The sequence below is a fragment of the Martes martes genome, assembly GCF_963455335.1.
Source record: "Martes martes genome assembly, chromosome: 7".
Taxonomy (NCBI): domain Eukaryota; kingdom Metazoa; phylum Chordata; class Mammalia; order Carnivora; family Mustelidae; genus Martes; species Martes martes.
The window spans coordinates 119,499,706-119,571,794 of NC_137894.1; positions in this window are offsets into that span (position 1 = coordinate 119,499,706).

Consider the following 72,089-nt stretch of genomic DNA (forward strand, 5'->3'; position numbering starts at 1 on the left):
TAGAATTCAAATTGTTGTGATTTTTTAAAATGTACAAGTATTCTATCCCCCTTATCCTACAAATAAAGAAACAAAGAACACTTTTACCTTAAAAATAACTATTTCAGCTTTTTTTTTTAAGATTTTATTTATTTATTTGACAGACAGAGATCACAAGTAGAGAGAAAGGAGGAAGCAGGCTCCCTCCTGAGCAGAAAGCCCGATGCAGGGCTTGATCCCAGGACCCCGAGATCATGACCTGAGCCGAAGGTAGAGACTTAACCCACTGAACCACCCAGGCACCCCAATTTCAGCTTTTAATTCACCTGATTTCACTCTCCCTCATTTGTGGGGAATTGTTTCATGATTTGATGGTTTTTGCCTGTGACATGCCTTTGCCGATTTGGTCATGATCCCTTTCATCCTTCACTTGGGTTGCCCTTTGTGGTGGCCAGCTTCACTCTGCTGGATCCCAGTTGTGTGCTTGATTAAAGTGGTACATTTCCTCCAAATTAGTAATAAATCAGGTAACATAAATTGAGTTATGTATTTTAGCTCAAGGAATGAGATAAAACAATTGCAAGAAATTTTAGGCACGTGATCACTCCATGGGTCACTCCAAACCAAGTCTGGAATACTTTTTATTTTTTTTTTTTTATTTTTTTTTTTTTTTAAGATTTTATTTATTTATTTGACAGAGATCACAAGTAGGCAGAGAGGCAGGCAGAGAGAGAGGAGAAAGCAGGCTCTCCACGGAGCAGAGAGCCTGACGCGGGGCTCGATCCCAGGACCCCGGGATCATGACCTGAGCCGAAGGCAGAGGCTTTAACCAACTGAGCCACCCAGGCGCCCCTGGAATACTTTTTAGTATAATACTGTAAAGGCAACCATCTATCTACTCATGGGAATAAGGAGTCCATTTTTTTCCGTGTAATTTCAATACCAAGAAAACACTCTGGTCAGACACATATTTGAATATTCGATCGAGCAGATTAGAGGTGGACATTTATTTCATAACACACCTATACCTCATTCCTTAACTGATAAAATAATTCTGTGCATCCATATCCTGTGTCATGGAAGTCTCTGTCCTCTGGCTTTAGTATGCATCCCTGAGAATGCTACCAAATCATAGGATGTCCTCCGCAGCCACATTTAAACAGCCATAACGTCACACCTGGAAACTGAATGATCTGCCCAGAGAACATTTCTCGTGAGTTTCAGACCTGGGACTGAAACTTGTATCTTCTTACTTTAAATCCAATGACCTTTCCGTGCTCAAGTCATGAAGTTTTTGTTAGAACCAGCACCTGTGACAGCACAGCATTGCAGTGGGTGGAAGGAAGGAGCTCAACGACTATGTTACCGGTGGAATTCTTTAGAAAGTAGAACACAAACAGGGTTAATACAAATAATAGGGGCTTTTCCTCATGCTATATGAAGAGAACATGCTAAATTAAAACTGGCAGATAAGTCCAAACATGTAGTTAGTTAGACATTTGAAAACAAGTTTTATAATCATTTTCACCAATTATTGTTTTAGAGGGGGGAAAAAAACCCAACACTCCTGTTTGTCTCCTCTAATACTACATATCAGCTTCTGACACCAGGTGTGTGGGTTTTTCCACACACCAGGCAATTCTGTGACACCAGCTGGGTGTCCTACAGTTCAACTTAATTTTGACACTATCTATCTGGACATAGCAACAAATTCCACGGGTTAAGGGCTCTGTCCCATGAGAATGCCCCTATTTCAGACTCTAACTGTAAGTCCAGGTTATTACCTGTGTTTCTGACTGATTGGCTATAAATCGCAAGTTCCCATGACCCCAGCTTAGGTTTGATTACTTTGCTAGAATGGCTCACAGAACTCAGGAAAATAATTTACTTACTAGATTACAAGTTTATTGCCAAGGATAATAAAGGATACACAATAAAAAGGCTGATGAAGAGGTACATAAGGCAAGGTCTGGATGAGAGTCCTGAGCACAGGAGCTTTTCTCCCCGTGGGTTTGGCAGGCACCACCCTCATGTCACATGGATGCATTCTTGTTCACCAACCCAGAAGCTCTAAACTCCATCTTTTTTGGATTCTTATGGAAGCTTCAGTATGTAGTCATGGTCAATTAAGTAACCGAGCACTGGTGATTAAATCAATTTCCATCCCTTCTCCCTTCCAGTGAGGTCGAGAGTGGGTGGAAATTTTCAACACTCTGAGGATAAAGTTGATTCTTCTGGCAACCTATTCCTATTTTTAAGGGCTTTCCAAAAGTCACCTCATTAACAGAAACAAAAGTGTGGTTGAAAGGGACCTGTTATGAATAACAAAATACACCCATTTCACCTTTACTACTCAGGAACTATTTCAGGAACTCAGAACAAAACTAAATATTAGAAGATAACTCTACAGCTCTTATACAGAAAATTACAAGGATTTTAGGAACTATATGCCACAAACTGGGGATGAAGACCAAGATATGTATTCGTTGTTATACAACAAAACTACAGTGATGAATGCTGAGTTAAAATGAATCTCGTTTTTAGAATAAGACAGTATATGAAAACTTTTAGCATGAAATTTATGATCTCTGCCTTTATGATTCTTATTATTCTTTTTTTTTAAAGATTTTACTTATTTATTTGACAGACAGAGATCACAAGTAGGCAGAGAGGCAGACAGAGAGAGAGGGAAGAGGAAGTAGCCTCCCTGCTGAGCAGAGAGCCTAATGTGGGGCTCGATCCCAGGACCCTGGGATCATGACCGGAGCCGAAGGTAGAGGCTTTAACCCACTGAGCCACCCAGGCACCCCTGATTCTTATTATTCTAAAGGAAATTATATATATATGTGTGTGTGTGTGTGTGTGTGTGTGTGTGTGTGTGTATGAAGGAGGCTATCATATATATACATATATAGATGTTATATGTATATTATATATGTATATATAATATACACATTATATATAATACATTTTATTATATATACATATATAATAATATAATTATTATAATATTATATACATAATAATTAATATACATAATAATTAATATACACAATAATTAATATACACAATAATTAATATACCTATATAATATACATATAACATCTATATCTATCTATCTATATCTATATCTATATGATAGCCTCCCTTCATTTCATCTGCAGAGGAAACATTCCAACACCCCCAGTCATGCCTGAAACCACAGATAGTACTAAATTCTATATATACTGTATTTATTTCTATACATACATACCTGTGATAAAGTATAATTTATAATTTATAATGCAGGCATAGTAAGAGATTGACCACCAGAATAATAAAAGAGAACAATTATAACAATATATTGTAATACATATTATGTTGATACAGGATTAAAAAGTATCTTCTTTGGAGCAACTGGGTGGTTCCGTTGGTTAACGGTACGGCTCGACTCAGGTCATGATATCAGGGTCCTGGAATCAAGCCCTGAGTCAGGCTCCCTGCTCAGCATGGAGTTTGCTTGTCCCTCTCCCTCTGTTCCTTCCCCTGCTCATGCAGTCTCTCTTGCAAATAAATAAAATTGTTTTTAAAAGTAAAAAAAAAAATAATATTCTTGTCCTATACTTAGACTTGTGATATAATAGGAGATGATAAAATGCCTATGTAATGAGATGAAGTGAGGTGAATGATGTAGGCATTGTGACATAGTTTTACTCTTCTACTGACCTTCTGAAGAGACATCTGAAGGAGAATCATCTGCCTCCCAACCGTGGTTGACTTCAGGTAATTGGAACCCTGGAAGGTGAAGCTGGGGATAAGGGAGGACCACTATGTGTATATTCTAGATCTCTGTTTCTTGATTATAATTTGCCTCTTTTTTCCCTTATAGCATCCATAATACAAATACAATTTTGTTTAAAAATATATACAGAAATACTGAATAGCAATAATAAGGTAATACTACCTAAAGATAACCATTTTGGAATCTGTAAAACTACAATTGCTTTCTTATGGGAAATGTTTTCATGCTATATAGAAAGTCACATAACATGTTCTTTAACTTATCACTATAGCCCCACGTTCACATTTCTCAAGCTGTTATTGGGGAAGCACAAGCATTAACATGTGTTGCTTGAATAGAGTTATTCATGGTCAAGTATGGTAAAATGAAGAGTTGAATCAGTTTTGATTGGTTTTGTTGCAGAATTTGAGAGAGAGATAAGGAGCACGAGCATGGTAAGGGGTAGAGGGAGAGAGACTCTGAAGCAGACAATGTGCTGAGTGTGGAGTTGGACATGAGGCTAGGGCTCGATTCCACAACCCTGAGATTATGACCTTAAGCAAAACCAAGAGTCTATCACTCAACTGACTGAGCCACCCAGGCATCCCTCATTGCAGAACTTCTAAGAATTTTGTGTGCTAGTGCACATGCTGCTTATGCATCAGCCTCCAGAAAGAGACAAAGCATCTCTTTCTTTTACTTAAGATTAATTAATTATATATGAGTGTGTGCACAAATGCATACATGTTTATTTTTTTACAATTTGTCTAAACAAAGTGATTGTGTTCCAAGATGAAGTGAATGGCCCACAGCATAAAAATAGGTCCTATACAGTTATGCCTGTGAAAGTACTCTGGCAGAGCATGAAGCCTAGCTTCCATATCAATAAAAATGAATATCCACACTCTTAAGGTTAAAAGTAAAATGTTGTAGTTATATGTCTGCATGGTTTTCAGCAAATTTCAGATGATAATTGATCTTACACAGTTGGGCACTAATGCCTATAGGTCAACCTGAGCTTTAATACCTGTGGATGTTACTTTGTCAATCAGAACCATGATCATGAGTATTTCAATCTAAATTCTAGTGAGTGATTATCAATAGTTTACACAGATTGTCACATGCCAGATAACACTCTTCTTCTTGACTTCTTTTGCTCACTTGTAAGATTCAAGCAGAAAGCTGCTATTACCTTCGTATATACGTCCCCTCTTATTAACTGAAGTTCATTAAGAGTCTCTAAGCTCAAAGCAAAAAAGAAAACCAAAAGAAGACACATTTTTCTATACCTTTTATTGCTCCATAATTAAAATGAAAGCCATGTGGAACATAAAATTGAACAAGATAAGGTCCCTGCCCTCAATTTGCTTTCAATCAAGTAATAGTCAAGTTTTAAGAAATGGAAGTGGGACAAGTAAATGCCTTTACTGCTGCTATGGAGCTCCCCAGGCTCAGCCTTGTTTTCCTGTCTCAATGGTGCAAGGAGGGAGTAAATTGGTGGGAAGGGAGAGAAAATCACTTACGTTGACACGCATGCTAAGGCATACACACGTCGCACCTACATGTAGTCAAATCAGCACATTTTTCTACTTTGAGTCCCAGTTCCAGATGAGAGAAAAAATACGATTGCTCTGCTTGTCTTCCACTTTGTTTTGTAAGAATACCTGCCAGGCATTTTAACATAATTTCTCAGTGTATTATTGAGACATGAGTGTGAAATTATAAAGTGTGATTTTATAGGACCTGTATTTTAAGAATAGCATCAGAAGGAGAATAGAAATTTACTTAAACAAAATGAGAGCATTTATTTGTATATAACATAATACCCATAATACCCATGAAATACCTAAAACAGCCTTAAATCTAACAGTGGATACACAAGCAGTTTTTCTTCTGTAAAACAGTTCTCCTAAAAAAGAACTGCACCTGATGTTATTTGATTAACCATCGATATTGAAGATATTCACTAAGATTAATGTTTAAAAAATATTTAAAAGATTTAAGACTAAGTTTAAAATGAGATAATTCCATTCTAAATAGCATCAAAATAATAGCATATTTCAGAATATTTTTAGTAAGAGAAGTGCAAGACTTGGACATTAAAAATCACAAAACACTCCTGAGGGAAACCTTCCCCTATAAGAAATATCCAGCTTGAAATGTCAATATTTGAGAAATAGAGATGAGAAACACTGCTCCAGGAGGACATTTTTGCGCTAAGACCTGAGCAATAAGGAGCCAGTCATGCAAATATCTGGTAGAAGAATAATTCTTCTTCTAATTCAGGTACAGGAACAAAAATTACAAAAGCTCTGAGATGGGAAAGGAGCCCAGTATCCATACAAGACAGAAAGATTGTTTGTCTGGGAGAATGCAACAAGAGCTGAAAATAAAGGACCAGATAATGTCAAGGAAGAAGGTAGGGACCAGATTCAAAATATCTTTACATATGAGATAGAGTCATGTATGGAATTTTAATATGGTTGAGTAGGTTTTTCAACTGGTTGAATGAAATTTAAATACACACCACATTCACAACTTGGAGGACTGCCAGCTTCATTGCTCTTTCCTTGGCTTGGGCCCCTTAGCATTTTTATCATTGACTTGGATAAGGACAAAGAAGGCCTGTTATCAAATCTGTGCCTGACAACCAGCTCAGGCAGATACCTGGTACAGGGGATGACAGAATCAGGATTCAAAAGCATCCTGACAGGTTGAAAGGGTGAGTTGAATTTAAGAAGTGACATTGAGTAAAGCTAAATGGGATATTCTGCAACAGGGTCAGAAAGCATATGGTTCAAAAGAGTCAGGGAGAGGCAAGCATGAACAGCAGTGTGGGTTAAAATGTTAGAGGCATTTTTGCCAGCTATAAAATTAATGGGACTTAGCAGGGTTGTTGAGCCACCATTGAGGTCAACACGGACCTCAGATGAATTGATTGAGGAACTGTATCCACAACCAAGTAGACCTCACTCCATATCTGCAACCCCACTGCCAGACTATACTTTCAGAAGAAAAGTTGACAAACCCAGGTTTGATAAAAGGTCAGAAAAAAAAATGAGGAAGTAGGATCTTAAAGTGATGCACATTTCACTTTACCTGATTCACATATTGGAAGGTTGGAAGTCTATTTGAGGAATTAGATTTCTTTGGGGACAAGTTTGAATGTCCATTAGTAGAAGAAAACTATAAGTGGACATTCCAAGTGAATACTGAGAGAAATTTCTTACAGTAATAGTTGTCCCAAAATTCAGTGGCGGCTCTTCAAGATTGTGAGTTCCACCTCCCCAGAAGTTTGCAAGCAGAGACTAAGGAAGTGTGTTTCAGGGAGAATTTCTAAGGAATCCATGGAGAAACACTAGACTTGGAAGGCTTCTTTAAGTTTCCAAGATTTTATTATTCAGCAATTTGGTCACAAAGGTTGAACTGCCTTTTCACTATTTATACTTGTCTTTTCACCCACACACATGCAAAAATTCATTCTGTAAAAAAAAAAGGTCAAATGCAAACAAATGGATAGTAGCCAAGGTTGAGCAAGATTTTTAAAAAAATTATTTCATTTCAACCATGCTTTGTTTTGCTGTATTGTTCGTTGTTTCTCTCAAGTCTGTTGGGATTTGAACAGACAAAAGAGATGTTTATTTTCAGAGAACTCTCTCTTAAGTAAGGCTGATACCACCTATCCACATTCTGGTCCTATTCTAAGAGCTTGATTTAAAATCCGCTCTATGCACCACAAAATCCAACACCTGAACTGGAAAGAGTGAGTTTGTTGCTTTCGTGGGTGGAAAAGACCTTCATAGGTCACTTGCAACAGAATCACCTGGGAGCCACACTTCTTTCTAACAGACAGGGAAATGCCAGGGCCATGGGTGTGAATCAGACATTCAAGCTTGTCTATTAGCAATTACAGCCGCCCCCGCACTTTTGTAGACGGTGAAAACCTTTAGAGTTGAAATTAGCTCCGAGAAAATTTGGTCTTGTTTCATTTTACTTTCATTACTGTGACTATTAAGAGTTTAAGCTTAAAGAAAAAAAAAAAAAAAAAAGACAAGAGAATGAATAGGTACAAGAGCCTGAATCATAATAATATTCTTCTCATTTAAAGAAAAGTAAGGCAAGCCAATGGCACATCTTCTAGTGGTTCCTTTAAACCTGGCATGTTGTTTTTATGACACCTAAAATTTACTTAATTTTTTTTCTGCTGCAGCAAAAATGTTTTCACTGTGTTCTTCCAGGACCTTTCCATTCTGATGCAGTTGCATTTTCTGTGGATTTTTTTTTTTTTTTTTTTTAATGAGTGAATCCTTTGCATCAGTTTTGTTACTTGGCTGGATTTTAGGAACCCATTATTTATTTTTAAGCCAGTAAACATTCCATCACAATAAATTCATTGAGTGAAATTAGGTTTTATCCCCATACTAAGTAGAGATAATATATTGGCCAGATTTTCCCCAAAGTGTCATGAAGTCTGCCAGATCTTATCACACATGCTTTTGGCAACTATAATATGATGGCCTTAATTAATTGATTTTTATTTAATCAACTTTGTGTCTCTTCTAATTTATCTTTTAGAAATGAAAAAATAAGTTGTGATGCTAAAGTCAAATAAGTATAAATCAGGATTTCTCACATAGTCAAATTCATAATTTCAGCATTACACTTTTCCAAAAAGCATTGCATGAATTATCCTTATTCTCCCTATTTCTTAACTGCAATAACATGCTCTTCCTCTCTGTGTGTTGATGATACAACGATAATGGGGAGTAGCATTATCTAGGCCTCATTCTCAAGGACAATTAACATGCCTCAGAATAACTACATAAAAGAGATTTATCTTCAGAAACTAAAATTATAATTGAAACTAAATATCCACAAAAAGGAATCCATAAGAAAATCGTTAAATATATTTCTTGGTTTATGATGACTCTGCCTTATATTTCAGAATTCTTTAAAATTGTTATTAAATATAGAAATGCCTGGGTAGTTCAGTGGGTTAAGCATCTGACTCTCGGTTTAAGCTCAGGTCATGATTTCAGGGTCGTGGTATGGAGCCCCACATTGGACCCCACACTAGACATGCAGCCTGCTTAATATTCTCTCCTTCTCCTTTGCCCTTCCCACAGCATGTGTGTGTGCTCTCTCTCTCTCTCTTCCTGAAAAAAAAAAAAAATCATTAAGTATAGATCTGATATCTATACTAATTATCTAAGTTAAAGGAAATGTTACTAACCACATTTAAGGAAAACCATGTAGCTTTTAAAAATATTGAAGATATTTGTTTCCTGGAGATGTAACAAAGTACCACAAACTGGGTGGTTTAGTACAACAGAAATCTATGGTGTCACAGTTCTGGAGGTCAGAAGACTGAAATCTAGGTGTCAGCAGGGCCGTATATCCTCCCTGTGAAGTCACTGAAGAAGGATCTGTCCTAAGCTTCCTCCTAGATTCTGGAAGTCCCTTAGCTTGTAGCAGCGTTGGTCCAATCTTCCCATGAATGTTCTTATAAGGACACTAGTCAGGGTGCCTGGTGGTTCAGTCAGTCAAGCATCCAACTCTTGATTTTGGGTCAGGTCATGATCTCAGCATTGTGAGATCGAGCCCCAAGTAGGGCTCGGTGCTCGGCACAGAAGCTGCTTAACATTTTCTCTCTTCCTCTTCCTCTGCCCCTCCCACCCTAAAAGAAAAGAACCCCAGTCATATTATATGAGGAGCCAACACTACTCTAGGATGACCTCTTCTGACCTTCCTAATGTATCTGTAACATTGGTATTTCTAATTCTGAGGTACTGAGGGTAAAGACTTCAATATGTAAAATTTTAGGGGACACAATTCAACCTATAACACTTCATTTCCATTCTCTATAGGAATAGACACTTGTTTCCTCAGCCTTCTTGAAGCTGGCATGGGCAAGTTGGAGCTCTGGGAATGATTGTTCTTGGTATAAAAAAGAGCAAGATAAAGAAAGTTGGGGTCTCTATTATTGTTTTTGTTCTTTGTAATGTGAGGACACAATGCTTTGAGCTTCCAGACCTCTCTTATTACCATGAAGAGTACTATCACTGTAAAAGTCTAAGCAAAATATGGAAAGTGTTACGCCTATGTGTAGTGAGAAACCAACTCTGGGATGTCAGACATGAAGGCTCTTGTTATATGACATATATATACTTTAACATTTTAATATTTCATACATATAGCATTTCAGCCCCTTTCATTTGAATATTAAAAAATATACCAAGTAATGCACTTTTGATACAAGTTTTGTCAACCCCTGTTCCTGGGACTATCAAGCTCTCTGGTCTACCACCTAGAACCTTGCCTCCCTTTAGTAAGGTTCTTACCTTTGGACTGTAGGACATCCCAGGGCCTGACTGAGGAGAATCACTTAGAATTCATTGCAGTTAACGTTACAACATTGTCATAATTGGGCTCTTATTTCATTGATTCCTTCAAGCATCCTCTCTTTGAATCCTTATTGTTTTTCTCTTAAAATTCAATGAATGAAATAGAAACACCTCTGCGTCATTTGAGCATGAATTGTACAAATATAGGAAATTAAATTTTTGCAAAACTTTTGGAAGGTAGAAGTCAGTTGGACACCACTAAACTATTATTAAGGACACAGTCCTGTCATCGCACAGTCATGCTCCAGAGGTCAAGGTGCCTTGATTGCTGCCATTGTCGTGCATCATGCAGAGGGCCAGTGTCAAGTGGCGGAGGCTGCCGTTGCTCTTAACATCACAGCCCTAGTTGCCAAAAGAAGGAAGACAACCTGTACTTTACTTACTATTTCCCAATTCTCAAGCTATTTCTTCTGTTGGACAAAAATCTAACTTACGTACTGAAAGGTATCTGGGAAATGTTATTTTTAGCACACTTGTAGCGCAAGAAACCTAGAAGGCTAAGTCCACTGAACACAGTCATCACAGTATACAAAAGGTATATTCCGAAAGTCCCATGGGGAATTAAAACAAACGAACAAATAACCTGAATACTCAAGAAGCTGAACTTCCAGTAGAGATAAGAAGCCTGCACACAGCTTTAAATATTATGTATTATACACACACACACACACACACACACACACACACACACACACAAAATATATATTTAAATATGGGGGTCATAAAAGAAGTAGAGTAAAAATTAAATGTGCACTCATATTAGGGAAAAGGTTATCTGGAGCACATCAAGAGTGGAAAAGATGAAGAGGCCTGAAAGTCCACAGATAACCTTAAACAAAGAAAGTCTCAAAAAATCAGAATTTCATTTAATAGGAAGTAGGGAGCTCATGACAGTTCTCCTGGCTCATCAGGTCTTTCTGGAACCAGCATATTCCTTCTTGGTCTCCTTTTCTGGGTGCTCCTGCATCTTCTAACATCTAAAAAGTGCAGTTCCTTCAGGACTGATCCTAGGCTCTCTGCTCCTCTCTCTTGTGTGTTAGTTCTGTGTTAGCTCATTCATCCCCATGGCTTAAATACTGCCTCTATTCTTCTAGCTCTCAAATTTCTATTTCTAACTATGACAGTTATTTATGTGTCAATTTGACTGGGCCACTGGGTGCCTAAATATGTAATCAAACATTATTCTGGGTGTGTCTGGTGAAGAAGTTTCTGGATGAGATTAACAGTTTAATTGGTGGAGTGTGTAAAACAGATTGTCTTCTCCATAAGAGTTTGTCTCATCCAACCAGTTCAGAGTCTGCACAGAACAAAAAGGCCAAGTGAGAGATAATTCCTTCTGTCTGACTGTTTTTGAGCTGGGAGAGCAGTTTTTTCCTACCCTTGAAATTGAACTGAAACTGGGTCTTCATGGGTCTTGGGCTTGCTGGCTTTCAGACTGAAAGCACACCATGGGCATTCCTGGTTCTCAGCACGTCTGACTGGGACTGAAAATACACATCCATGTTCAACTTGTGGTCTCCAGCTTATGAGCAGCAGATCTTGAGATATGTCTTTTCCATAATCCATAATCATATAAACTAATTTCTTATAATAAATATCACTTTCTCTTTCTTTCTCTCAATATGTATGTATGTATGTATATACATATCTATTTATCTATTTATCAATACTATATATCTCAATATATATCTGTGTCTATATCTATACTGGTATCTATCCTATTGGTTCTATTTCTCTAGAGAACTATGACTAATTTACTAGCATTGGTCTCTTTTCAAAGCTCTAGAACTGACAATAGCCTACTCAACATATTTAAATTCATCAACCAAGTTTCTCAAGTCCAAAATCTGGGAAATATTTTGAAATTCTCCACACCTCACATTCAGTCCATCAGCAAATCTAATGCTGTTTGCTTCTACAGTATTCGCCATACCTCTCCATGTCTGTTTCACTCTGCACCCCCACCACATTGCCATCTTGTGTCTACACACTGATGCTATTGTCTTACTCAACTCTACCCTTCCCATTTGGTCCATGCCCAATCCATCCACTCTCCATAACATATAAATCAGATGTATCATGTACTCAAAACCCTGGAGGAATCCCATCACTTGGTATCAAATATATTGATCTGCCATCCAAGACTATGGAGGATCTGACATATGTCTTCAACTCCCCTTTCTTTGGATCTCCATGTGGCACTTTCATTTTCTGTCTCATTAGCCTCTTATGTACCATTATCATATGAACTCACCTTTTTGATATTCCTAGACTACACGCACACTGTTCCCTTTTCCTCGATTCTAAGATCTTGCAATGTCCAGATCCTTCTTGTCCTTCTGCTTAAATCTGAAACCTGCTCTTATTTTTGGAGAATTTCTTAGTATTAACTATCTCTGTATCTTATTCATTTTCTTTAGACTACTTCACAAGTTGTGATTTTGTTATTATTTACTTGTTTTCTTATTTTTGGTCTATATCTCCAAATTGACTATGGGCACCTCCACGCTGGGAACAATGCATGTCACTTTCATTCTGCCCTCTGTATATCAGAACCTCATGCTTTATAAATTACAAATAACAGATTCATAATGAATATTTTGGGGATGAATAAATAGTTATACTTCATTTATTCTGTTACCTTTTTTAATTTCTATTTTCTCATATTGTCACTTTATCCCCCATCCTCTCTGTTACTCTTTGCTCCCTCTTTCCTTTCAACATTACTAAATTGAAGATTATTAGCAACATAAAAACCAGACAGGGAATTTAAGCTGCTGACGTTGTGGCATTGGATAGACTCAGCTCAGCAGCACGGCGCCAGGAGCAATCTGCAACAGCCTTTGGAGGAGACCCCCTTCTAATCACCTCAGATTATAAACATCATTGGCTATGTTGCCTCCCAAGGTTATGGCAAAACTTAATCTCATTTCTGTTAATAGTAAATTCCCTCTCATTCTGTTATAATTAGTCACTGTGGAGTTTTAGAAAGGTCATTTGGTTGAAATATGAGGCTGCAATTTGTTTAAAGGGAAAAATAGGCAGAGGAAATTATCTTTCCACAATTCATTAGCCTAGGTCACAGTTACCCCAGGCATTGTGAGTGTATGTTGTAGACAGGCTAGCACCGCCATGACCAGAATGCATGCTTGGTCCTGGAATAGACACAGACTCACTAAACTGCTGTTAATCTGAACCACACTGATGTTATATCTCTCCTAAATCAAAACATCCATTAGAATGTAAAAATGGGTCCACTTCATTCCAGATGTGGCTCATGTAAGGCCAGGTACAACATATCTGGAAAAAGCTAGATTATTGGAGAAAGTAGTTTGCAACCCCTGCAAAGCCAACAGATACAGGCAAGATCTTGCGTCTTGCCCCTGCTTCATTCTTAGTGGTCATTCAAATCAAAGAAATATGTGGATCCCTTTCTAATTCATTAAGGGAGGTATCACTTTTGCAGAAGACTGCCTAGATTTGATCATTAGCAAACTACAAAGATAAGAAAATAGCAAAGGTCTCAGATTTTAAGGCTGAAAGAAGAATCCATTTTCCTTCATTATATGTTAGTGCAGCTGTATAATCCTGCTCACATGCATTTCTGATAAGAAGATTCTGAACTTGTATATTATTCATTACTATTGTGACTATTGGCTAAAAAGTAAAGGTTGAAATTCTAAATCAATTGATTTCTCAGAAACATGTTTTAGGAATTGAAGAGGCACAATGTTATTGCCATCTGGTTTAACATCGTTTCTTTCCTGAACATAAGAACAGTAATAAGATTTTTAAAGGCTATGTACATTTATTGCATTTTGATTGTATTTATATATATATATATGTCATGTTCAGGCAAGACTGTTATCACATTGCATACCTAGAAACTTAAGTGTGCATGCATCACTAACATAGTAAAGGTACATTCCTTCTGCAGTATTTACCTTCAATATGTGTAATATAATGCATTTTTGAATTTTAAAGAATTAAAAGGAACTTTTCAAACAAATTGGAAGAGAGTTAATGAGTAAGTCAGTTTGGCTACACTCCAGAGAAGGAGAAACTTTGAATTATGATCCCTACACAAAACAAACTCATGGTTATGGGATTGCAGTCATAAAGGAACAAAAAGTATTAAATACCCAAATGTTGAAGAGGAGGACACTTGAGGAAAAGTTTAATGAGCAGTTGAGTAACAATATCAATGATCAAAACAAAAAGAAAATTCTAAAAAAAAAAAAAAAATGTTTACAAAATCAAGAATAACAAATGATAAAATCAGGAGCCAGAATAAAGTATTCACCATCTTGGTCTTTCATACCTGTTTTTCCCTACCAGGGAATATAATTTTACTTACATCTTCTCCTAAAACACAACATCAGAAAACATTTTTTTCTCTTGTGGTAACTCACTTTAATAACTCTGATCTCCAGGCTTCAGGCATAATAGGACTTTAGCAACTTGGGTTGGCAGGAAATGGAAACAAGCCAGCATAGGTTGTTCTAAGAAACCTGAACTGAAGGTGGCCTGATGTCCAAGCATGTTTGCAGGAAACTTAAGTATAGCATCAATGGGGAAAAAGAAAAGGTGTATATCTTAATGTAGTTCTCCAATGCTTAGAAAGACAAGTATAGAATATATTGAAATATCAAAAACACATGCAAAATGATGAATGAATTAGGAAAAGAGGCCATGGCTGCATTTGTTTTGTGGCAGTGTTCCCCAATAGAATTCTTCTGGATAGCAGACATGTTCTATTATCTGTCCTGTGGATCTTGTAACCACTAGCCCACAAGTGGCTCTTGAGCCTCTGAAATATGGCTAGTGGGACAGAAATGCTGACTTTCAAATTTGATTTTTTTTAAGAATTTATTTATTTATTGGACAGAGTGAGACATAACAAGAAAGAGATGCAAGAAGGGGAGTGGGAGAGGGAGAAGGAGGCTCCCCGCTGAGCAAGAAGCCCAACACAGGGCTTTATCCCAGGACCCTGGGATCATGACCTCAGCCAAAGGCAGATGCTTAACAATTGAGCCATTCAGGCACCCCAAATTTGATTTCATTTTAACTAATTTTGCTTGAGATGTAAATAGCCACATGTGATTGGCGGCTACCATACTGAATAGAGTAGTTCTAGGCATAATGGCAATGTCAACATTTTCACCCAGACAAAAATCAGATCAAATCAAGGCCACATGTGCTGGGTGCGGATGAGATTTATCATCATCCATTTGGTAACTGAACAATTTCTTTTTTTTTTTTTAAGATTTTATTTATTTGACAGAGATCACAAGTAGGCAGAGAGAGAGGAAGGGAAGCAGGCTCCCTGCTGAGCAGAAAGCCTGATGTGGGGCTCGATCCCAGGACCCTGAGATCATGACCTGAGCCGAAGGCAGAGGCTTAACCCACTGAGCCACCCAGGCGCCCCTGAACAATTTCTTTTCTTTTCTTTTTTTTTTTTTAAAGATTTTATTTATTTGACAGAGAGAGACACAGTGAGAGAAGGAACACAAGCAGGAGAAGTGGGAGAGGGAGAAGCAGGCTTCCCACTGAGCAGAGAGCCCGATGCGGGGCTCGATCCCAGGACCTTGGGATCATGACCTGAGCCGAAGGCAGAGGCTTTAACCCACTGAGCCACCCAGGTGCCCCCCTGAACAATTTCTTATTGAGTATTAATATGTGCTGATCCCCACACTGCCACCATTATGACCCTATTATCTCTCACTCAGACCCCAAAATAGCATGTTTTGTTCATGATTTAACTAAGCTGAGAGACTCCAAAGGAAAAGAAGAAGAAGAAGATGAAAAAGAAGAAGGAGGAGGAGGAGGAGGAGGAGGAGGAGGGAGAGAAGGGGAAGGAGGAGGGGGAGGAAGAGGGGGAGGAGGAGGAGAAGAAGAAGAAGAAGAAAGAGAAGGAGAAGAAGGAGGAGGACGAAGGGGAAGAAGAGGAGGAAACGTTGTGTATTAGGAACTGATCATTATGTTAAACACATTCTTGTCTTTCTTCAGCTTTTTCAGAGACCGCTCCTGCCTGGATTAAGGACTGGCTGTCTCTGGGGTCCACACTTCTCTTTAAGATCTCCAAATGAAACTTGTTCATTATTCTGAGTCCCTCAAGCTGTCCTATGCTCTGTCTTGTCTTCTTTCAAAACTTGTTGCGGGTGCTGCAGAGCCAGATGCGTAGTTTTTTGTCTTTCCCTGGGTTCTAAATCTTATTGATTTAAAAAGCATGTGGTGACCCCAATAACCTCTCTCTAGACTTTCTGACTTATTCTCCTCAACAACAGTAATCCCACTTCACTCTAATTCGGCAACAGCTCTGTGGACATATTCTCAATATTTTCCTCATACAGAATTAGCGCCCTATGAAATCTCCTGGATTCTATTTTCTGAACACACCCTGATCAGGCCACATGTATTCCTTGAGTCACTCCAGGGTACAAGGAGCCATGTTAAGAGTTTGGATATGCTGGCATTGATATCAGGTAAAGGCTCTCACCCAGCTTGCATTGTGGTGAGTGGGTGGGTGATAAAGATGCTGAGAAAATAATACAAGTAATAATGATACAAAATAATACAAAAGACATTACCTTTTACTTGAATGAATGAAGGAAGAAGGGAAGCAACTGAGACAAGGTTCACAGAGGTAGCCTCCATGGGCAGGAGACATTTGAGGTGAAATAAGAATAAAGAGAGAGAATGAGTAAGTAAAGATCTCACAGAAGGCTGTTCCAGACAGAAGAAATAATTGACACAAGGTCTAGATCGAGAATATCCTTGGTGCTTTCAAGGAACAGAGAAAAGTCTGAAGTGACCTGAGCCTACTGTTGGGGGCAGTGGGTGTGGTTTTTTTTACTCATTTTCCTCACCTATATATTCTTCCCTCCTTGAGCCTGGATCAACAAAGACTACTTTGATGTTCTCTCTGCATCTTCTACTGCCTCATTCCTTCTCCTTCTGTTCCTCCTTCCCAACCAACCTCAATCATGAATTAATCATCTTTGTTTCTGTATCTGATGCCTGGGTACTACACAATTGTGTATTCTGTAGAAATCAACAGAAAGGAATCAGTCCTGAAGTTACTCTAGCTTCTCTGTGGTAAGAAACATGGTTGCCTACTTCCTCCTTTCATTTCTTTTCTCCTTCATTACTTTTCTTAACCTTTCTTTCCTCTTCTCTGAGTGCTTTATTATTATTTTTTTTCAGTTTATTATCCTTCACTGTCTCCACCTCTGTCTGCCTCTCAATTCTTGATGCTCTCTAGGCCTTATTCCTTTGCCCTTCTTTTATATTACTCTTCAACAATTCAATATACAATCTTGACCTTTCCTATACTGTTAAATTAAACCTATGATCTACTGGACAATCTTGCTGACTCCAAAATTCAATGTGAGTCACAGACCAATGCTCGTATTTCACACTTAGGTCTTCCTGTAGTGTTCTCACTGTAACAGCTACTTAGCAGCTATGTGAATTCAAGAAGATTATTTAACCTTTCTATGCATCAGTTTCTTCTTTTACAAACTAGGCATTATAATAACATTTACTTATTTAAACTTCGTTGTAAGAATTGTGGGAAATGATTGAGTACATGTAAGGCAACTAAGAATAGTAGAATAATCATTCAAAAACAATCATTTAATATATACTGTTACATCTTTTGACAGACCACAAGGACACATCCCTCATCTCCTTTTACCTGGAGCAATCTCTGTATCAGTTAAATGATGCTACATAGCAAGTGATTTTTCTAAACTTCATGGCTTAAAACAACAGCCATTTACTCTTGCTCTTAGTCTATAGGTTAGTGATATAGACTAGACTTCAAGGGGTGGTTCTTCTGATCTCTGGTCTCAGGTGTTTTGACTCACTCATCTAGGAGATATCTGTCTTGGAACTGATCTAGGATGACCTTGGCTGAGATAACTCATTTCTATTTTATATCTTTCGCCCTCCAGCAAACTGTCCTGGGCAAGTGAGAGGAATCACAACTGTGGAAGATTTTCAACAGAAATTCACTTTTCAAGCTGCTGAGTGCATCATGTTACTAACATCCCATTGGCTACAACATTATTTGGCTGAGCTCAAAGTCAGAGTGGAGGAGATCACAGGGAAAGTTACAGGATAAATGGTATAGGTGGACAAAAATGAATTAGGGTCATTAATGCCATCAGTATTTTGCAGTCTTCCCTCTCTGGCCCTCAACTTGCAAAAGACACACACTCACTCATAGGACACCCATGAATCTCACCCAATCAACATCAGAATCAAAGCTCAGGGTCTTATGACTCACATCAGGTCTACATGAATCTCAGATTTGGCAGCTTTTTATATGGAGAATTATCAGCTAAGACATGTTATTTTCCTACTCACCCAAAATTCAATGATGAGACAGAGGCAAGATATCTGCAATGGTCACTGCCATCCACAAAGGGAAAGGATAAGAAGCATGGGGTAGCCACTTCTCAACAGCTCTCTGAAGGCAATGAAGCACATGTTACCAAGTCCCTCAACTCCAAGGGTCAGACTGTTCCTTTATTGGTTCCTGTTTTAACCTTTTACATGCTGTGATCTACTTCCTTATAATGGTCTTCTTTATCCACCTCTTAGAAGAGTATTGGAAAAAAATGTCTTTTGAGGAATTTCCTTAAGTTGTTTCCTGACTTTATAGAGTTGGGGTCCCCAGAGGCTTTAATAAAATTTGAATTCCTAAAATTTTATTTTATTTTAAGTTTAGTTTAGGAAGGTGGCTTTTTACCCTATAGAGATCCCTTTAAAAAATGTTGTGGGTTTTCTATGCATCTGGTTTGAGTGGCAACATTGGAATAAAGCTGGGCACACAATAACTTTGAGAGTCATGCACTTTTGATAATCATCTGCTTCTGCAAAATTTCTTAACATCTTAGTGGACTAAGAAAGTAATTTTCTGAGTTCAGAGTCAGAGGAGAAAATAATTATAAGATAAAGGACAAAAGGCATGGAATCAGAGTGGCTGTTTTAATTATGGTCATGAATACAATAAATACACTACATCCTCTTCTCTCCATAGCATCTTTCATCAGTTCTTATTGGATTCCTATCAAACCCTCAAGAGCTAACTCAAATACACCTTCTCTAAAAAATGTTCTCTTTTTTGGAATTTAATCATTCATTTCACCAATCTCCTAGTGCCTTTGCCATTGTAGTACTCAGCATAGTATCTGTTCTGGACTTAGCTACACATCTGTATAGCTAAACTGTAAAGCTCCAAACAACGAATTATATTTTATTCATCTCTGTAGCCCATTAAGCACCTAAATACTTATATAGACCATAATTGTCTTTAATATGTGTCTTTGGTGAATTAAATATCTACAAGATTTTGCGGAACTCCTCACATTTTCACATAAGACTTCCATACTACTCAAACTTCCCTTTCATTCCAGGTCATCTATTTACACCACAGAATTTAGAGTTTCATTATGTGGAGTACTGGGTTGTGTTTTGTAATTATATGTATATATACATATCATTATGTATGTGTCTCACCGGTTAGACTATCATCTTCTCGATCTTAAGCACCATTGTATTCTTCTCCTATAGTTTTCAACACAGGATGGGATAGACTTAAAGCAAATGAAACTATATGATAATTTTTAAAATTATTACTACAAGGTATTGCTTCCTAATATCTAAGTTTTTAGAACTTAGAGAAAGCTATCCAACACAAATAACATCATGGTAATTGGACTATAAGGACAGAATAGAAAGTGAGCTGTGGTTGGCCTTCTTCTTCTTTTTTTTTTTTTAATATTTTCTTTTTCTTTTTTTTAAATTTTTTTATTTTTTAAATTTTTTTATTTTAATAAACATATAATGTATTTTTATCCCAGGGGTACAGGTCTGTGAATCGCCAGGTTTACACATTTCAAAGCACTCATCATAGCCCATACCCTCCCCAATGTCCATTTCCCCACCACCCTCTCCCGTCCCCCCTCCCCCCCGCAACCCTCAGTCTGTTTCTTGAGATTGAGTCTTTTATGGTTTGTCTCCCTCCCAATCCCATCTTTTCATTTTTTCTTTTCCTACCTCCCCCCAACCTCCCCCCCGCCTTGCATCTCCACTTCCTCATATCAAAGAGATCATATGATAGTTGTCTTTCTCCGATTGACTTATTTTGCTAAGCATGATACCCTCTAGTTCCATCCACATCGTCGCAAGTGGCAAGATTTCATGTCTTTTGATGGCTGCATAGTATTCCATTGTGTATATATACCACTTCTTCTTTATCCATTCATCTGTTGATGGACATCTAGGCTCTTTCCATAGTTTGGCTATTGTGGACATTGCTGCTATAAACATTCGGGTGCATGTGCCCCTTCGGAGCACCACGTTTGTATCTTTAGGATACATACCCAGGAGTGCAATTGCTGGGTCGTAGGGTAGCTCTATTTTCAGTTTTTTGAGGAACCTCCAAACTGTTTTCCAGAGTGGTTGCACCAGCTTGCATTCCCACCAGCAGTGTAGGAGGGTTCCCCTCTCTCCGCATCCTCGCCAGCATCTGTCATTTCTTGACTTGTTAATTTTAGCCATTCTGACTAGTGTGAGGTGGTATCTCATTGTGGTTTTGATTTGTATTTCCCTGATGCCGAGTGATGTGGAGAATTTTTTCATGTGTCTGTTGGCCATCTGAATGTCTTCTTTGCAGAAATGTCTGTTCATGTCCTCTGCCCATTTCTTGACTGGATTATTTGTTCTTTGGGTATTGAGTTTGATAAGCTCTTTATAGATTTTGGATACTAGCCCTTTATCTGATATGTCGTTTGCAAATATCTTCTCCCATTCTGTCAGTTGTCTTTTGGTTTTGTTCACTGTTTCGTTTGCTGTGCAAAAGCTTTTGATCTTGATGAAATCCCAATAGTTCATTTTTGCCCTTGCTTCTGTTGCCTTTGGCGATGTTCCTAGGAAGAAGTTGCTGCGGTTGAGGTCAAAGAGGTTGCTGCCTGCATTCTCCTCAAGGATTTTGATAGATTCCTTTCTCACATTGAGGTCCTTCATCCATTTTGAGTCTATTTTCGTGTGTGGTGTAAGGAAATAGTCCAATTTCATTTTTCTGCATGTGGCTGTCCAATTTTCCCAGCACCATTTGTTGAAGAGGCTGTCTTTTTTCCATTGGATATTCTTTCCTGCTTTGTCGAAGATTAGTTGACCATAGAGTTGAGGATCTATTTCTGGGCTCTCTATTCTGTTCCATTGGTCTATATGTCTGTTTTTGTGCCAGTACCATGATGTCTTGATGATGGCAGCTTTGTAATAGAGCTTGAAGTCTGGAGTTGTGATGCCACCACCTTTGGCTTTCTTTTTCAATACTCCTTTGGCTATTCGAGGTCTTTTCTGGTTCCATATAAATTTTAGGATTATTTGTTCCATTTCTTTAAAAAAAATGGATGGGATTTTGATAGGGATTGCATTAAATGTGTAGATTGCTTTAGGTAGAATAGACATTTTCACAATATTTGTTCTTCCAATCCATGAGCATGGAATATTTTTCCATTTCTTTGTGTCTTCCTCAATTTCTTTCATGAGTACTTTATAGTTTTCTGAGTATAGATTCTTTGCCTCTTTGGTTAGATTTATTCCTAGGTATCTTATGGTTTTGGGTGTGATTGTAAATGGGACTGACTCCTCAATTTCTCTTTCTTCTGTCTTGTTGTTAGTGTAAAGAAATGCAACTGATTTCTGTGCATTGACTTTATATCCTGACACTTTACTGAATTCCTGTATAAGTTCTAGCAGTTTTGGAGTGGAGCCTTTTGGGTTTTCCACATATAGTATCATAACATCTGCAAAGAGTGATAGTTTGACTTCTTCTTTGCCAATTTGGATGCCTTTAATTTCTTTTTGTTGTCTGATTGCTGAGGCTAGGACTTCTAGTACTATGTTGAACAGCAGTGGTGATAACGGACATCCCTGCCGTGTTCCTGACCTTAGCGGAAAAGCTTTCAGTTTTTCTCCATTGAGAATGATATTTGCGGTGGGTTTTTCATAGATGGCTTTGATAATATTGAGGTATGTGCCTTCTATCCCTACACTTTGAAGAGTTTTAATCAGGAAGGGATGCTGCACTTTGTCAAACACTTTTTCAGCATCTATTGAGAGTATCATATGGTTCTTACTCTTTCTTTTATTAATGTATTGTATCCCATTGTTGGATTTGCGGATGTTGAACCAACCTTGCAGCCCTGGAATAAATCCCACTTGGTCGTGGTGAATAATCCTTTTAATGTACTGTTGGATCCTATTGGCCAGTATTTTGGTGAGAATTTTCACATCTGTGTTCATCAAAGATATTGGTCTGTAATTCTCTTTTTTGGTGGGATCCTTGTCTGGTTTTGGGATCAAGGTGATGCTGGCCTCATAGAATGAGTTTGGAAGTTTTCCTTCCATTTCTATTTTTTGGAACAGTTTCAGGAGAATAGGAATTATTTCTTCTTTAAATGTTTGGTAGAATTCCCCTGGGAAGACGTCTGGTCCTGGACTTTTGTTTGTTTGGAGATTTTTGATGACTGTTTCAATCTCCTTACTGGTTATGGGTCTGTTCAGGTTATCTGTTTCTTCCTGGTTCAGTTGTGGTAGTTTATACGTCTCTAGAAATGTATCCATTTCTTCCAGATTGTCAAATTTATTGGCGTAGAGTTGCTCGTAGTATGTTCTTATAATTGTTTGTATTTCTTTGGTGTTGGTTGTGATCTCTTCTCTTTCATTCATGATTTTATTTATTTGCAACCTTTCTCTTTTCTTTTTGATAAGTCTGGCCAGGGGCTTATCAATCTTATTAATTCTTTCAAAGAACCAGCTCCTAGTTTTGTTGATTTGTTCTATTGTTTTTTTAGTTTCTATTTCATTGATTTCTGCTCTGATCTTTATGATTTCTCTTCTCCTGCTGGGTTTAGGCTTTCTTTGTTGTTCTCTCTCCAGCTCCTTTAGGTGTAGGGTTAGGTTGTGTATTTGAGACCTTTCTTGTTTCCTGAGAAAGGCTTGCACCGCTATATATTTTCCTCTCAGGACTGCCTTTGTTGTGTCCCACAGATTTTGAACCGTTGTGTTTTCATTATCATTTGTTTCCATGAATTTTTTCAATTCTTCTTTAATTTCCTGGTTGACCCATTCATTTTTTAGAAGGGTGCTGTTTAGTCTCCATGTATGAAGAGCTCCATGTAGAGCTCCATGAAGCTCTAGCTTCAGAGCATTGTGGTCTGAAAATATGCAGGGAATGATCTCAATCTTTTGGTACCAATTGAGACCTGATTTATGACCCAGGATGTGGTCTATTATGGAGAATGTTCCATGTGCACTAGAGAAGAATGTATATTCAGTTGCTTTGGGATGGAATGTTCTGAATATATCTGTGATGTCCATCTGGTCCAGTGTGTCATTTAAGGCCTTTATTTCCTTATTGATCTTTTGCTTAGATGATCTGTCCATTTCAGTGAGGGGAGTGTTAAAGTCCCCAGCTATTATTGTATTACTGTCGATGTATTTCTTTGATTTTGTTATTAATTGGTTTATATAGTTGGCTGCTCCCATGTTAGGGGCATAGATATTTAAGATTGTTAGGTCTTCTTGTTGGACAGACCCTTTGAGTATGATATAGTGTCCTTCCTCATCTCTTATTATAGTCTTTGGCTTAAAATCTAATTGATCTGATATAAGGATTGCCACTCCAGCTTTCTTCTGGTGTCCATTAGCATGGTACATTGTTTTCCACCCCCTCACTTTAAATCTGGAGGTTTCTTCGGGTCTAAAATAAGTTTCTTGTAGGCAGCATATTGATGGGTTTTGTTTTTTTATCCATTCTGATACCCTGTGTCTTTTGATTGGGGCATTGAGCCCATTAACATTCAGGGTAACTATTGAGAGATATGAATTTAGTGCCATTGTAGTGCCTGTAAGGTGACTGTTACTGTATATTATCTCTGTTTCTTTCTGATCTACTACTTTTAGGGTCTCTCTTTGCTTAGAGGACCCCTTTCAATATTTCCCGTAGAGCTGGTTTGGTGTTTGCAAATTCTTTCAGCTTTTGTTTGTCCTGGAAGCTCTTTATCTCTCCTTCCATTTTCAATGATAGCCTAGCCGGATATAGTATTCTTGGCTGCATGTTTTTCTCGTTTAGTGCTCTGAATATATCATGCCAGTTCTTTCTGGCCTGCCAGGTCTCTGTGGATAGGTCCACTGCCAATCTAATGTTTTTACACTTGTATGTTACCGATTTCTTTTCCCGGGCTGCTTTCAGGATTTTCTCTTTGTCGCTAAGACTTGTAAATTTTACTATCAGGTGACGAGGTGTGGACCTATTTTTATTGATTTTGAGGGGCGTTCTTAGCATCTCCTGGATTTTGATGTTTGTTCCCTTTGCCATATTAGGGAAATTCTCTCCAATAATTGTCTCCAATATACCTTCTGCTCCCCTCTCTCTTTCTTCTTCTTCTGGAATCCCAATTATTCTAATGTTGTGTTGTCTTATGGTGTCGCTTATCTCTCGAATTCTCTCCTCGTGGTCCAGCATTTGTTTGTCTCTCTTTTGCTCAGCTTCTTTATTCTCTGTCATTTGGTCTTCTATGTCACTAATTCTTTCTTCTGCCTCATTTATCCTAGGAGTGAGAGCTTCCATTTTTGATTGCACCTCATGAATAGCTTTTTTTATTTCAACTTGGTTAGATTTTAGTTCTTTTATTTCTCCAGAAAGGGCTTTTATCTCTCCGGAGAGGGTTTCTCTAATATCTTCTATGCCTTTTTCGAGCCCGGCTAGAACCTTGAGAATTGTCATTCTGAACTCTAGATCTGTCATGTTACCAATGTCCGTATTGATTTAGGTCTCCAGCCTTCAGTACGGCCTCTTGTTCTTTTTTTTGAGGTGAGTTTTTCCGCCTTGTCATTTTATCCAGATAAGATTTGCTTTCTCCTGCTGTGGAATTCCGCTGTTCTTGGTGACTGAAGTTGGTTTTGGATGGGTTTCTTGTTGATCTTCTGGGGGAGGGGCCTGTTGTAGTGATTCTCAAGTGTCTTTGCCGCAGGTGGAATTGCCCTTGCCAGGGGCTGGGCTAAGTAATCCGCTCAGGTTTGCTTTCGGGAACTTTTGTTCCCTGAGCGCTTTCCGTAGAGTTCCGGAGGACGGGAATGAAGATGGCGGCCTCCCAATCTCTCAGCCTGGAGGAGCCGAGAGCTTGGGGTTCCGCTCCTCAGTGCGCTTTCAGAGCAAAGCGCCCAACCGCCCCGCCTCCCTGGCCTGTGGGTGCGCCTCGAGGAAAGCAGTCAATTGCTGGAGCTGGAGAAAAGCGCCGGGTCGCTTCCGTCTCCGTGGCCTCTGGCCGCGCTCCAAGCCCACCCAGCCTGCGACTGGCTCAAGGTAACCCCCGGGCTTTGTCGCTGTAGCCGGCTTCCCCGCTCTAATACCTGAGAGCTCTGCGGCACTCAGACACCCCCAGTCCTTCTGTGACCCTGCGGGACCTAGGGTTATGCTGACCCCACCTGGGTTTCCCCCCGGTTTAGCCTCTGGAGCGATGTCTCCCAGTGGAGCCAACTTTTAAAAGTCCCGATTTTGTGTTCCGTCGCTCCACCGCTTGCCGGGAGCCGGCCCCTCCCCCTGGGGTCTATCTTCCCATCACTTTGGATTCACTTCTCCTCAGGTCCTACCTTTCAGGAAGTGATCGATTTTCTCTTTCTAGAATTGTTGCTCTTCTTCTCTTTGATTTCCCGTTGGATTTGTAGGTGTTCACAATGGTTAGATAAGCTATCTAGCTGGTCTCCTGCTACCCGATGTCATCTCAGCCTGCTACTTCTCTGCCATCTTGACCTGGTTGGCCTTCTTCTAAGTGGACATTTTAAAAACTGTCTTTTCTTTTAAACTTCCATGTTGAACACAAAGTGAGCTTCTTATATTTCCATTATGATGGCAACAAAGTGAAATTGCTTATATAATAATTATTTACTCAAGGTCCTAAACTATAAATTTGATCAAGCTCATTAAATTCCAGGAAATTTGATTGCTGAATATAGATATCCAAATGTAGACTGTCAGCTCAATGACTAATCTGATTGAAAGGTATTTAATGCTTGCTTCCATTTATGTTGAGGAGAGAAGAAGTCGTTTGGAGATTTTTGAACTTTCTGCAAGTAAATAATGCTATTTGCACACATTTCATCCTGAGATAAACAGGGAGCCCAGAAGTTTTGAGGGCTGTGTATTACATTAAGAAAATGACAAAATGAATTATACCTCAACCAGACAATCCACAAAATACAGGCCAGGAAAATAATTTCAGGATTAGAGTATATAAAGCTTAAACTATCAATGTGTTCTTTCATGATAGTGAAAAAAAAAAAAAAAACCCAAAAATATGTAAAACAGAACACAGAACAGGCATGGCTATTTTAATACATTTATTTTAAGTAAAAAACTTAAGCTCAGTGAAAAAAAATTAAAGAAAATGAAAGTATGTAAGTCGTCCCTCCCCCTCATCACCTCCCACACTTATTCTGTCTAAGAAATCACTATTAAATGACATTTATATTCTTCCAAGTTTATTCTATTGAAAAATATTGACATAAGTACATGTACATAAGTGTATCAATGCATACATTATATATGGATGGTTTGTATTTGTGTCTGTGCCTAGACATGTGTTTATACATATGTGAGATATTGCAAATTTGGAGACTGAACAAAAACTCATTTGTGTAGAATACCATACAAAATAATATTTAGGAAAAAATTTATAGAACGCATTTCTGTGGTTGATTGCCCTTATTCTAAGGAAACAATGAGGATTCATAGGACTTTTCAGTTGAGAATGTGCTATAGACAGATCGCAAAGGACAAGGCAAGTAGATAACTAGACTGTCTCACTTAAGAATATCACTGGACCTTCAGGTTCTGAACCTTCCCTAATTTTGCAGAGCCATGCTGACTGCAGCAAGCACACAAAAAGCATAAATGCCCACCTATGCATTGATAAAGAAAAAATTGAAGGCTGCGGGGATAGAGATAGGTGGGGAAATGTTGAAGAGGAAAAGGAGAGACCAGAAATGATGGTAAACTGGTGCTTATGCCCAAGAAATCGTTCTCATGTCGGAGGATTTTGAGCAATGGAATAAAATACTCAACCTGAAGCTATTACTTCCACCAAGTTTGCATATATTTTTCCTCTGTAATCCCAACAAATATGAAGAAACAGGGCAATGCCCCTTGTATGGTCAAAGGGTGAACAGATATGAGTCAATGTAGATGATACACAGAATTTGGTTTAAGCAGGGTATCAGAACAAGAGCTACTCAATGTGAGAAACTGAATTCCTCTGCCCCAAATGTTTCATTCATACTCCTCCTTTCCCTTCCCTCCTCACTGGCTTTGGATTTAGCCAAAGAGCATGTATTCCTGAAATGGAAAAGAAATCTGTATCATACCACATTAACAAACAAAGCTGATAGAACTCCAACCCTACTGATAAGGAATAAGAGAGAACTTAAAATTTTAAGTATCAGGAATGAGGAAGGGGAGATCACAAGAGGTACAGCAGACATGAAGGAAAGAATGAGAGGATATTAAGAAAAAATGATACAAAAATACACTTGGCAATTGGGATAAAAAGAATTTCTGGCAAAATGTAGTTTGCCAGGCCTAAGACTAGAAGAACATTTTCATAAATATATGTTTATTAAGAGAAAACGACCCCTACTGATGGCAGGGGAGTAGCAGGGACTAAAATATTCTCTCACAGGAAGACAACTAGGAAACTGGACACAAATATTTGACCTGTTTTTAGATCTAATCCAATAACTAAGATCTTCACTATGCCTTCACAATGTCCAGTATAGGGCTATGATTCTGAGAGTAGGAAACTGAACAAGGTGAGCGTGGTAAAACCTTGGCTTTCTGTCCAAAGGTATCTTCAGAAGCCAGCCAAAGACTGAGGAAATCCAAAGATCCCCAAAGAGAAGACAGATTTAGCGGTAAGTCTTGCAACCCTTTACAGGAGATCTACAGACCAGTTACTATACAAAGTAAGTTGTCTGCTTCTCCCCTCCATGGGTGCTGTTTGCTGAGGTTATCAGAAAAAATGTGTGTTGGGGGGGACTTCCTGAATTATAATCAGAAACTTGACTCTCAAAACTCCTGTTAAAGTCAATTACTCAAACAAGCACATCATCCACAAGAACCTATTTGCACTCATCTGTACCACATGGTCCTAGACCGTAGAGAAAAAACAAATAAATATTCTTTATGTTTCCTTCCCCAGCCACCAGCTCTCCAGTTATTCTAGACAGTTGTAAAAAAGTATTCAGTTTTTTTCATATTAAACATTTCATTTATTTTTATTATTTTAATGAAAGTCATATACTCACATACCTTGCAGGATGAATGGAGATGAAATAAGTAGCATATGGGAATGAGCAGAAATTAAACAGCACATTGTGAGGTGCTCTGAGCTATTAGTTTTGAGCTATAAGTGCAAATTATTATTATTGCTGGACCATATTCTGTCAAACATTTTTACTAGAATATGTGTATTAATGGCAGGATATAGTACATTATCACTAAATGCATAGCAACTAAACACTTTGGAATATTCATTACAAAAACCAAAGACTATTATGGCATTATCTCTAAATTTGTTTTGAAAATGCACTTTCTGAACATCTTTTCCTTGATTTATAGCCTAGAATTACATCTCTGTAATAAATACACAATTGGGTTTTATTCTAACAATAATGGAAACGAAGACTGAAGACTTCTTTTTCCTCAAGATTCTGATGTTTTCTTTTCCAATCACAATAACTTTTGGCGTGTGTGTGTGTGTGTGTGTGTGCAACATAGACCAGTGTGGGCAGGGTTACACACAAAGAGACTTATCTGGTATTAGGAATGCTTTAAGGAGATAGTGTCAGAGAGGAAAAAATCAGTTACTATATGAAGGATAAGGCAACCAAAGCAGAGGACAACTTTGTCAAAGTTTCTGGGAGCTCATAGTAGAGTGGGAAGATGAATCTGAGGGCAAAAGAGCCCAGTGACTGTAAAACATTATATAATCCAGGCATAGACTAGGGGAGTACAGAAAAGCTGGTGACCATTTATGAGAGGTTTGACCCAGAGGGTGGCATAGAGTTAGATCCTGAAAAAAGGACTAAGAAGTGGAGAGTCAGAAAGGGAACAGAATGTGCACAAACTCCCTGGTAGACTTGGGAACTTGTAGGGATTTTTATACACCTGGAAAAATTGATGCTTTGGTGAAACTGGAAATTAGAGAAGCTTGCATGTCCATTGTATGCCCTGTGGGCTTTATCTTGGAAAGCTGCTAAAGAGCTTCTAAATGAGGATCAAAATAATTCAAATTAATTTTTTGGAAAGAAAAGAGGAACAGAGGTAGAGGGAAAACAGATAATTTCTAGGATTCCAAGGACACTTCTTTTCTTAACAAAGAGAGCAATGTGGTAATTGAGGCCAATGAGAATTCCATGGCAGCACTGCCGATCAAACAAGAAAAAAGAAATAGTGATTTCAAATGTACTAAGACAAATTTGTCAACTCTCCATGCAACAGATCCGATATGAACACTTGGTGACCTGTGTTCTTGTATTATTATTCTTGTAGAGCAGAGGGAACCTTCAATGTGGGTGAACAAGATTATGGCTCTACTGGCTAGTCAGTGTTGTGGACAGCCCATTTAATTTCCTTTTGATTGCCCAAACTTATCAGCCCTCTTCTATTTCGACATTTCTGTAATATGTTCTAGCCATCAACTATGAATTCAGTGAACACCTTTCCTTTTATCTTTATGTGTTCTGATTTTATTCTTGAAGTATAGAAACAAAAAACCCAAATAACTGCACTATCAAACAAATTGTGTGCCATAAATCATATGGATTGATCACTGCAAACTGTCACAGAGCTAGTTTGGTGACTTTGTCTTAACTTGGAGCTTTGCTCTTCAAAGGTGTTAAATATTTGTATACATTGCACTGTGAAACTTCCTCTAATATGATGGTGTCATACTAATTCATTTTTTTTTAAAGATTTTATTTATTTGAGAGAGAGTGAGAGAACACGAGTGAAGGTCGGAGCTGAGGGAGAGGGAGAAGCAGACTACCCACTGAGTGCGGAGTCTTATGAGGGGCTCAATCCTAGAACCCTGAGATCATGACCTGAGCTGAAGGCAGATGCTTAACTGTGAGTCAACCAGGTGCTTCAACATTATTATTATTATTTTTTTCTTTAGAGAACAATAATGACTACATCAGGGAGGATATAACAGTAGGTGGGTGAGTTTGGAGGCAGGGAGACTGACTAGGAGACTATGGAAATAAAACTGATAAGATAGTTACATTTGTAAGTTCTGCTTCTGTAGTGACCAATACTTACAAAAGAAGAAATATCACAAAATACAGAGGCTATATTTAATCTCCTTCTGTCACATCTTGATGACTGCTAGTTTTAACAAAATATTATTTCACAAAAATTACTAAGTATTCCTGTGTCTGTTTGTGCCATGGATTTATATTATGTTCTGACACCTGGCACCCAAATGTAGATTCATTCAAGATAACAGAGAAACACATTCTTATTAATATGTCCCGAGTACGTGATTTTCTTTTTTAAAGATTTATTTATTTATTTGAGACAGAAAGAGAGTGAGTGAGCAAGTGCATGCAGGGGGAGGGGCAGAGGGAGAGAGAGAGACTCTCAAGTAGACTCCCCACTGAGCATGGAGCCTGATGCAGGGCTAAATCCCATGACCCTAATATCGTGACCTGAGCCGAAACCAAGAGTTGAACACTTAACTGTCTGAGCCACCCAGGCACCTCAGTGAATACATGATTTTAAATAGAAAATCCCTACCCAGGTAAGATTTCATTTTCAAATGATAGTTTTAAAATTAGCCCCTGCAGCTGTGTTTGGAAATTACTAGGATAGAATTTGAAGCGACAAAGGGCATAAAAGTCTTTTGAGCAATGTTGGATTAGTACTGGTTAACACCCAACTAGAAATATGCATTTTATTTTGTTTTGTGATTACAAGATTATGTATAAAATCTCTGTTATCATTTTTAAAGAAAATTTATTTTTCCCAGAGAAGATCCAGAATGTTCTATAGATTTAAACAACAGGAATTAGGGACATACAGAGATGAGTAATGACAAAATAGTAGAAGAGTACATGTAGGTTGGCAAAATTTCTCTTACGTCAAAATAAGAACTTCAGGAAAAAAGAGAGAGAGAATGAGAGAGACAGGGAGACCAAGATAGTTATCCTTCTAGCTCTGATAACAGGAAATAAACAATGGGGCATAACATAAAATTGGGACATGTCATGGAAAACAAGAACAATGAAGGAAGAGGTAAATCCTGGCCAGCAACATGCTAACCAAACCTGAACTCCCCACCCACTCTCAAGTCAGTATTTTCCAGTATTCTGATGAAGAGAAATTTCCAGTTAATACTAGACTTACATAATAGTTACAGCATGAAATATATCCATGACTATAGTGAATCCTTGAACAATGTCGGGGTGGGTGGTTAGAGGCACCTATCCCTTGGGCAATAGAAAATCCACATATAACTTTTGAGTTCCCCAAAACTTAAACTACTCATTGCCTAGTGCTGTCCAGAAGCCTTACCAATAACATAAAGAGTCAGTTAACCTATACTTTGTATGCTATATGTATTACATTGTACTCTTACATTAAAATAAGCTAGAGAGGGACGCCTGGGTGGCTCAGTTGCTTAAGCCGCTGCCTTCGGCTCAGGTCATGGTCCCAGCGTCCTGGGATCAAGTCCCACATCAGGCTCCTTGCTCAGTGGGGAGCCTGCTTCTCCGTCTGCCTCTGCCTACCACTTTCTGCCTGTGCTCGCTCGCTCTCTCTCTCTAACAAATAAATAAATTAAAAATAAAATAAGCTAGAGAAAAGAAAATTGTATTAAAAAACCATAAGGAAGAGAAATGCATGTATAGTACTGTACTATATCTATTAAAAAAAATCACCATATAAGTGCACCTACACAGTTCAAGCCTGTGCTCTTCAAAAGACAACCATATTTAGCATTTATGACATGTCCATCCATTGCAATTTTCTTGCATCTTCTGTTTTATGTCATGTTTTTATTTATTTGTTGCTTTTGTGTTTTCCCCAACTAGTATATAAACCCCTTAAGAGCTAGGTCAGTTTATCATCTCTGAATACCTAACTTCCAAAATGGTATTTAGGAATAATAAGCACTTGATGAATATTTATCAATGACTAAAATCAGTATTTGTATTACATTTGTGATAAAATACAAATTTGCTGCTGTATCTTCATTTTGAGTCTCAGGTACAAGGTACTTTCTGCTTGCCATGCACTGAGGTAAGTGCTTTAAAAATGTTCTATAGATCTTTGTAACAGCCCATTTTATTGGCAAGTAAATTGAGATTGAAAGGTTCAGTGGCCTGCCCAAAATCATGAAGTCCATTAGTCAGATCTGTTGAAGATCAAACCTGTGTGCACATTACATACATTTAATTCTCCTTTATTATGTTTTGTTTTCATTTTTACTTAAATGAATTTTTGTGCCAACAGACTATTTTTTATTTGATGGAATAGAGTTTCTTGACTGGGATTAAATCAAATGGACACTTTTTATCTTTGCATCTCAGTTTTATTTTTAAAGATTTTACTTATTTATTTTGAGAAAAAGAGCATGCATGAGCTGGAGAGGGGTGGGAAGGGGGATTGGGTAGAGAGGGGCAGGAGGAGAGAGAAGCAGAAGCAAACTCCCTGCTGAGCAGGGAGCCTGATGTGGGGCTGATCCCAGCATGCTGAGATAATGACCTGTGCTGAAGGCGGATGCTTAACCAAGTGAACCTCCCAGGCACCCTTGCATCTCAGGTTTAGAGACTAAGCAAAGGAGCCTATTGTGAATTGCTGCTTGGTGAGAGGTCAGGGTTCATATGCCCTGCCACTATAGATGTTGGTCTGCTTGCAGCTGCTTCTTTAGTGCTGCAAACATTCACTGGTAGCTGGAACTGTTTAATTTTTGCTGAGACTTTGACTTAGGGCATTAACATCTGCATATAGTCCTATCAGATTGAAAAGTCTAGCTTCAGAGTTGGCCGCACTCTGTCCTCTAGCAAAATTTCTATTATTTTGGATCATTTGCATGCATCTCTATTTACACCCACTAAATGCTATATAGTTTATTTAAGTATGGGAATAAATCTTGTATCAACCCTCTCTATCTCTGTCTTCCCAGAGCTTGCATACAGTTGGTGCTTAGTAAAGGACTGCTATTTTTAGAGCTATGTCTTGCAGAGCGTCTCCTTCTCCTTGCCTTGGGGCTGAGGCACCATCAGCTCATCAGTAATTGTTAGGAACCTTACTGACTCCCACTGGAATATACTGGTGAGTTCAGAAGTATTGCCAGAATCATGTAGAATAAATAGTTACAGGGTTTAACTTCAAGCACCGGTGCTTAACATTACTTCTGCCTGACATGACTTCATTTCAGCCTTCTCAGCCATTACTTTCCTATCATGTAGTTATCAGATTTTCTGCAAATTGACAGAAATTATTGCGTGCCAAGAGAAGATGAAGTCAGAATAATTAGATGGGCTTATTCAACCATAAATATGTGCAATGATATCATCATAATCATGGTATTATCTAATATTATTGCCTTATTTCCAACCATTTGTATTTTTATTTTTAATCTGTTCTGAATTAGCATGTTTAGTGACACTGCTGTTTAATTTTTTTTTTTTTTAAGTTTAAATGGCCCCAGAAGTTACAGATTAGCAAAGTTGGATATTTCTCTTTGCAGGCATACTTTTCCCCAGCAAAACCAATACTCTTGAAAATAACAACCATTAAATGATTTTTACATAGGCATCTGCCCAAGATAAAATTACAGAGCTTTAAAGATAGGATTTTCCTTAAACAAATAGCCAATATTTTATTAAGACTTCAAATCGCTGTGACCCATCAACTGCTAGCAATTTGGTCCCTCTTAACTTAAATGACTGTGGTGTGAACCTACATACAGATGGAGAGGTCCGTAGCAGCCTCCTGCCTTCCAGAGCCATAGACTGTCTCAGGAAAGACACCTCCATGTACAAAACTCCGATTTTTAGGTTAGGAGTGTGACAAAGTATTATGCTGTGCTTGTCTGTGATGTGTAGAACAAGAGATCAAGTACCAGAGTCTAAGGAACATTTATTTTTCTTTGATTAACTAACATGCTTAATAGAAAGGTAATGTGGGTTCTTTGTTTTTGTTTCTTTGGCTGAGATTCCAAGGGACAAAAATAAAATCTTTGTGCTAAATATCCCACATCCCTAAGTCAGAGGCTGCCCAACCTGTGGACAGTAAACCAGAAAGGTAGACAAAATCTGCCTCTGTGATCCTTGACACAGCACTCAGCCAAGACAGAATCCAAGGGCTGAAGGTGAAGAAATCAAGGAAAAATGCTTTGTAGCCCCAGTAATGGAGGGCTGGATCCCCCCATCACCTCTGGGGAGGGGAAGAGAATACTTCCTCTTCATCTCAACCCTTAGTAGGGGTGCTTCAAGGACCACTTGGAGAACTTGGTATGTGTCACCCAACGCTTGTTAGACACAACAGACTATGTGGCATCAGCCTGAGGATTACTGAGTATCGTAAACGAAGGAGACCGTGGTTATTAACCTCCATTAACCACACACAAACAGAAAGGAGGCTGCATGGGGGCCAACTTAGCACAGCTACAGAGGTCAGAGCAGAAGGGAATGTGTCTTAGGGACCATGTTGTGGAGAGCAGGCTTGATTCCATCTTTGTAGACCCTTTGTTTAAGGGGGACTTCTGAAGTAATGATAGGGCATGACAGAGAGAGTCTGTATGGATATACTGGCAGATGCCAAGGCACTGACTATGGAAGCTTGAAGTAGCCAGCTCTAGTGCAATGAAATTACAACTAGAGAGTCCCTGGAGTGTAATCCATTTGTACCCACTGGTATCTCGCTCAAGAAATGCAAAGTTTTTGGTGGATAGAAATCTACCTATAGAACACTGTCAGCTCACTTGCATTGTTTTCTCATGAGAAGGAAAACAGTGGAGTTACCCACAACCTGAAACCTTTCTTATCTTCACCACAGCCATTAGCAAGTACCACTAACACTTGTGAGGATAACAGATTATTTTGGTTCTCTGCATCCAAGGGAAATAGCATCGGAGTAAAAATCACTCAGAACGCGTGTGCTGTCTAGGGGAAAGGGAGAAGCAATGCTTAAAATGGCAAGAATTCTCTGCCCTACTGTTATGGATGAGAGATCCCTGGAGGTTCCTACTGGCTTTATTATTCATCCTCATCACCCAGCTCTGACTCAGAGACAACAAGGCAGCTATTTACAAATGGTGCTCTTTCTTTGATTTTCACCACTTCTTTCTCTTGGGTCTTCTTCCTTATAGTAATTCTGGGAGGCTTGTCATATTTACAAGTAACTTCTTTGGTTTTCTCTTTCTTTTCAAATCCAGGTATCTTTCACTCGTTGCTGATAGTGAAAGGAATGGATGTTCTTCCTTTTATCAAAACAGGAGAGATTAAGAATGAAGTAAAATGTCTTACAACTTCACTACCTCATCATAGCCTGCACTGCTATGAAGTTGATGCATATAGAATTTTTGCTATTTGGCCATTTTTACTTACAAAGTAGCAATGCTGTATGGCTTAATTTAATTTCATGCAGACATATTTTTATAGCTGTGTTCCTATGGTACATGTGTTCTATACATGATAATAATGTATAATAGACAGCATTATACTTTACGTATGATTCATATATACTACCTTAGCTGACATTATAAGGCTATCATGTTTGATGCATACACATGCATCTCTCTGTAACACTTATTTATACATTTAATAATCAGTGTCTGAGAATACGCAACTGATGTTGTAGAATCATGAAGCCCTGAGAGAGGTCGAAAGCAGCTCAGGCAGTCCATCGAAAATTTTCAGGCTTAAGTTTTACTTGTTATTGTTTTATGTTTCTTTTTAAAATATATATTTACAAGTCCACATACATATTCAGGAGTGATGCTCTTTGGCATCCTGTGCTTATGAAAAGTCCCATTTAATCTAAAGTATTAAACTTGGTGCTCTCAGAGCCTATCATTGAAACAGCACAAAACCCAATAATATTCTAGGTATTTGTAATTTTTAGCTAACAAAATAAGCAAGGAGTTGAGGGATTTCAGTCCAAAGGTCTCATTTCCATTTTCAATTTTGTGCGGTCAAGATATTTTTTCCTAAAACTACATATATACAATTGCAGACATAAATGGGTTCAAAATAAATGCCAATCAATAGAGTTTCATTTGTTGCAGTATCAAATGAAGGAGTGTTCTGTTGAATTTATTGTGTATTCTCAAGTGTGCTTATGTAGGACACCAAAATATCTAATTTTTTAATAGCAGCTCTGCTACTAAATTTTGTATATTTGAGCAGGCATTTTAACCTCATTGGCTTCTAGCCTCTAATCTTAGTACAAAAGCAAATTTTTACTGAGGTTAATTTTGGCTTAAAAAATAATTCGGAGCTTTGCGTAGTGGCAGTATCGTAGCCAAAGAGGTTTATCCGAGGTGCGATTATTGCTAATTGAAAAAATAATTCGGGCTTTGAGTCAGAAATATTTGGTGAAAACTGCATATTCCATAACTTAAAGCCATTTGGTAGTTTTGTTTCACGTCTCTGAGTGCCTACTGCATAAAAACTTTGTCCATCATCACCAAACACTGGCTTATATTACTCTTTGTGCTGCTAATGAACTCTTCTATGGTATTTCAAGCAGTTTGGAAAGTGAAAAGAACTGCTGAGGAGGTGTACATGACCATTGCATGTTACCCTCCAAGATGGTGGCTATAGTGCATACAAAGCAATGGATCACTTGAAGAAGAAGATAAGGGATAGAGCTCAAAGAAAATTACTGGAAAACAAGAAATTAGGAATAATATCCAAATAACAGGCAAGTTTTGAAGTGATTTGAACCATTTCAGTTTCTCCACCATTTCATGCTGGAAGCTATGACTAAATGGGTGGGATTTGAATTTTAAAGCCAGGTTCTTGATGGAACTTCTAAATATTTTAGAAAAGTTCATCTTCCTAACACTCATAAACTTTTATTAAATTTTAAATCAAATAATTAACATATAGTGTATTATTAATTTTAGCTTACTGATTAATCAGTTGCATATCACACCCAATGCTCATTATATCAAATATCCTCCCTAATGCCCATCACCCAGGTATCTCATTTCCCCTCCTACCTCCCCTCCTGCAACTTTCAGATTGTTTCCTAAAGACTCTCTTATGGTTTGTGTCCCTTTCTCATTCCATCTTATTTTATTTTTCCCTCCTTCCCCTATGTTCATCTGTTTTGTTTCTTACATTCGACGTATGAGTAAAATCATATGGTGTTGCTCTTTCTCTGACTGACTTATTTTGCTTAGCATAGTACCCTCTAGGTCCATCCACGTCATTGCCAATGGCAGTCTTTTTGATGGCTGAGGAATAGTCCATTGTATATATATACACCACATCTTCTTATCCATTCATCTGTCAATGGACATTTGAGCTCTTTCCATATTTTGGCTATTGTGGACATTGTTGCTATAAACATTGGGGTGTATGTGTCCCTTCAAATCATTATGTTTGTATCCTTCGGTTAAATACCTAGTAGATCAAGTGCTGGGTCATAAGGTAGTTCTATTTTTAACTTCTTGAGGAACCTCCATATTATTTTCTAGAGTGGCCTTACCAGTTTGCCTTCCCACCAACTAGTAAACTCTTAAAGAATAGACTAAGTAATCCAACAACACTCTCCAACTGTGTGTTCTGCTGGGTTAGGTTGGGTTTGTTTTAAAGAAGGAGGTCCTTCCCATGTACACTGCAAAGTTAAGATAAGCAAATGGTAAAACCTTAATTTTTCTCTCAATCTTTTCATATATGCATATATTATATTATGTATAATATAATAATTATATATTATATATAATACCGTCTTTGTTATTTTAGATTTTGTTAGCCAGCCTCTAAGAAGGTTCTTCAGGATCTCCATTGCCTGACAATTACACCCCTGTCTAGTTTCCCTGAAATTGTACTAAAATTACTGTATATACAGCATAATATACAACAAAGGTTGTTTGTACCACTTAAAATATTATGTTATTAAAGCTATGGCTCCCAACTTGGTCCTCTCTCTCTCTCATCATTTGCCTGAAGGAAATCAGTTGCCATGTAACTAATGCATCCTATAGAAAGGCACTCTTGGCCAAGAATGGAGGTCTGCGACCAATAGCCAGTGAGGAAATTGAGACTTTCCAACATGTGAGTTTGGAAATAGAGTCTTTACCTCCAGTTGAACACTGAAATGACTCTAACCCTGCCTGACAACTTGACTCCAACCTCATGAATAACCTTTACATCTAAGCTGCTTCCAAATTCCTAATTCTCAGAAGGTATGTGAGATAAGAAATGTCTGCTATTTTAAGGTGTTAAATTTTGAGGTAATTTGTGATGCATCAATAGTAACTAATACACATTTTAAATGTTTTCCATCATAATTTGGCCCCCAATGGTTGCTAGATTCTGAGAGAAAATTGATGTTTATGATTTTACTTAGCTCAATGTCCTATATTCCATGCTTAATACTCTCTAAGAAGAAATGAAAAAAACCTTTTCATCATAAATTTGGGATGGATATTTTAATAATAACTAAGAAATGATGTTGTTAAGTGTATTATTTTCTTAAATGTAATCAAATTTACATATCTGATATATTATAGGAATTACTATTTGTATATTATAGAATGTTTACTATTTACTTTGTGATATGTTTAGATTTGTAACTTCAAAACATGAAATTCATTTTAAAAATTAAAATGACTAATTAATGAAATAAAAGAACAAAGTAAGTGGTGAGAAATTCCATGTCCATGTAGAGGAGAACTCAATATTATCAAGGAGTCATTTTTTCCCCAATTTGATCTATACATTCAGTGAAATCCCAGTCAAAATGTCAGCATATTTTTTGTATATATCAATAAACTGATTCCAAAATTGATATGAGGTCAACAAAATATTGAAGAAGAACAAACTTGGAGGACTAACACTATACAACTTTGAGATTTACTATAAAGATACACTAATCAGGACAGTGTGGTACTGATGAAAAACCATAGACAAATAGATAAATGGAAAAATGGAATAGAATAGAGATCCCAGAAACAGACACACATAAATATAGTTAATTGACCTTTGACCAAGAGTCAAAGCCAATTCAGTGAAGCAAAGATAGTTTCTTCAACAAATAGTTGAAGAGTGCTGGAAAAACTGAACATCCACAGGCAAAAAAAAAAAAAAAAAAAAGAATCTAGACACAGGAAATCTATATCTTTCACAAAAATTAAATTAACTGAAAATGGATCACAGATCAAAATGAAAAACACAAAACTATAAAACTCCTGGAAGATAACATAAGAGAAAACCTAGATTATCTCAGATGAGGTGATGATATTTTAGATACAAGGCCAAAGGCATGATCTATGAGAGAAATAATTGATAAAATAGACCTTATTAAAACTGAAAACTTCTACTCTATTAAAAGATATTGTCAACAGTTTGAGAGAACCAGCTACAGACTGTAAGAACATGTTTGTAAAAGACATATGTGAAAAAGAGCTATTACCCAAAATATACAAAGAACACTTCAACCTCAACAATAGGAAAACAACCTGTTTTAAAAATGAGGCAGAGATCAGAATAGACACTACATCAAAGAAGATATACAAATACCAAATAAATGAAAAGATCCTCCATATCAATTGTCATAATGGAATTATAAATGAAAACAAAATGAAGTAAGATGAGACGTCTATTAGAATGGCCAAAATCCAAAATACTGACAACACCAAAGGCTTGTGAAGATGTGGAACAACAGGACCTCTCATTCCTTGCTGATGGGAATAAAAACTGGTGCAGATACTTTGGAAAACAGTTTGACAGTCTCTGACAAAATTAAACTTACTCTTCAATACAATCCAGCAACCCTTCTCCTTAGAATTTACCCAAAAGAGTTGAAAAACATATCCATCCAAAAACCTGTACATGGATGCTTATAACAGCTTTATTTTACGATTGCTCAAATTCAGAAATAACCAAGTTGTTCTTCAGTGAGTGAATGGATAAATAAATGGCAGTACATCCAGACAATGGAATATTACTTAACCCTAAAAAGAAGTGAGCTGTCAGTCCATGAAAAGACATGGAGAAATCTTAAAGAGTATGACTTAGTGAGAGAAGCAATCTGCAAAGTCTACATGCTGTAGGATTCCAACTATATGATGTTGCAGGAAAGACAAAACTATGAGAAGTAAAGGGACCAGTGGTTGCGAGGAGGTTGGGAAAAATGCAATAAGCGGAGCACAAAGGGTTTTTAGGACAGTGAAAGTACTGTGATAACATAACAATGGATTCATGTCATTACACATTTGTCAAAACCTGTAGAATACACAGCACCAACAGTGAACTGTAATGTAAAATACAGACTTTGGGTGGCGGTGATGTGTAATATAGGTGTATCCGTTGAAACAAATGTACCAGTCTGGTGGGGGGCCTTGATAATGGGGAAAGCTGTGCACACAAGGGGGCAGTTAGTGGATGGAACATCTCTGTGCCTTCCTCCCAATTTTGCTCTGAACTTTAAACTGCTCTCGGAAAAAAAAAAAAAAAAAAAGTCAATTTTAAAAATTAAAATAAGTTTGAATTTTGCCAGTGCTAACTTTTTTCACACAAAATAGATACATTTGCTATGCACATGATATTTTAACCATAAATAAAAGAAATAAAAACTATAAGATACCATCAGAAATTAGTTACTTAATTAATTAATTAATTTGAGAAATGCACTGATATATGGTAAAAATAATAAAATACCACATCTTCATATGATGTAACTATTATTATTTACCTAGAAGCCAATATTTGATGTGCACTGTGAAATTACTTTTTTTTTAAAGATTTTATTTATTTATTTGACATATAGAGACATATACAGGTCGCAAGTAGGCAGAGAGGCAGGCAGAGAGAGAGAGAGAGAGAGAGGAGGAAGCAGACTCCCTGCTGAGCAGAGAACCTGATGTGGGGCTCGATCCCAGGACCCTGAGATCATGACCTGAGCTGAAGGCAGAGGCTTAACCCACTGAGCCACCCAGGCGCACCCACTGTGAAATTACTTTATATGAACTACTTTAATCCTTCCAAGGGTTCTTCAAAGATTTACCATTATCCTGAGTTCCCAGGTGGACACACCAAGACTCAGAGCCATTTAGTGATTTCCAGAAGAATAATTAAGTAGGGAATGACTGAAAAGACACATACATGGGGTTTGTTTGTTTTATTTTTCAAGCTTCCTAATCTGTAACTCCCTGCTATGCCTGTCTGCATTCATCCCAATAAATTTCACGTGAAAAATAATTCAGATTAGCTTCATTTAGAATATGCTTTAGAGATAGCCCATTTTTTCTGAATACAATCAGATATATCCATATTTTATTGGTGATATTTCCTAAATAATTTAGGAACAAGTTTGTTGAAGGAGGACAATGATTGAGCCACAGAATGTTTGACTAAAAAAACATGTATTGACTTTAAAGAGATAGTTCTATGCTTTTCTTATAGATCATAAACTGTTCTTCCTTGTTCCAGAAACCTCAGAGGCTGGAGGTGTGCTAGCGAGTCCCTTATTCTTCATTCTTCTTCTTCAGAATTGTCACCTCCATTGTTTCGTACATTTGTGCGCTTACCTTCCAATTCCCACTTCTACCTATAATCTATACCCACTGAAGACCCCAGCACCTGGCTTACCCTCATTCTCTTCACTGCTACTCCCATCAGAATTATGGGTGACTCTGACATGTATGAAGATGTCCTTGACTTCTCAACACTTTATCTCTGTGTCCTCTATCCTACCTTAGAAAGTAACCCAAATAATTCTCCTGTAGGGATTGGAACCATGAATGAATCCCATTACATCAGAAATATTTATTTCAGATATTCTGCAGTCTGACCTTGTTACATCTAATCGATAGATTCAAATGCTTTCTTCTAGTCATTAACTCATCAGGTCCTCAAATTCTTATTTGCTCCTTCTAAACCCTATGCTCTTATATTTGAGCTGCTCCCTTGCCAATACCTTTGACTGCCAGTCTTTTCCATGCTAGGCTCTACTGGCAAACCTCCCATCCTGGTTAAAACCAACTCTCCTGAACTCTCTATCTGCATCCAGGTAGCTAATGTTATTAGAGAAAAATCACATGACAATCATGCTGCCTGAGCTCGCATGATATTTAGAATCACAACTCTCAACAAGTCTTTCCTAGAGCCAGACAATCTCACTACCTTCCTTAGTGGATTCATCTTCACATTCTCCCAAACAACTATTTCATCCTTTCTTTTCTTTCCTCCAGTCTCCAAAATCTCTTACTTTCCTCACTCTCTGCATATCACCTAGCCACATAAATAACAGAAAAATAAATTAAATCAGGTAAGAATTACTTTACACTGAATCAAAAAGAACACTTAGTTTCCTTTTCTTCTTATTACTATCAAATGAATAACCCAGGAGTGCCTGGGTGGCTCAGTGGGTTAAAGCCTCTGCCTTCGGCTCAGGTCATGATCCCAGGGTTCTGGGATCGAGCCCCACATCAGGCTCTCTGCTCAGAGGGGAGCCTGCTTCCTCCTCTCTTCCTTTCTGCCTCTCTGACTACTTGTAATTTCTGTCTATCAAATAAATAAATAAAAAATCTTTAAAAAAAAGTGAGTAACCCCGTTCTTTCCTTTGTACTTCCAACACTATGCTTATTCCTTTAAATGACTTAATCCCTGAATTCATCTCCCATCTTTCCTGATTCATCGTTTTCTCCTTCTTTAACAGATAATTCCCAATGATATACAAGCCTTCACAGCAGCCACTGAAAAACAAAGTCCAACAAAATACTGTCCTCCCTTTTCTCTATGCCCACTCCCATCTCCATGGTACTGCTTTATGTCTTTAAAACTTTGTCATTTCTTACACCACCTCACAGGGTTTGAAGCACTCCAGGGCTCTGCTCCTCTGGCCCCTCTACACACATTCCTTCTTAGATGATGTCAGCCTGCCCAAGGATGTTAAATATCAACTATGTGTTAATGACTCTCTGCTTTCCACCTCTAGCTGGACACCATATCCTGAGTGCTATATTCATTTTAACTATATATTCACTTCTGCTAGTTGAACTTCTACCAAGCATCTAGTTGTTAATATGGCCAAAACCCTCATTCCCATCCTCACTCCCACCTTAAGACTTTTAATCCCAGCAAATGGCACCACATGCAATGAATCAGACTCATGCTTAATTCCTTACTCCTTCCTTTAGATCCCAACTTCTAATCTACTAGTAAGCCCAATGCTTATCTCTAAAACACAGTCTGAGTCCAAACACTTCTTACTGTCTCTACTGCTATGACCCTCACTACCAAGCCATTCATTACCTCTCATAGTTTAGAAGATCCTAACAGTCCCATGATCTGTACTCTGTAGTTAGCTGGAAAAATGATAGTTTTAAAATACATTACCAGCTTATTTCCCCTCTTTTAAAAAAGGCTTCGATTGTTGTTGTTTTTGTTTTTTAAAGATTTCTTTATTATTTGAAAGAGAGAAAGAAAGAGAGAGTGTTGGAGGGGAGGAACAGAGGGAATCTTCAAGCATGGGGCTATATCTCAGGACCCAGGAGATCATGACCTGAGCTGAAACCAAGAGTTGGACATTTAGCCAACAGAGCCACTCAGGCAGGGTGGTTTTGTTTACTGCAATCAAAATAGAACACAATTTCAGTCCTGTCTCCAAGCTATACCTGCTATCCACTAGCATGCTTCTCTCAATTCTTTTGTCCTCCTCCCTACATAACTGAAGGAATCCTAGTAACTAAATTACATACCCATCTAAAGCTAGACCAATTAGACAGGCAACATGTGGCAGATTCAACTGCGGCAGATTCTACAACTCAAATTTTGCAATTCCTGCCTCACTTTACTCTTTCCATTTTTAATCCACCCACCTTTCCACTCACAGTTGAAAATTCCAGAATCCAAGGAAGGCAAACACCACCTCCTCAGTTGGTGTTTCCTTTGGGATTCATTTGCAAATCAAGCATCTGTTTGTTTTGAATGGTCTTTTGCTGAATATTCAGAGTTGGCTTTGGTATCTCTGACACTGGTTGGGAAATTAAGCAACAGGAAGGAAAACAAAGCCATTCTTTAGATAAGAACCATCTCTTTTTGTTTTAATTAAATGCTCTTGCAAAGTTGCCCCATTTCAGATAAAATAGCCACTATTATTATTATTTTCTTTAAAAGGCTAAGCGACTCCTGTAGTTTGCAGGATTTAAAAGCAATGGCTCTTGTTCAAAGTGCAGCTTCTCTATTAGATACTTAACTGCTTGTAACAATTCAGCTGCAGAAACAATCTCATCCCTAATGACTGTAACATGAAAACAGCTTGCCTTCTCCAATACAGGACACAGGCATTAATTGTGATGACTGGGTACACCTTACTGTATTGACACTCTTCTTAGCGTGATTTATTGGGTACTAATTGCACATTTGTGGTATGCTAATTTCCATTTGGAAGGATGTTCTATCACAGTTCAATGGTATAATTATAATCTCATATATTCTGCAGCAGCGATTGTATTCCTCCTTCAAAACTCTCCTATTGGTCCACTCTTTCCTCTTATTGTCCTCTGCATCTTTTCAAAAGGCAACAGAAGAGGTCCTTGAAGAACAGAATGAAGCTGACAGAGTGGGTCTTTTCAGATGGCCGAGATTTGAAATTCTTTAATATTAAAAAGTTATGAAATTCAAGTTGCAAGGTTTTCTGAAGAAATTTTAGGTCAGACTTTACTGAATGACATCACTCTACAGTAGACAAGTGGTAAGTGGTATTTGAGTTTTACTTATTTCCTGGTTTCTTTCATAAAGAAAACAATGCTGGTTACAAAATATTTGTAGAGCATTAAATGGAGTCTGTTCTGTAAAACTTCTTAGGACCTCACTGAAAGGTCTCCCAATAATGGGTCCGTGATTAAAGGAGCGAGACTGATACAAAGTGAAGGTCAAGCGCCGTGCCTCTTACAGAGAGGGCGACCCCTCCCTGCCTTACAGACTAACTTTATAGAGCAAAGGCCATGTGGTTGGGCCTGGCCACACACAGGTGGCCAATGAGATTGTAACACACAGAGAAAGCTGCACAGTCATGCTAGGTCACACACAAGTGACCAGTTGAATCGCAATTTACCCTATAGTAGATATTTGAACTAGCCTATCACCTTGGTCAGAATTGTCACCCAAAAGGCAGGGCTCACACTCCTTGGTAGCTACGGAGACAGTATGCGCGCTTTACTGATTGGATGTCTTCACCTGACCCGACTCATCCCTGCATTTGGTCTGTTATCTCTACCTGACCTGACCCACCCTTGTACTTGGGCTTTGTTACCTGGGACTGGTTTCCCGGACTTGCTTTTAAGCAAGTTCCCCTGGTTGGGGGGGGGGGGCAGGGTCCATTTAAATTTTACTGCATAAACAACAAAATGGCTGTTCAACTAAGGTGGGGCTGCGCTGGTTAAATAGGCCCTTACACTCACTGTAAATGATTTCAGGCCAGAAGACCTGAGCAAAGGTGAAGGGGGACAGAGTACAGATTAGGTAGGAGGGAACAGGGGCTAAGCCCCGAGGCAGAAGTCACTGTGTCAAGGCTTAGGAAAAGAATGAAGTCCGTGGTCTTAATACAGTTCTCTTAATGTTTGTAGTACTGCTATTAAGCAACATTAATCTCTCCCCAACAGTGAATGAAAATCAGAAAAACAGATTTGGAAACTAGAGAAAAATACATCATTAATTGGTGTCCAACTCACTTTAACAGTTTCCTAAAAGTATTCTTAACCTCATGTCGCACTAAAAGAATGGAGTTAAACTATATATGCTAAGCCAGTTTAGCATACAGCAAGAGGATTCACTAAGCAGGAAAAAAAAAAAAAAAATATGGAGATCCAAGTTCATGATGTAGAAGACATCAGTGATAAAGATCTAAAATAACACACATTATGGGGCACCAGGGTGGCTGAGTCAATTAAGCACCTGACTCTTGATTATGAGTCGAGTCATGACCTCAGGGTCATAAGATTGAGCCCCATGTCAGACTCTACACTGTTCGTGGAGTCTGCTTAAGATCCCCTCTCTCTGGGGTGCCTGGGTGGCTCAGTGGGTTAAAGCCTCTGCTTTTGGCTCAGGTCATGATCCCAGGGTCCTGGGATTGAGCCCCTCATCGGGCTCCCTGCTCAGCGGGAAGCCTGCTTCTCCCTCTCCCACTCCCCCTGCTTGTGTTCCCTCTCTCACTATTTCTCTCTCTCTCTCTGTCAAATAGATAAATGAAGTCTTTAAAAAAAAAAAAAAAAGATTCCCTCTCTCCATCTCCCTCTGCTTCTCCCTACCCCAGCTCACTCTCTCTTTCTTAAAAATAAACAAATAAATCAGAATAATAAATAAATAAATAAATACATACATAAATAATATAATATACAGTATGATCAGATTTTGGAAGAAAGGTAAAAAATGGTGAAAAAAACATAAAATATTAGAATGTGTTGCTGTGTATTCATCCTGATATTTTATTCATCCTGATCCTCTGAAACACCTTCTTTCCTTAGCTCAAACTCCATACAACAAACACACTATCATTGCCTATGCCCTGGAGTGGGAAGGTTGTGATGGTGAATTCTTAACCAGATCCAGATTCTGGACACATATCTACTCAAAATTCAACCCATTTCCTGTTGCCAAGGTTTGCCCTAGTCGATTATCCCCACTCACCAAGGCAGTTTTTCACATTCAGGAACACTTTGTCTATATTCAGATACACTTATTTTCTGGATTCATTTTAGCTTAGTTTCTAAAACATCAGAAGTATCCTGTTTAGTTTCTCCAAAAATACCCAGCGCAGTGCCAGATACAATGGTCCTTTTTTAGCATCAGTACAAAGCAATAACAGTTTCTTCAGAAATCTAGCAGAATCTTCACACCCGACAAGATGTGTATTCTTTGAAGAAGGAGGTTTCTCTTTCAGAGTGTGTTAGAGCTGGTGTGGTGTAAAAGGTAAACTACCATATAAATTGAAAATATGCCTTGTTTACTGGCTGTCAAAAGAATGGCAGATGTGGGGACTGGGTGCTTTTCAGCTCTCCATTTGTAACTGGCAAATTGTAGCATTTGCAAATATTAATGTCTTGCCTTTACATAACATTTCTGTTTCTAAAATGTTTTCATAATTATCACTGACACATTCTTCATTAGTCTTGAGGAAGACATGAACATAGACTAGAGGCATTCTTACCAGTGTCCCTTATTTTACCACTATAGGTCAACTACTAATAATAGTTAATATTTATTAAGGGCCTATTATGTTCTAGGTAGTAAGACATCCCAAGAATTATCTCCTTAATTTGTGCAATAATCCCAGGAGATCAAGTAGTAGCTTTCTCTCTAATTGGAAATCCTAACACAGTCTCAATAAGCATTCAATCAATATTTCAGTGCATGAATACACACTTCCCATTATTATTTTTCTTTTATTTAGTTTACAAATGGAAATCTGAGGTTTAGAAAGGTTAAATAATTTGTTCAAATTTGCTTAACTAGTAAGCAAGTTAGCTTAGACTTGAATTCACGTTTACCAGACTATAATTTTCTTAACTATAAAGATTTTACTTGGGGTGCCTGGGTAGCTCAGTGGGTTAAGCCTCTGCCTTTAGCTCAGGTCATGATCTCAGGGTCCTGGAATCAAGCCCCACATTGGGCTCTGCAGGGAGCCTGCTTCCCCCTCTCTCTCTGCCTGCTGCTCTGCCTACTTGTGATCTCTCTCTCTGTCAAATAAATAAATAAAATTTTTTTAAAAAATATTTTACTTAAAGTTAATGAAGTTTGGTGACAAAGAAAAGGCTAGCACCCTTGTAAATTAGCACTCATCCTCATGTTTTTCTTTGCATCTTGCCTTACAGGACCAAGCCACTTACCAAAATAAGATCAGGAGCCTTGTTTCATCACTCTCAGTGATGTTTTTGTTTTCCTACTTCTATGTGATATAAATTTTATAAAACCTCATTGACAACCTGGAGACTGGGAGAAGGTTGCCATGAAGGTGGACATTTTGAATTGAAGATTTTGAGTGATTATAAAAGGATAATTTTATTTTTCAGTGTTTCCTGATAAAGCCATACTTTTGCTGGCTCAGACACAAAGATTAGCCTTTTCTTTTCTTTCTTTCTTTTCTTTCTTTTTTTTTTTTTTCAAGAAGTATTTGGGAATCAAAGGCAGATGAAGGACAGGTAGCTGGATATTCCACTGATACCAGTCTGTCAGAAGCGAGAAAATGATACGATGCAAATCAGAAACATGATTCTAGTTAACTTAGGTGTTTACTTGCAATCCTTTCTCATTGGTGAAATACTGGTTCTACTTCAACTGAGTAGATAAATACATATAAAATTTCAAAGGTGCCTTCTGTGTTTTGAGAATATTTTCTTTGGCGGTCCTATACAAGCTGTATGGTACAGGTTTATAACCTCAACCCTAAGATAGCCAGCTGACAGCTTTTTGAGATTGGTCGTCAGAGCAGTTGATATCCTGAAACCAAATGAAGTATTCCCTAGCACTGAGTTCTGAGAATGGGTGGCATATTTCGTCATCTAGATTTAAGAGTCATAAATGTAAATAAGCTCTTTGTTTAAAAATATGGCATCCAGTAAACCAATATTGTTCATGAGCTACATGTATGGTATCACATGCTAGGCAGTGGGAGGTGATTGCTGAGAAAAAAAGAATCAGTTTTGTCTGACCAAACACATGCTGAAACAACACGTAAGTATCATTGATATGAAAGATGGTTCAGTTATTTCCCTTTCAAGGTCTTCCACATTTCTTAATCCAGCCCTGCTTCATATTTAAGCAATTCATATCCTCAATCATTTAGAACATGTTGAGTTGTTAGGTAAATCTTTCATGGGACTTACTTATTGAAGGATTTTTAAAGAATAGCCTGTGAAGAAGAGTATTTATTTATTTCCTTTTTTTTTTTAAAGATTTTATTTATTTATCTGAGAGAGAGAGGAATGAGAGAGAGAGAACACGAGAGGGGAGAGGTCAGAGGGAGAAGCAGACTCCCCACTGAGCAGGGAGACTGACATGGGACTCGATCCTGGTCCTCCAGGATCATGACCTGAGCTGAAGGCAGTTGCTTAACCAACTGAGCCACCCAGGCACCCGGGTATTTGTTTCTTATTAGTGCTGTAACAAATTGCTACAAACTTAGAGGATTAAAACAACCATTATCTTATAAATTCTGAATTTCAGAAACCCAAAATGAGAGTCACTAACATAAAGTAAAAATGTCAGCAGCGCTGGCTCCTTTTGAAGTCTCCTCTTGAAAGAGAGAACCCATTCCTTTGTCTTTTTAGCATTAGAGGCTGTCCTCCATTCCTGGTATGTGGTTCCTTCCCCTCCATGACTCCAGCCACTTGCTTCTCTCATCACATTTCCTGCTTCTGAAGCTGGTCCTCCTGCCTCCTCTTATCAGGACCCATGTGATTACATTGGTTCTATCTGAATAATCCAGGATAATCTCCTGATCTCAAGATCCTTGTGATATCTAGAAAGCCTCTCTTGCCATGGAAGTTTACATATTCACCATTTTCAAGAATCAGGACATGGACATCTTTGGGATCAGTCGACCACAAGTGCATTTGTGGTTAGGCTACCAGTAACAGAAGATGAGGCAGAAAGAAGGAAGTAAGGATACTGAAAATGAGAATACTATGAGTACCAGAAAAGAGCAGAAGGAGTGGAATTATTAAAATAGCAGGCTCTGAAGAGCTCCTGGGTGGCTCAGTGGGTTGAGCTTCTGACTCTTGATTTTAGCTCCTGTCATGAGGGTTCTGAGATTGTGCTCAGCTTCTGTCTCCACACTCATTGGGCAATCTGCTTGAGATTCTCTCTCTTCCTCTCCCTTTGCCCCATCCCACCCCCTCTCTCTCTTTCTAAAACATAAAATAAAATAATAAAATGAAATAGCAGACACTGAGATGAGGGAAAGAAGGGGTGCTAAAGTGACATATATCAAAGTCTATAACATAATTGAGCAAAGTCAGGGACAGCCGGGACTAGAGTATTTACTCAACCAAGCAATATTATACAGAGGACTGAAATGCAGGCCAAATGCAACTGAGTGCATGAGGCTTCAATTGTCATCATGGAGAAAAGAAGGGTGATGGATTTCTGATGAGAGCTACAGTACATTTCAAAGGCTTTAGGGCATCAGTTTCATAAAAATGTCATTCCTACTAACAGATTGATACTGGGAGAGAAAATAATTGTCATTGTTGTTCTGTTTGGGTCCAAGGAGAATTGGATCATACTGCTAGATATCTCTGTATATTTAACCTTAGTGGCTGCCTTGTGAATATCAATGAGGTAACATATGTGATGTTAATAGCATAGTGACTTGCATATGGTTTTATATTATGGACTGAACGTGTCCCCCCAAGACTCATATGTTGAAGCCCTAACCCCCAATGTGATGGCATTTGAAGGCGGGGCCTTTGGTAGATAATTAGGTTTGGATGAGTTCATGAGAGTAGGGTTCCCATAGTGGGATTAGTGTTCATATCAGAAGTGGAAATGAGATGAGTTTCAGTCCACCATGTGAAGACACAAAGAGGCAGCCATCTGTAACTCAGAAAGCGGGTCTATCCCCAAGAATTAAATTGTCAAACGACTTGATCTTGGAATCCCCAGCCTCCAAAACTATGAGAAATAAATTCTGTTTCTTAAGCCACCCCAAGGTATTTTGTTATGGCAGCCTGAGCTAAGACAATACCCAGTAAGTGGAAAATATCATTAATACAAAGGCACTCCGAGGTCACCAAGGGCGTTCTCCATGAGCCAAGGATGGAGCTGAGAACACTCAGCGAATGTTATCTCTGGCTGTGCTCAGGCCATCTCTATTGTCTTGTAGTCATCAGAAATTCTTTAGTTTCCAAAACTCCACTCTCTACTCAAAACATGGCCAAACATCCTTCCGGAAGTCCACCATAAAGGCACAAGCCTTTTTTAGAATTTTAGCCCCGTCTGCCCTAGAAAAGTTCTCAACTCCAGTTCAGGGGCTCTCTCTTACCAAGGAAAGGAGAAAAAAGATAATTCAGTCATTCATTCTTTATGTCTCTGAGTGAGAGAGTTATTTAAACTACCTTACTAGCTCTTTAGTTCATTCTCCTCCATGGCCATGGAAAGAAGTGGGAGACCTTGCAACGGACAAGGTGGGAGTCCTACCACTGCTGTGGCTCACTCTCACTGCGACCTGGAGGGGTTAAGAAAACATGACAATTGGCTGATAAGAAACCTGAATTTAAACCCTGGTCCAGGCAATAATGAGCTCTGGGTGATTTTAGACCTTTTTTCTAGATGTGCACTTTCCTCAACTATGAATAGAAACAGTAACCATCTTTGCTGGAAGTGTATGAGATTAAAAGACACAATGTGGTAAAAACACTCAGCCTAATAACTTGCAATAGCAGGCTTTCAATAGAAAATTTTAAGCTGTTTTTCTCTTTTCTGACCTTGCTGCTCCTTACCACACTCGTTGTGTTAGACCAGAAATTCTTGAATCCACCCAAGAATGACATGTGTGGACACAGTTTTCTATTGGACTCTGAGAAGAAATAATGGTGAGACATGAAGCTCTTAGAAACCACATTAAGAAGTTTAGACTCACCCAAATTTAGCAGAAAGCAGTAAATGAGTTTTAAGGAGGAAACTGGCATGATCAGATGGACACTTAACAATGATGGCATTTGTGTGGAAAGATAGAAAGATAGAAAGATTTGTGTGGAAAGAGAGAAGGAGGATAGGATAGTGGATGGTGAGACCAGGTAGGGCGATTTTAATAACAGAGACTAGATAATGGTGGGCTGAACAAGTGCATATGCAGTGGGATTGAATGAGAATATGCATTTAGAGATATGTAGGAGGTAAGAAGAGAAAAGGGGTAGGTAAATTTTTGAACATGTTAATTTTGAGATGTGTGTATGATATCCACACAGGCAGGTTTATTTAAAAGGACACACTGGATCCATTAGTTTCAGAAGTCAATCTTAAGAGGGCCAAAGGTGACTTGACTCAGGCTATGCTGTGGTTAGATACCCAGTGAAAGAAAAACACATAAGCCAAAACAATGTCTTAGATTTATTCTTTAAGAAGAGAATGTGTGTGTTGAAATCCTAAACAAATAGTATTATCCCACTGGTATGGACTACAACGACATGTAGCTTGTATTTCTTTTAGTTAGGTAGGTTCTGGCACTGTCAAATAGAAGGGGACAATAAATGGTGGTGACATCTCAGAGCATAGCTGCATGCTATTATTTCTATTTCATACTATTATTTCTCATCATTTTTAACAAGTAGCATCAAAGCACTTACAGAGCCTTCTCAAAAATTAAACCTTACCTCACACAATTAAAAACTTTTGGTTTTGTTTGTTTCAAAAGTTTTACCTATTTTTTTTTGAGAGAGCAAGAGAGAGCACAGGCAGGGGGAGTGCGGTAGAGGGAAAGGGAGAAGCAGACTCCCCACTGAGCAGGGAGCCTGATGAGATACTCAGTCCCAGAACCTTGGGATCATGACCTGAGCTGGAAGCAGATGCTTAACCAACTAAGCTACCCAGGTGTCTGACGCAATTAAAGGTTTTTTATTCCTCTGCATAGCTCAGCTACTTTGCATGTATGTAAATTTTCCTCATTAGGTTATGTAATGATTCTCATTCAAGGTTCCAATCTCCATCAGGTGTTGCTGTTATTCTCTCTTTTTCTTTTTCTTTTCTTTTTTTTTTTTTTTAAGAGTTCTTTATTTATTTGAGAGAGAGAGGGAAATCTTACAAGTGGGAGGGGCAGTGAAAGAAGGATAGAGAATCTCCTGCAGATTCAGCACTGAGCGTGGAGCCCAATGGGGGACTGGATCTCAAGACCCTGAGGGCATGATCTGAGCTGAAACCAAGAATCGGACCTTAACCAACTGTACCACCCAAGAGCCCCTCTCATTCTCTTTTAAAGGTATCATGACCCCTAGTCACCCACTAGACTTCTCAGGACTCTGCAGATGCAGGGTGAAAAGTTTTCAACATGTGATTCTTCTACAATTGCATTCTATGACTAGAAAGTTCAGTAATGTGGTTTTCCTTAGCCACTGGGAGAAAAAAATGCATTTTTCTTTTCAAATGGGGATTTCTTTGTTACCATTTTCTCTTCTGAAATGTTAAAACAAATCTACAGTTGTTTTCCTTTTTTGTTCTCTTACTCATATTCCTTTTTCACAGAATGAGGTATATAGAAATATGAATAATATTGTAATCTCTTCTGGAACCAGAAGAGAAACATGGTTTCTATTAAAGTTTATTGCATTTTATTCCTTTCTTTAAAAAATAAAAGTTAAACAAAGTAACCCCTAGAGGCTCAAATCTTTCTATTTATAATTGTAGGCAACCTGAGTTGGAGCACCAGCTTTCCCTGACATAATGCTTCTTTTTGATTTGGTCTCTGTTTTGCTTCTCTGAGAATATGTGCGTGATGGTTGCTTTAGTGTTAGAAGAGAGTCACCTCGTGTGTCTGAGAGTGGGTGTGCATTTTAGTCTCTGCAGATACCTCTAACAAGTCACAGTGTCTGTTGTTAAATTCTGAATATATTTATTTTATGTGTTGGTATGCAGTCGTTAGTAACAATTGTATAAGATCTTATTGATACGTTTCATTTTTCAGTTCTTATAATTTCACATACTATTAATCAAGTGATTAAGCATTCTCTAGTAAACACACCACCTTATTAATGTATTCATTCATTTATTGACTTTTCTACTTATTTGTTTCTCTGTTTGCATATTTATTTTAAAATGTGCGTGCTTTCCCCCCTCTCCATCTATAATTAATGCTACTGGAAATCAGGAGGCCAGGTTTGTAGACTACATTCTGCCATGGATTTGTAATAGAACATTAGCAAGAAAAAGGAGGGGAAAAAAACATTTGCTATTTCTTTCTTTTAACTGTATGGTGGGATTAGTAACTAATCCATGCACATGTAATTCTTGGAGTTGTTCTGATAGTGGAATTCAACTTTAAAACAACCCAAAGAGCATAAGAGACCAGATGGCAGGGAGCTATCATCTTTGCCCAGGAGGAGCATTAGGGGCTATAAAAGTATCCATTTGTTCCCAAAATAACTACACAAAGTGGGTGCTACATTACTTAGGCTTCTGATCACCAAAGTGAGGCTCAGACAGTTTAAATAACTTGCCTGTAGTATATCAGCTAGTAAATGGGAGATTCACAATTCTGACCTGGGTCTGTCTAAATCCAGAGCCCAGACTCGTTTCCTCTACCATACCCTAGCAATAGCATTGCTGTGGTTTCAAAAGCGCTGTGCTATGTGATCCACTTGTACAGCACCTCAGTGGTTTCCTTGCCAGGTCTGGAGTGGGGGCATCGCTGATGGATCAATGGAGTTATAGATTATGAGTCTTTCAAGTGATCTACGATTGCTGTCCTTTTAGGGTCACGGCAGGCATTGACGTTTTATGCTCTCTATGTTTGAAGCCCAGTTGAAACCACAGATGGTGTCTAAGGATGCCCTCTCCTTCAGAGAGGACAGAAGAGCAGTGAAGATGAGCTGCTCAGCTAGACTGGCGACTAAACCAGTTCTGTGGTAAATGAGGGCAAGTTCTTCTCACCTGTCTCTTTCTTCCACTAGTCTGTAAACTCAGGAAAGGAAGAGATTAGGTTCATCAGGGTCCCCGTTGTACTCCCAGAGTCTAAAGCAGTAGCTGGAATGATGCTTATTGTGGGCCAAATGGAATAAATATCCATCTCTTCAGTAAACGGGTCTTTTCTTCTATCCGTCCCCAAATCTCTGTCCCCGTTGTACAAAGACCACACTGACTACCTGCAGTTCCTTTTGTTTACAATCTATTTCCCTCATTGGGCTGTAAATTACCTGAGAGGGAGATGGTGTCTTACTCATATTTTTATCTGAAGTATCCGGCAGTGCCTGGAAGACATATTTGTTTTCAATACTTTATTTTTTTTAAAGATTTTATTTATTCACTTGAGGAGACAATGAGAGAGAGCATGAGAGAAGAGAAGATCAGAGGGCGAAGCAGACTCTCCGTGCAGCTGGGAGCCCCGTGCAGGACTCAATCCCGGGACTCCAGGATCATGACCTGAGCCGAAGGGAGTCGCTTAACCCACTGAGCCACCCAGGTGCCCCTGCTTTCAATAAATATTTGTAAAATTAACCCACAAATGAATAAATTATTTCAATTCAACAAAGAGTTTCAAGCACCTTTAATTTTCCACTCACTTTCACAGGGACCAGAGAAAGCCTTAGCAATCAAGAAGTTGGTCATTGATTGGTCTGTAATCTAATATAGTATCGTGTGCTGGTTATTAAGGTATTTTCCTTCAACTTCATACTTGCTCTTCTGTTTGCTACTTTGTGACATTTAAATTAGGACTTCTCAGAATAAGTTGTTTTTGTTCATTTTTTTTTTGTTTGTTTCCTACCTGGTTTCCTGGCTTACTGTGCCCAAACAGGTTGTTAGAGGGAGTGGAAGGCAGATGGAAGGCAGGAAGAAGAGCTTAAACCAAATCTTTTCACTTCTGGCTGGTTTGTTCCTGGCAGTAGTGTCCCAGCAGAATACAAGATGGTAGTCCCACCAAGGACCCTGGCCTCCAAGCACTTCCTGCAAGAGGCAGGTACAAACTCATTGTGTCCCATCAGAGGTAATGGCTACAAAAGTGGCCCCTGTTCCTTAGACATCTGTGTTGCGTTTTTTAGGGTTCCCTCTCAGAGCTTCTAGATTTTGGTCACCTCAATTCTAGCCCAATCAGTAGCTTTTTGGTGGTTATTGACAGTAGATGTCACCACTTTGGGAAGGGGAAGAGAAGCAGAGGTGGGTTTCTTGACTCATTTATGGTTGATTTAGGAAGCCTTTATTGATTCATATGCCTGAAGCCAAGAACCAGGCATATGAGGAGCAGGATTTGATGATAGCCTTTAAGGAATTGTCAGCCTGCTAGTAGATTCAGACATGAAGAAGGTAAGTTAGAGGTACTATGTGACAAATGGTTCTAATTACATCATAATGTGGTGACATATTTTATTAGGAAAACCCATACAATCCCCCAGTTTTTCCAAATTTATTTCGAAGTGCACCTGATGCCAACTTCTCCTCCAAAGTAGTGGCATAAAAAATGGTAGAGCCAATATTGCCCATTTATGTTAAAGATTAAAAAAAAGAAGATTAGGGGTGCCTGGATGGCTCAGTCAAATTAAGCATGGGACTCTTGATTTCAGCTCAGGTCATGTTTTCAGGTTTGTGAGATCGAGCCCCTTGTAGGGCTCGGTGCTAAGCATGAAGCCTGCTTAAGATTCTCTCTCTCTTCCTCTGCCCCTTACTGCCACTTATATGTGTGCAAGTGCTCTTTTTCTCTCAAAAAATAAAAAGTTCAAAAAACAAATAAAGCAAAAAATAAATAAAAATGAAGTTTTAAAATCCCATTTTGAGTATTACTTAATGACTCAACATGTGATGTTTCTGAAGACTGCTTCATCAACAAGATAAACATTCATAATTAGACATCAGGAAGAATTTTGTCACTGCATTTCTTTTTTTCTGCCTAACATTTTTCCCACTAAATTCTAAAACAATTAAAAATATATCTAACTCTGTTGCTTTCTGACACAAGGGAGATCATTTCCCACTGTTTTGTGAAAGAATTTTGTTCTCTCCTATGACCTTAATGTCAAGAGGAATAATTTCTCATTTTGCAGTATACCCTGGGGACATGACCAAAATCCAGAGTCCTTCAGAGGTCAATGGGATCTCCACGCTTAAGTGAACAATGCCCGCCTGGCCTGGGGAAGGATGAAAATGGGCATAAAATATGAGATAATTTTTAATGTCCTCATTTATTAGACAAGTTATTAGTAAAGAAAATAAACAGGACTTGACATGACAAACACCACATTCTGATGATTCTATACATTCAGTGGCATTTTAATAATTTGCATAGGACTGATAAGTTATTTTCAGTAAAAATTAGCAAGAAGTTCCTCTAACAAATTTTCATATTTTATTTTAAGCAGCAATTTTTATACATAAATTTATCTTCTAAGATTTCATAAGTGTGTCAGTTATTAAGACTGATACCTAAAAGCTCCTTTCCTGAAGTTCCTTGTGTGCATTTAAATATCATTTTGTGGGGCACCTGGGTAGCTCAGTGGGTTAAGCCTTTGCCTTTGGCTCAGGTCATGATCCCAGGGTCCTGGGATCAAGCCTTGCATTGGGCTGTCTGCTCAGCAGGAATCCTGCTTCCCACACTACCCCCCCCCACCCCCCGCCTGCTTCTCTGCCTACTTGTGATCTCTCTCTGTCAAATAAATAAATAAAAATCTTTAAATAAGTAAGTAAATAAATATAGTAAAATAAATAAATAAATATATTAAAATAAATAAAATCTTTTTAAGAATATCATTTTGTAGATGCATTTAATATGAATTAATGTAGTATAGGTAGAAACTGTGATGGTCATTTACTTTTAAAATATTTAATAAATTAAAAATATCATTTACTCTTAAGTGCTTTGCATCTCCTTTATTATAAATTCCTCATTAAAATTTTGGTACTCATATACAAAACATATATGGAAACCTATATTGAGGGAAAGTAAAACTTCAAAAACAACGAGGACACCTGGGTGCCTCAGTCAATTAAGCATCTGCCTTGGACCCAGGTCATGATCTCAGGGTCCTGAGATTGAGCCCTGCATCAGGCTCCCTGCTCAGCGGGGAGTCTGCTTATATCCCTCTCTATGCCATTCCCCCTGCTCCTGCTTTCTCTTTCTCTCTCTCAGATAAATAAATAAATAAATAAAATCTTTATGCAACAACAACAAAAACATCTCCTGTGAATAATAGAATATCTATCTATTGCTTTCATTTAGGTCAATATTATTTAATAAGCAAGTTGCTTGTTTTCTATAAAAGAAAAAAATATTGAATGTTGATAAAACCATTTCTTCATAATTGTTATTACAAACACTATTGATAGCATGGTGATAATCAATCAATACTCTCCAAAAATTCTCTCCCACAAATGAAACTCATATGGTTTTGTTTTTAAAAGTTAGACCTCAATGTAAGGTTGAATGCAAAGGAACAAAATTACCTCCAATACAACAAATGTAGCCTTATTTATACAGCTTCCTATATAAATACCATATGGCATATAGACCATAATATATTTTATTATGAACAAGCTATTTTTGAGGGCCTTGTGTGTGCCTGGAGCTGCTTAAATTCTGAAGATGCATATATAGAAATGGTTTGCAACTTATAGGAACCCAAAGTGAGCTGGGGGACTGAGGAGTATATTTGAAAAATGATGATAATAACTGAATTACTGGAAGAGTTATGATTACCTGACAGTCGGATGGGCTTCAGTATGTTTATGTATTTATCATTTTCTCATACAAAAATGTACATAAAATGCAAGACATTGTGTGGACACTGACACCTACAGTGGAGAACAAGACACTTGAGGTCCTTCATGTATGGAACTCACAGAGTGGGGAAGAGGAAACTATTGCTAAGCTTTTTTTTTTTTTTTTTTTTTTTTTAGATTTTATTTATTTTTTTTTCAGAGAGAGAGAGCGTGAGTGCACAAGCAGGCAGAGTGGCAGGCAGAGGCAGAGAAAGAAGCAGGCTCCCTGCCAAGCAAGGAGCCCAATGAGGGACTCGATCCCAGGACCCTGGAATCATGACCTGAGCTGAAGGCAGCGGCTTAACCCACTGAACCACCCAGGTGACCCTATCATTAACTTTTTGCAAACATTTTGCAGATAGCTGAACACACAGCTAGGGATTGAAATAGTATAATTATTCTATCGTCTGTCCATTGGCCTCTCTGTCCATCTGTCTATCTGCCTTCCCCTCTCTCTCTCTGTTTGTCTCTGTCTTTGTCTCTCTCTCTCCCTCTCTCTCTCTCTCACACACACACACACAGACAACCACTCCAAGAGTGCATACAGAATATATACACAATGTAAAACAAAATTAAGCTCAGACTACATATATTGTTTTGCAACATTAATCCCAGTGCCTCTCTCTCTTTTTTCTTTTAAAAGAAACATACTGACTAGGTGGAGCGCCATTTAATCCATGGTTCATCTACATCATCAGTTCCCACTGAAACATTTCTGCAGGAACACATTTTAGGAGGTATTTTATGTACACACTGAGAGTTAAAATGGTTTCATAATTAATTCACATCTATCCATACATATGAATATATAGGTTTTAGAAAAGCACCAAATAAAAATAGTAGCTAGAAAAAAATCATCAGTACTCACTGTAGGCTCTACAGTGAAATAAGTATATATGTACAGTAATTACTGAGTAGAAAGAGGAGCAGGGCAGTTAAAAGTGTGCAACTCAAGACAACACTGATATTTCTAGAAGGCCCTCTATGCCTAAAGCTAGAGTGGGGATGTGTAGCAATTCCCATCTTTATATGGCAGCCAGACTTCTTAGCACCATGTTTATTGTCCCCAATAAACTCTTTTAACTTGTGAATTCTAAATCTTAATAATGTTTAATAATTCACTTTGTCGATTACCAGAGAGTAGTTCTTATCTACAAAAACCAAAATCTGCAGAATTGAGTGTCACTGACCAGTAAGAATAGCAAAAAGGACAGATATTTTTGGGCTAGTTCTACAGTCCATCAAAGGGCAAGTCATGACCTAACAATAGGCCAAATATCACACATTGGGAACAATCTTCTATCTTGTTCATGATTGGCAACAAGCTCCTCATTTTTCACTCTATTAATTTCTTCAGATGAAACCAAGTTGAATACTTATTATTTTCCTTACATATATAACGCATTCTCAGATGAACATAATAGCATAATCAACACTTGGGAATAGCACAGAAAAAACTTTTTTATAGGTTCATCATAAATTTTTGGGTAACACAATACAGAGACATGATCTCTTCATTTTCCAAAGCTAATGTAAGTCCTGGGTTATATGCTCAACTCTTCTTTTGTCTTTAGCAACAAAGTTTCAAACGATTTGTAGATTGGAAATAAATTAATTGTTATGTCTCCTTTCCTTCTTGTTCATTGTTATGTTTACATGAATATTTTTCAATTGAAACACCAAATCTAATTTAATTATTGCATATCAGCTTATTAAGAAGATTGAGACTTTTCTTTAAAAGTGATTAGTTCAATAAGGCGTTAATGTGTAGCACTTCAGATAAAGATTGATTGGTAGTATTGTTGGACAACACCACATTTTCACTGTTACTCAGTTAGTTGACCTTTTCTCTGCAAAGAATGGCTATAACGGACTCATAGCCTTAGGCCCAAAGGAAAGACTCTTACTCCACTTAAAATTAATATCTGATATTGCTTTGGTTTTCATATGCATAAATGGACACGTGAGTATGCACATGCACATATACATTTTTATAATCAAAGATAGGACACCAATTGAAGTATTTGCAAATGAAAAACAATAAGCAAATACATCAACAAAATTTAGACTTTTCTTTTTCAGGCAAACCTTGAATAGCTTAAAAGAGATCCTTTGTCTTTATTGTAGTTATAAGACTCTTGACTGACTATGAGACTCCTTTTACTACAGTGATGTTAATGAGTATTGTGTTCTGAAGCATTTCTATTTAATCATGTGCATTAATGAAGGCATAATGTCTTACATAAACAAATAATTAATTTTAACAATTGGAGTGGAAACATTCTTCACTAATGCAAACAGCTGGAGTTTGGTACTTAACTGTGAAATTGCACATTTTCCCAGATATATATTTTGCATTGACAAAAATATGTAAAGATATTAATTTACTATATAAACATTCTGCTTATTACATCATTACAGGAGGGGTTATTGATTTAAATAGGAGAATAGATATATTACATATAAAATCATGGAAAAAAAAGTTTAGATTTAAAAAGTCCTCACATCAATCATTTCAGAGGTATGACACAGGAATATGGTATTTAGAATATCTAACATGTAAAATAATATGATATAATATATAATATGATATATAGTGTAGTGTAATATATATCATATAAGGTAGGAAAACATGAACTCTGGAGTCACCAAAATTTGGGGTTAAATTGCAGCTTAATCTCTTACTGATAATGTGACATTGAGAAAGTTAATTTCTTGTGCCGCATTTTTATTAATTATAAAATGAGAAAATCTATCATATCTTAAAGGACTTTGTAAGAATGAAATAAATAACATATGAAAACTGAACATTGTTACTGCACGATAGTAGTTGCTTTACCAATATTATTATCATTTCAAGATTTATTTATTTGAGAGAGAGAATGTGAGAGGGGAGGGGCAGATGGAGAGGGAGAGTTCGTTCTAAACAGACTCTACGCTGAACAAGGAGCCCAATGCAGGGCTCCTTCCCATGACCCGATGACCCTGAGATCATGACCTGAGCCGAAATCAAAAGTTGGATGTTCAACAAACTGAGCCGCCCCAGTGCCCCTACAAATATTACTTTTACTACAGTATAATATTCTCCCTGCCCTCACACAACTAATGTGAAGAACAAATGATTTATGGGTCATGTGTTACCAGTAGCTAATGTGTTAGAGTGTGATGACTAAAAAATTATAATATGTGTTCATTAAGCCATTATATATATATACACACACACACACACATATATATGCATATATTCTGTATAGTTGTAATTCTGTATAGTTCTGTGTATATGTGTGTGTGTATGTATTCTGTATTATATATAATTCTGTATATATGTATTCTACAGTTATAATTATATAGCTATGTATAGTTACATGGTTGTAGTTATATATAACACTTCACAAATGGTATAGTACAAACAGCATCAAGTGGGGGGAAGAAAAAATCATTAATTTCGGGGGCTGTAGTGCCATTTTAAAAAATATATGCCTGTGTTATAATTGATATAACTGTATAAAGTGTAGAATTTGATAACTTTTGAAAGACATAGGTATCATCACTACAACCAAGATAATGAACACATCCGTCATGTTAAAGTCTCCTGTTGCCCCTTTGTCATCCTTCCTACCCACACTTTCCCTTCTCCTACCCTATATTCTCTCATCCCAGACTTCAGGTAACCAGGGATCAGCTTTCCCTCACCACAGATTTGTTTATATTTTTCAGAGTTTTATGTAAATAAAATCACAGAGTATGCATTCCTTTTCATCTGGCTACTTTCACTCTGCTTTACTTTGAGTTTTATGAGTGTTGTATTGTATATCTATAGTTCATTCCTTTTTTATCGATGAATGGTATTCCATTTTTGGATAGTCCAAAGTTTATTCATTCATCTGTTGGATGATTTGGGTTGGATTCATCTGTTGGACATTTGGGTTATTTCTATTTGGGGGCTAATACAAATAAAGCTTCTGTGAACATTCCATTCATGTACGAGTCTTTGTAAGGACATATGTTTTCATTACACTTGGGAAAATAAGTAAGAACAGAATTGGTAGATCATATGGCCAGAGCATGTCTAACTTTGAAAGAAAATTTTGAAGTATTTTCCCAACTTGTACGATTTTACGTTGCCACTACCAGTGTATGAAAGCTCTAATCTCTCCACATCCTTCTACTTTTAGCCATTCTAATAGGTGTGCATTGATATCTCATTTTGGTTTTAATTTCTATTTCTCTAATGATGTTGTTCTTTTCATATGCTTATTTGCTATACATATACCCTTTTTGTAGATGCATCTTCTCAAATAAGTCAGTCACTTTGAGTTTTTTAAATTGAGTTTTGAGTTTCTTATTTTTCAGGACATTAGATACAAATCTTTTCTCAGATATAGTCAATTCTTATTGTTCTTGGAAGTTGTGTTCTGTAGTCACCACAAAGACTGAATTAGTGAATGCTGCACCTAGCCCCTAGTCACATTTTTAATCAACTGATCAGTACATAACTTTCTTTTGCATGTATTTTTGTTTAAAGGCACCTAATGGAAAATATATTGTTGATTCATTAACTTTGAATTCATGGACAATGGCATTATAACTCCTGATGGAATAAAGCTTCCCTCAGACACGTAGGTTCTCTCTGAGACACATCACAGCTTTCTTGTCCTTAGGAAGATTAAACAGATATCCAGCACCACTTTTGAGGGCCATTTTGAATAGCAAAATCACCACCAAAGAATACATCATGATGAAAAATGTGGCATTAAATATGCCACAAAAAGGACACTGGTTTATAGTATTAGAGCTGAAACAGGAGGATAAAAGATCACCTTGTCCCATCTCAGCTGAAAACGTGCACTTGGAACATTTTGAAGGGGAAAGATGAAAAGGGCAAGTTACCTTGAGTGGGACTTATTAGACATAACGAAGTAAGGGAAGCTGGAGCCCTAGCTGTTACTGTCCTTGCAGGTGCTAAAAACTTGGCCAAGTGTTCTGTTGGGACAGATTTACTATGTCAAATTCTATTTCTCCTCATCATGCCACACTGTCAAACTCACTTATTAAGTTTTTTTTAAATTCCATCAGATTTTCTATGTTGATAATCAGATTATGTGAGGTAAATTGATTTCACTTCTCCTTTAAAACGTACTGTTTTTATTTCTGCTTCTTGCCTGATTTCATTGTCAAGAACTTTTAGTACAATTGAATAGAAGTAGTGAGAGTGGACATTCTTTTTTTGTTCCTGATCATAGGGGAAAAGTATTCAGATTTTCACCATTAAGCATGACACTTTTAAGTTTTGGTAGATGTATTCTATCAAAGTGAAGAAGTTCTCTTCTATTACTGGTTTGCTGAGAGATTTTTCAATGAATAGATTATGGCTTTTGTTGAATGCTTTTTTTTTCTTTTTTTATTGTGGCTATTGAAGTCATTGTTTCATTTTTCTTTTTTCATTGTTAACATGGTGAATTACATTGATTTATCCTAACACTAAATCAGCCTTGCATTTCTTGGATAAATCCCACTTGGTTGTGATATATACACATATATATTTGTATACATACATATGTGTACACGTATATGTACATATACATATAAGACACATATGCATATGTATTTGAATTTTGTATACTAACATTTTGATTAAATTTTGCATCTGTGTTCATGAGAGTTATTGTTCCAGTTTTCTTGTAATGTTTTTGTCTGGTTTTGGTATCAGAGTAATAGTAATCTCATAGAACAAATTTAGAAGTTTTCTTCCATCTTAAATTTTTTGGAAGAGTTTAGGGGTGCCTGGGTGGCTCAGTGGGTTAAAGCCTCTGCCTTCAGCTCAGGTCATGATCCAGGGTCCTGGGATCGAGCCCCGCATCAGGCTCTCTGCTCAGCAGTGAGCCTGCTTCCTCCTCTCTCTCTCTTTCTGCCTGCCTCTCTGCCTACTTGTGATCTCTGTCTGTCAAATAAATAAATAAAATCTTTAAAAAAAAAATTTGGAAGAGTTTTCATAGAATTGATAATGTTTATCTGTTACATATTTTATGGAATTTACCGGTGAAACTATCTGCATTTGGAATTGTCTTTGCAGGAAGGCTCTTAAACTACAAATGCAATTATTTTAATATATAGTAAGTTTTAAGTTATCTAGTTTTTCTTGAATAAGCTTTAGTAATTTCTGTCTTTCAAGGAATTTCCCATTTAATCTGACTTGTCAAATTTATTGATATAACAGTATTCATAAGAGTCATAGATATTACCCTTTTATTAACTGTAGAGTCTGTAGTAATGTCAACTCTTTCACTTCGGATTTCAGTATTTGTGTCTTCTCTTTTTTTCCTGATAAATTTGACAGATACTCACCAATTTGATCTTCTCAGAGTCAGTTTTTTATTCCTTTAATTTTTTTTATTGTTTCTGTCTCCTATTTCATCGATTTCTGCTCTGATCTATATTATTACCTTTCTTACATTTTGTGATTCATTTGCTTTAATTTTTGTAGTTTTGTTGTTGTTGTTGTTAAAGTTGACATTCCTGAGTTGAAACTTTTATTCTTACCTAATATTTGTAGAAAATATTATTTTTCTGTTCCATCTCTAAAATTTTAACTCTGCAACTCTGAAATCGCTTTACTTTGAGTTTTGTTTCCTTTATCTGTCCAATGGGAATATCAGTTCTTGTCTGATCAGTCACCAAATCTGCTTGACAAAACTCGCAAGAACCAAATGATGATTCTACATGGCAAAGGCTAAACACTATTATAGGTTAAACAGGCATATGCTATTATTGTATTTGGTTATTTTTCACTGTTCTAAACAGCCTAAATATTTTTTAAATTTTATAAATTAAATTGAAGATAATATTTTCTATTTTGTTTTTCACTCATGGACCCCTAGATAAAAGGCAGTGAGTCTCATCAAGCACGATGCCTAGGGAAAAATATTGGTATATCTTCTTTGTTTCAATTTTTATACATTTACCTTCTGAGAAATAGGCTTTATATAGTGTGAAGAAAATTTCCCTCCTCCTTTCTTTTTGAAGTGGTTTTCGGAGCAGGTGGCATAGCTCTAGTGAGATCTCTTTCCCCTGAGGCAGGTCTGGTATTGATCAGCTCTGAAATGAATGTCCTGCTCTCAACAATCCCCCATATTGATTATCTGCTCACTTTGCCAATTAAAGCAGGCAGAGAGTTATATGTTTTACCTTTGGTTCAGCTTTGGACCAGGCATCTATGATTTCTTTTACATTTTCCTTTGATCCAGAATCCAGATCCCTGAAGGGCTTTGCCTTCCTTGCTTCTGAATGCATGAAGTTTTTGTTACAGAAGATTTTCAGATGCCTTTGTTGATTGACAAATAAGGAGAATGAGGAAAAAATAAAATCATGGGCATGTCTAAATAAATAATGAAAAAGAAAATATGGAACAATTTATTTTTAAAAAGCTAGAAATAGGGACACCTGGGTGGCTCAGTGGATTAAGCCTCTGCCTTTGGCTCAGGTCATGATCTCAGTGCCCTGGGATAGAGCCCTGCTTTGGGCTCTCTGCTCAGCAGGGAGCCTGCTTTCCCCTGCCTCCCCCCAACCCGCCTCTCTACTTGTGATCTCTCTCTCTCTCTAATAAATAAATAAAATCTTTAAAAAAAAAAAGAAAGAAAGAAAGAAAAAAAGAAAGGATAAGTATCCCACATTTAGGAGCCATAGACTAAAGGACAAAGGTAAATCCATGATTTTTTAATTCATTTAATGAATATTTATTGAGTGACAGCTCTATACCAGTCAGGCTCTGGTCAGACTACCAGAGATACAATGGTGACCAAGACAGGTGTGGTCTCATACAGAATTTACATCCTCATTCTTCCAATGTTCAGTTCCTCCTTTGGCTTGAGTTTTGTGCTTATGTCTGCAACTTGACTGAGCTGTGACAAATATATATTTGAATAGTTTCTCATTTGCCTCCAGAAATATTTAATTGTTCACTTACTCTGGTAAGTGTGGAAGATACAAAAGTAAGAGATAAATAATTATTTTTTTTTCTTTAAAGATTTTATTTATTTATTTGAGAATGAAAGAGAGAGCACAAACAGGGGTAGTGGCAGGCAGAGGGAGAGGGAGAAGCAGGCTCCCTGATGAACAGGGAGCCCAATGAGCAGGGGCTTGATCCCAGGAGCCTGGGGTCATGACCCAAGTTGAAGGCAGATGCTTAACCAACTGAGCCACCCAGGAGCTTCAAGATAGAGAATGCTTTATGTCAGGAGGTCATAATCCCTTGAGAAGAGAAACTCTTCTTAGCCCATGATTAATAATTTACAAATCGACACCAGCATGACACTAATATATATTTGTATCCTTCCAGGTTTACAGTGGTCTCCCGACCTTACAACCATCCTAGGGTAAGAGTGGAAGTCACCTTCTGTGGTAATAGGACAAGTGAGTTTTCAGGGTCTTGAATTCTATGCAGTGAGACCTCCTTACTAAATACCTGGGTCAGCAGAGCCATTCTCAGGTTGCTGTACTAAATCTGGACTTTTTGCCCAGATTTATATGTAGGGTTGCTTATGGTGGTTTTTCCCTAGGCATCCTGTCCTCTCAGTTGTGGGGCCAAACAACATGCAGCTTCAAGATGAATTCCATACTCTACTCTTTCCTGACATCCTTCCAAGCAAATCTTGTCCTCTAAACTCTTCCGATATAGAAAATCTGGCACTTCTAAAGTGTTATCACATCCTCATATGGATTTTCTTGCTTTTTGTCTCTTCTAAGACATAATAAGACATGTTGACCCTTGAAAAATGTCATCTATTCTGGGTCTGTCCTTGCCCTACTCAGGTATGCTTTTTATGCCTTCCTGATGAGGGTTATCCCTTCTCCTTACTACTAGAGACTGTACACTTCTTCCTGCAGCCAAACAGAATAACCATGAACTTCTTACAGATAAATTTGGGGCCATGTATTTGGATAATCTCTTGCCACAAACTCTGCTGTGATGGTTTAATCTTTTGTTCATTATTGTATATTAGGAGCTTGTGGATTTATTATTGATCAGAGAGCCAGAGCAGGTTAGAAGTGAAGCTTGAGGAGTATATAAGTGGTACTGGGTTGGAATAAATCTATTTGAGCAGAGAAATTTAAAATTGTTTCTATCCTTAATCATCATCATCAGTGAGTTAATTAGTCTTCTCAAGGTGGCATTAGTAGATAGATCCATGAATCAACTCCTCAAATGGTCATGCTGAGAGACAGAAATGGAAGAGTTTCTTGTAAGACTGAGGAAAAGGAAAAAAAAGAAAAACCCATCTCAGAAGGTATGATGAACTAAATTTGCATTCCCCCAAAATGTGTATGTTGAAACCCTAACCCCCAGTGTGGCTCTATCTGATGATAGAGTCTTTAGGAGATAATTAGGGTTAAATATAGCCTAGAGGTTGGATTCCTAATCTGGTAGGACTGGGACCTTATAAGACAAGGAAGAAAGAGAGATGATCTCTCTCTCTCTCACTCCCCCATATGAGGGCACAAGGAGAAAACAGCCATCTGAAAGCAAGAAGAAAGCTCTCACCAGGAACCAAATGGGCAGGTACCTTGACCTTGGACTTTCTAGCTTCCAGAACTGTGAGAAAGTAAATTCCTATTTTTTTTTTTTTTTTTAAGATTTTATTTGACAGAGAGAGATCAGAAGTAGGCAGAGCAGCAGGGAGAGAGAGAGGGGGAAGCAGGCTCCTCGCTGAGCAGAGAGCCTGATGCAGGACTCAATCTCAGGACCCTGAGATCATGATCTGAGCCGAAGGCAGAGGCCCAACCCACTGAGCCACCCAGGCGCCCCTAAATTCCTATTTTTAAAGCCACCCAGACAATAGTATTTTTGTTACAACAGCCTGAGAAAACTAAGACAGAGGGAGTACCTCCAGATGACTCTCCTTTACTCTCATCCTCTGGAACAATGTCATATGCCTACTGCTTCTATGCCAATCACTTTTAAAGGCAATCCATAGCCTAACCAGTAGCTCTCACACAATCAAGAGTCCTTTTGTCCTCACAGGAAATTTACCAAATGCTGGAGAAGTTATTTTTGATTGTTACTACTTACAGCTCAGTTGGAGGGGAGAAATGTTGCTGGGATCTAGTGGGTAAAAGTCAAAAATACTAGGAAATATTTTATAATGAATGGACAGTTTTTCAGTCCCCAAGAGCAAAGAAATGTCCTGCCCAAATGACAATAATGCTGAGATTGAGAAACCATGACCTACGTGAATTAGGGACATCGCAGAACTTTTGAGTTTTGTATTCAAACATATATTGAACATTAATGATACATTGACATATAAAAATAAATGCCATTTCTGTGTTTCTTAAAGGGTATAAAAAGGAGGCTAAGAAAGAGACTAGAGGGAGCTAGTAGCCCTAAAGGTCCCTCTGAGCTGCAATAAGAAAAATGGAAGGTATCCAGTGTGAATTATTGATCTGAGACCAGACTCCCCTCTAGCATTCACCAGGAAATTGCATGCCCTTTGGCACCTCCATGGAAATGTGATAAGGCTGCTGAGGCTGTGTCTGACTTTCTAGGCAAATACACTATGCTGCATGTTCTTGTATTCTTTCTACTGATGTCAAGTCTTGCAGGAACTGGGGTGGGGCATTGCTGAATGTGGAGAGAGAGGAGAATTGACAGGATACGGAGTGGGTCTGAGACCTGATGCTTTCTCAGGCTACTCTCAGCAACATATTTATCTCCTCTGGTCTCAGCTCCTCACACTAATCTCTGTTCTATCCTTCCCAGATTTCATATTAGGATTTTGACCAAATGCTACCTGGGGGATGGGTGTGAGGTCAAAGCACAAACTATCTTTACAAAGTCCACAACAACATTTAATTCTTTTGTTCACTTCCCTGATCTTACATCTTAATTCTAGTCCATTTGATAGTTCTCTCATGTGGTGATGATGTTGAACTTTGTGTTTCTGGGAAGTAATTGAGGTTAAGAAATCCTCTATCCTTTTCTTTTCCAGAAAAGGCAAATAGCAGAAGACCACCACAGTCTCACACATTCTCAGATAAGAAGGACCTTTCCCTTTTCCCACCACACCTTTGTTTATCCGCCTTTACAAAACCCCAATCTCCTTTTCTTTAAGTTGTTCTTCATTAATGAACTTCTCTATTGCAATGGCCTGAATAAAATCATCTCTTTAACTTCTAGTGCATTTCATCTTTTTTACTGAATATATAGGAAGACTGGCTATTACTGATTACGCATTCTCTGATACCTATGGTTTATGAAATAAATTTTATGCCTTCAGTCATTTCAGGCTCTGAATTTTGCTTTTAAAGAATGAAAAAAAAAAAAAAGAACAACAACAATGACAAAGAAAAACTCTCTAAAATCCTTTATTTCATACAAACTGTGTCAAGAATTTAAGTGTCTATTTGAAATTCAAAAATAAAGCACTGGGTCTCCTTTCTTGCAGGTCTGTTGTTACAACTCCAACTAGAGAGAAGAAAATATCAAATGTCATCCTGATTGAATAAAAGAATGAGGAATGGCTGAAAAGAAGCAGAGGTTTAATATTTTTTAAATATTTCCTATCATATGATGTTCTCATGAGGTCATGTATGTGAAACACTTTAGAATAGTTTCTGATATATAAGAGGTACCCAATAAATTTCACTTTTATTATTGTTATGACCATTGTCATCATCTTTGTGAAATATTTTAGTCATTGGGGAATTTTAGGTAATTTGGTTTCAGTCACAGTCTCTTTCAAAGCTTTTCCTTTTCTTTATTTTTAAACTGACTTATCCTAGGAGCTTTGATCATAAACTAGTATAATCACCTAAAAGGGTTTGGCACCTCCTGAAATAAAGGAAAGACATTTTTTAAAGCCTAAATATAATCTTCCCAGTGTTTTGGTTTATCCTCAGAAAGAAAAGCATAAAATAGGAAAGGAGAAGAAGGATTACTGGGCAGAGAGATATAATACCAACCTTGGGAAGGAATTTTTAAAACTAAAATTTGCAAGCTCCAGAAGCTTTAGTAAAGGGAAAAAAAAAAAAAAAATCTTAAATAAAGCTTTTGTGTGGTCCCTGGGTTAGAACACAAAATCTGGAGGAAATTACCGTTGGAGTAAATAGTAGGATCTGAGCTCTATCTGACACAGACACAGTCTGAGAAATTAGAAATTAATGTCAGCAATAGATGAAACTGTCAGGCCAAAAAGTAATTGGGAACACTTAGAAGGGAAATGTGTTGAAGCCTAATATAAGAACTTAAAGTGTTTTAAGAAACTGCAGAGAATATATTTTCATTGTAAATAATTTTGCAGTTCAGCCCACTATTTTTTTTTAACTTATTTCACAATGATATATATAATGGGAAGTATAGGTAGAACTTTACAGTGGTACAGGTACAAACACATATACATAAATATTCCAATACCTTTTTTGTCATGTCCAACACTTTTTTTTTTTGAGAAAGTATTTTCTGAGGATATGAATAGCAACCTACTGTTCATGTACCCTGAAATAATTGTCAAATAAAGGGAAACTACATCACTTAATCGTGGTATTTTTTAAATGCCACAAGATGACATAAACTATTACATAAACATCAAACCCTGAAGCGGTACTCTATGGGTTTTAGAGTCATTCTATTGCACAAGATTGTAAGGGCATCAAAAGGGAAAGTCACATGAAAACCACACAGTAGTTTAGAATAGATCTAATTGCTACTCTCTCCTGGAAACTTCTTTTTCCCTCTTAATTTAAAAGGTTTAGATCTTTGCAGGGGAAAATTCTTAAAACTTTGAGAAAGGGGTGCCTGGGTGGCTTATTTGGTCAGTGTCTGCCTTTGGCTTGGGTCCTGATCCCAGGAACCTGGGACTGAGCCCCATGTAGGGCTCCCTGCTCAGCAGGGGAGTCTGCTTCTCCCTCTTCCTTTCCCTCTGACTCCCTCTCTCTCTTTCACTCTCAAATAAATAAATAAAATCTCAAAAAAAAAAAAAAAGCCATAAGGGAAAATGTGTATTTTAAGGGAAAAGCACACATTGTCTAGAGCAAACTCTTTGGAGTTACCTGACTGGATTCTGTAAATGCTGGATAGGGGAAAGCAAAGCAAACTCACTCTTACCTATAGACATGCAAATATGTTCTGTCCAGGAGAGGTTTAGTCACCTTTCCTTCCCCTTCCCCAGGAGAAGCTGGTGTTCATCTCTGTACATTCATCTCAATTGTCTTTTCTCCCTATGAATTTATGCTTCTTTGAT